This window comes from Varroa jacobsoni, unplaced genomic scaffold, assembly GCF_002532875.2.
Source record: "Varroa jacobsoni isolate VJ856 unplaced genomic scaffold, vjacob_1.0 scaffold_1331, whole genome shotgun sequence".
Classification (NCBI taxonomy): domain Eukaryota; kingdom Metazoa; phylum Arthropoda; class Arachnida; order Mesostigmata; family Varroidae; genus Varroa; species Varroa jacobsoni.
Window position 1 is genome coordinate 19338 of NW_019214233.1, and position 72089 is coordinate 91426.

At 42.1% G+C, this 72089-nt stretch overlaps 1 long non-coding RNA gene across 1 annotated transcript; it reads right to left on the bottom strand.

Moving 5' to 3' along the window:
* Positions 1-16885: 16885 nt before the first annotated feature.
* On the bottom strand, positions 16886-19456 carry LOC147752301 (uncharacterized). The gene is made up of 2 exons (XR_015314403.1): positions 18705-19456; positions 16886-17441 (listed from the first exon to the last, which is right to left on the bottom strand). It is a non-coding gene; the product is annotated as an uncharacterized LOC147752301 (long non-coding RNA).
* Positions 19457-72089: the final 52633 nt, after the last annotated feature.

Sequence of the window (72089 nt, forward strand, 5' to 3'; positions counted from 1 at the left end):
TTCCTTTACTGCCAAAAGGCGTTTCTCTCACTTCTTTTCGTTTGGTGGTGACAAATAGCAGTCGTAACAGCAGCGCCATCTTCTAGCTGGAGAAGTCACTTTGCTAGCTGGTTCTGCTGACTTTTCAGGCCTCATGAGACCACAACAAGGGCCATCTAGGAAGGTCGGAATGAGGAATCAACTGGCATTATCAGGCCGTCACCGGCTCAGATTCCCCCATGCCCCAAGTGGCCTTTATGAAGTGCATTCGCCGGATTAAGGTAAAGACGGAGTGAAGCATCACTGGTTTGCGCAGAACGGACGGGGACATTTTATTTTCTTGCAGCACCGCAGCCGCATGTTCTTTAAATAATAGTGTGACTTTCCGATTCAACTTCGCTAGTCGAAATATATATATATATATATATATATATATAGACAGCAAAGGTTTGCTGGGAATTTCAAGGTATTACTTTCTTTTTTGAGAAGACGTTAATTCGTGTTGAAAACGCTGCTGCAACAGAAGGGAGCAGCCTTTAAAAACGAAATAACAGTCCATACTATTCTTTTATATTACAGCATGCTTATTATACTATATAAAGAACGTACAGCTGACAATTATAACAAACCACGTAATTCGACGCCATTTTCTGACCTGTATGTGAATGTGTGTTTATTCCGATTTACTTCGATGTACAGCTAAATGTATACACGTCTCGTATCATATACCATATCGTGCATCAGTATGTAGAGAGACTGAAAACGGCGGAAATGGAAAAAAAAAACTTATAGAGTCCATCATGAACAGATTTAAAAGCATGCATACGTGCATAGAACAGCGCACCATGCATCGAACACCACTCCTCTGCACGTAAGATAAGCTTGAGCTCGGTTTGGTTTCGCCGACCTTTTTAGGCCATAAATCTTTTCTTCGAAAAGGTGAGTCGCTGGAGAGAAAAATGGTCTAAAGGCACAAATATATAGCCGAAGACAAAAAAATCAAACTGCTTCCAAATATTTCGCTCTCTTAATTCCTCTTCCTTTTCTTTCTGTCACTGTCTCTGAGTTTCTCATCAACTGAGGCTTCTGGACAGAAGAGCGTATATTCGGTAGCTTGATTTACCCCTCTCTCGCTCTCCTGCACATTCTTCTATCTTCCGCTCCCTCTCTATGTTCTTCTGTGTCGTCTGCTCTTCTGTGCTCTACCCCCTATTTTTAGCATTTTTATCTTGTTCTCCTGTTAGAATAGCTAGCAGCGCGCGGCCCTCTTGTCGTGACTAGTCTCTTTACCTACACTCTCGTTGGGTTGGGTTTGCTCGGCGTGCCCCTACCTCACAGTCCTATCGGAGCCACTGCTAGTACAGTGGCTCTCCCCACGATTTTTATCACGCTTGCCAACGCGTCGCTATTAACGTGATTTTTAATGATTTTACGAGAGTAAACGTAAAATAAAATAAGAAGAGAAGACCAAAAAGTTAGAAAACGCATAATAACGTGTCAATGCAGCGGACGGCCTCCTGTTCCGGTATCTGCTCTCAGCGGCAATGTTCGATCTCTACATTCGATTGCAGCGGAAATAGTTTTCCGTCGCGTGCAGTACTTGTAGTCACCGTAGATTATCTATAATCTCGGTTTCGTTTCCGTATTAGTCCCGCTTTATCGACTCTCCGTTCCGCGGCAGAAGCGATGACAATACCCTAAAGGCTTCGGTATCCCGGGTTGCGAAGTAGCTGGCTTTCGTATCAGCGGCTAAGGAAAGCGCTGGCTAGATTAGAGAGTCAAAGGCGGTCAGGGAAACCCGCGTTGCTCAGATGTACCTTTCGACTTGTAGGCTTTTGTTGGGTCCACTGTCAGGCCTCAACTGTGCCTACGTCTCACCAAAATACACCGCGGCCAATGGCCGAACTGTCGGGGACTCGGCTGGTTCAAGTACGGATCGCGCCACATAACAACATATAATCAAATATAACACGTTCTAAGCAATACAGCTGCGCGAAGGCTAAGGAAAGCTGCGAAATGCAGAAATGGAAGGGAGAAATTGACGCAAAATGGAACGAAAATAAAGGAGAAGCGTTTACGCAACCGATAATGCTGGCGATGAGGGCGGAAGGAACGTCGAGCATAAAAAGTGGGCAAGTGGCCTTTGACCATCCAAAAACTAAAACCAGGCACGGAGCGGACCTACAAACGAAGATAGAAGAAAAACGCAGGCCAGAATCCGCCTATAGCTCATGATAAAGAAACTTTACGTCGAAGCAGTGAAAGGAGAAAGTCAAATATAGACAAAACAGTAAGAATGAAGCTTGCCAGTTAAAGGTAGCCGGAGAGAAAGAGTGCGAACGAGGAGTGGGGCGTGTAAAAATGACGCAGTAGGAAGTTGATTCAGCTGAGCCCGGCTAGCCGTTAAGAAATTGAAAAGAAGAAGTTTGGCCCATGGGGGCGAATATTGCAAACGGCTGCGAACCCGTTGCGCGCTTGTAAGCCAGCGCCTCCAGTGGGTGGCAGTAACAGTAACACCGGGAAGCAGCAGGCGACTTGGGACCGTCGCGCCAGCTGCCTCACTCCTAAAGAGAAAAAAACGGCACACTCTCAAAGATGAAGCAGCAAGGGACGATGGTGACAGCTCTTACAGATTTTTCGCTTGCGATGAGGGGTGCGGAATGGAAAACATACGACTAGGAGAATAGCTGGAAAATAAATATGAGATAGAGTAGAAAATCAAACTCACATTGGAACAAAAGAAGACAATCGTACTGTGGGTGCGACAGAATACACTACGGAGCGAACTCTCAAGGAACCTTATACAGAAGGACTCAAAACCATTTCATTCCAATTCTACCTCTTTGCCTTTCAGAGTTAGACCGCCTCTTTGGGTTGATTTCTCGTTCAACGAAAACCAGAAAAAGAGTGAGCAGAGATCTGTCAAGCGAGCATGAAATAACGTCTAGAAGGCACAAGTCAGCACAAAACCATTTCCATAAAACCATATGCCCTACTTGAGTCTTCTGCGAGCATCAGCTTTACGATTAGACACGAAGGATGTTCCGATACAACTGTACAACCTTAGGCCTTGCATTCCCAACTCAGCGATTCGTTTGTTGCTGACCAAATGTTCCAACAGATGTGACCAAATGTGACAACAGTTCCGTAATTCGCGACGCTAAATTCTGAACACTTCCCTATTCCGTCAGGGGTTCGGTTTTCATCGTTACGTTTGTCCGAGTTTCTTCAATCAACTCCTCTTGTACCCCTTCCTGTGAAACTCCCATGTACGACTGAGAGAATGAAACGAGTACGAGAGATCCAACCTTGACAGCAGAATAGCGGCAATAGAGCTAAAGCTTTGTATCCGCGAGGGAATATTAGTAGTATATATTTCTATTTTCTGCCACCTACAGTTAGCCTTCTCTCTCATGCTCCTTTTTACTGTCCCCTTCTTTAACGTGTTGTGGGCGTCGGCACCGCCTCTGCAACTGCGCGCCTGTCAAGCCTGGCAGCTCTCGTTGATGGTAGAGTGCCGGCAGCACTTTCACGCTTCTGAAAAAAAGGGCGGATAGAACCTACAGTAGGAGACATCTCGCTAGTGTAGAGCTGTTGGGGACGAAAAGGCGGGACACAGCGAAAACCAAGGACATAAAACAAAAGATGCGGTGATAAACTTCCGCTAATTATACTGAGGAACCGCCCCCTCTAAAGTTGATATTGCCGAGACCAGTACGACTAGTACGGTTACAACAAGTACCGCTGCATCCGCTGACATTTGGTGGCGAATATATTCTTTTCGGCAAAAGGAGCTTGGCGCTTTTGTTTCAGCCTTCTTCGAGCAATAGTGATTGTTACTCTTCTATGGCCAGCATAAAGAAAATGAATGAGCAGGCCTGCCATCCCACGAAGGACTGCCCAGTTTTCCAAGAGAATGGATCAGTAACTGTCACTATCAGGTATTCAACGCTAAGACGAGGGCAGGACTGCCGATAACCAACTTTTAGCATTTTACAAAACGCCCGCTCTATAGGCGTCAAGAGAAAGCGAATTAGAAAAAAAATAAGATATTTCTCTACTGTAGCTTTTCTCATCTATTGACCTAACTCCACTTGCGACATATAAACTTTACGGAAGCTAGACGACAACGAAGCAATAATAATTTACCGACAAAGTATTTAAATACTAACAATATGGTGTATAACGCTTGTGGTGCTCGATTCAATCAAACTCGTCCGATAACATGTTGCTTCACGCACATAGATATCCTTTAAGTATTAGGAGGACTAACTGTTAGAATGACTGAAAGCTTTTTTGTCAATCCTTAAAACCTTAAGCTTTGAACAGCAATTAGAACGGTTATTTAGACAGCTATCATTTGTACCAAAAGCGGAGTAGCATTATTTACTAAGCCAATGATACAGTCAGGCTGGATATATAAATTCGGCCGTAAAGCCTCTTCTGACGTCGTATTGGCCTCCCAGACCTATTCCTGCCCAACGCTTCTACCAGCCGAAGCTGCTTCACAGAAACGTGTACAACCTCAGACGGCGCGAGATTACGTGCTTTTGATGCAGCGTAGCTCGCGCTCGTTTTTTTTTTTTACCTTCTTTGACCTGTCCCCATCGTTGCATTCGCCCTAAAAGATCTTCCACATATATTCGCGCACGATAGGGCCGATATAAAGCAGTCAGGTGAGAAAGCAATCTTGGAAGCTAGATACTTCCGATATTCCATTGGTATGGTGCCATTTTTCTGTCAATGTAACATAACATTACGTGATCCGTGGCGTTCATGTTTCCCGTTCCTCAACATGACTTGCTTTCCCTGCACCACCCGCTTCGAGGCGCGCCGGTAGCGCTTTTAGCGTTTGTGCATTTTATTGGCTTGTAAAGCTTCCCTGTCCCTGCTGCCCTTTAGCCGACATCCCGAATTGTTATTCCCACAATCTTGTTATCATTTAGGTATCCTATTAATCTTGCTGGTGTGCAATCACGTCACACGGGAGTGCGTCTATACGAGACAATAGTAACGAATGAAATAGGACGAACGAGAAGAGCACAGGCAAAAGGGTGCTGCCGTAAGTGGCAGCTTATGTGTTCATATGTGTAGACCGAAGCATATGAAAACATTGTATCGAAGACGACAATGACAGCGGGGTAAGAATAATATGAAAAGACCATTTGCTGTTCTACAACGTCGGGCTCTGACGCGTTTACCAACGCATTTAAAGACTTCAACATCATGTATGTAGTTTAACCGTCCATGCCGATATGCGCAACAAAGGAAAAGTGTCTTTGATCACTTCGCGTTCTAAGTCCGTCTTCGTGCTCCTAACCATACTCCTTTCAATCTTCTGTTTTTCCAGGGTAAATCACGGACCAACCTCGTTCGGCCCGTTGCCGTGTGCTTCTCCTATCGGCCTTTTATGCTATATTATGGCAGGATGGAAAAGAAAGGAAAACACGAAACAGTAAAAAAAACTATATATATATATATATATATAGGTAGATAGGAAAGAAAGCAGGGCTTACCAGTGTTGACGGATCATGGGCAACATGGTAAGCATGCTCAGTTGTTTCTGGTCGGAACCTCTCCTTATTGTTGTCTTTGCGTGAAGGCCGACCTTCATTAGGGGAGCATGTACAGCAACGTAAATAACAGATAGCCACTGGCATGGCTCGGTAGGCTACCACGACCGAGGAAAAGAAAGGTAAGAGAAGGGTAAAATAGAAAGGGAAACGAAGTATGAGAAAAACAATGAAAAGAGGCAACATCGAAAAGAAGCCAATGATAAACAGAAAGGTACTAGTGATATTAATGCAATTATTAAAACAATTATCATTAGCGCAACTATTATTATGTTGATTCATAAATTTCCGATATCAATATGGGTATATATAGCTTTAGTCATTCAAATGAAGGCGGAACACCTGGTATTACTGTTTTCGTTTGTCGCAAAATGCGTTTGGATGAAATGTTTTCTTCATTCTCAAAAACAGCACCCCTTGATCTGATCGTATGTGAAGTATTTTTGTATGCGCTTTGAGGTTGAGGTTTGGATTAAAATTATTTCCATGGGTGGGCTTCGCTAGATACGTTATTGTAATGCGCCCCAGTTAAATCTTTAGTGTCACACTATTTACAGCCGATGCTACAATATGAAAAATCTTCCCGCTTAAAAACTACCCTTGGAAACAGTCATGCTTGTTGGTTTAACTACTGAGTCTAACTATCACTTTGAGGGGCATAGCGCTAAAAATATAATATGCACTTTTTTTGGGTTTGAATAGAACACGTAAAGACGTATAGCTTAGTTCGGAATTAATGCAGTGATAGATGATTTCAAACGATCTAGGACTTTTCCAACACAGGTGGATAGACTGTTTTCGTGATTGCATTGGTAGTATTTTTTTTTTAGTAGAGAGACCCATTATTAGAAAGAGTGGCACACATCTTCGTACATTGACCTGCCAGCTCTTGTTCCTCTGTCGTTCACGACGTGCGTCAGAATGTCAGCTAGTTTAATGTATACGTTGTCATATTAAATTATATTAACTTTACCGGAATATCTTCCATTTACCTGCAGAATTTCGAGCCGGCTTGTAGGACAAATTGGTTGTACATCTTTTTCTCCTACTGCCATGATCACGGCTACTGCTGCCGTTTTCCTTGAAAAACATTGATGCCTTCAACCTCTATCCAACCGTTGAAGCGTGTAGGACGAAACGCCATCGACACGTTCGGTCGCCGTCATCATAGATGCATGCATACGCGTCATGGTCCCCATTGTGAAGTGCGTTTTTCTTTCGTGTCCCCTTTTTTCGACTTCCGGCTGCCATTCTTACTGCTGGCTGATGGTAGCCCTACCTACGACAGACGCGTGACTAACATCAGCTCTAAAATGTTGGCCGTGACGACGACAGAAGCTCCGTCGTTACCGGCCTCTATGTGCCAACGGCGTTGGCACGATGACGCTCAATTGAGCCGTCAACAACAACAAATCTGAAACGGGTTTGGTGGTTTGTGAAGAAATAAAAACAGGATAACACGACGGAGATGAAAAACTCTTAGCAGGGTACACTGAAAAGAATAAGCTAGCTTCGCAACGTAGTGCCCCAGCCGAGGCGCAATCGGCATCGAGAAGTGGCAGTGGTGCACTGTCTACGCTTTGGCTAGATCGCTTGCCTACAGCACAATTTTTAGCCCTTTAAAGGCAGGTGTTGCGATGCATCACACCGTATCCGCGTTACACGGCACTGACATGCCATAGTCTAAGAGAACCGTAGACGCTCGCTGAGCGGAACGCTCAAAGCAGGATAAGAGGCGGAAGAAGGCGCCGATTGCTTCGTTGAGTTACGCTGCCAGTTCTATGGTCCAGCGAAATCCGTTCCGGAGTTTGCTGGGCGTTGACGTCGGCGGGCGCTGGCATAGGAACCAACTCTTTTGCATAGTTGATGCTCACGCAACTGGTCCTTATTATTTTTTTTTAAAGCGAATTGGGAAAAGTAGAAATAGACTCGAGACAAGAAGTCTTTCGTGCTTACCGTCTCTACTGTCTCTCTATTTCTCTTGCACAAACGGGTGTGTAGCGTAAATCAGACATGTCGAGTGGTTATCATCTTCTAGCTTCCTTCTTCCGCTTGCCCGAGTCATACTACTCTCCAGGAAAGATGGCCAGGTTAGCGGAGGCTGTCAGGGCCAAGCGAAACACGAACAACGCTTACTAACTCACTCGAGTGCGAATCGTACGAGATAAATAGGCAAGCGTGCAGTGCGGCTCAGCATCTCCATAGGATGATTATCCGCAACGACTGGCACGCCGGGACTGTCGAACAGGAGACATAAAAAGCCCTACGGGAGGCAAGAGATAAAGCTTTTACCACCGCTAGATTCCCCATGATCACTACTGTTGCTAGTGTATTACTAATTTAATCATAAAAAAGTGAACTAAATAAACCTTCCTCGCTATTTAAATATCCTTGCTTTTTATACGATGCGCAATAGCGGAAATTGAAGGGGAGTTGATGACATTCTCGTTAGAGCAATATAATTAACTTCCCTCACTAACAGTTCCAAGCTCGTGCGTATAACTCGGGGGTTTTGGCTGATTCAGATGCAATACATCGCTGACAAAAGAAACTACTGAAAAAGCCAAGTAGCCAGGTATTGTCAGGCCCGCTAAATTGTCGTTTTGATTCGGAACTCCAATTCTAAAAAGTACAAGACTTATGACTAATGTTTTATTGTACATCGTTGGTTCATTTTTTTGGTTAGCTTAAGTTAAACTTACTGTATACGATTTTGACGGGTTGTTTGACCATTAATGTACGCACCAGATCATTACCAACTGGACAACACTATTCCGGAATTGGGGTCTAATCTCGTTCATTTATTTATCATTGAAACCTAAGGCAGTGTAGTAGTGTTTCAGGTGTGCAAGGTCCAGCCTCTTTCCTTCAACTGATTATTCTTAGCCCCACGAAATGCACCATCGTTGTGTTATTGTTGTCATAATGCACTTATGTCTTTCCATTAATCGTATCAAATATGGAACTTATCTAACTTGATTTCGTTTTCTAAACTAAGCATAAGTAATCCTTAAGAATCTCAAAGTATAACAAAATCCATTCCTTATATATAGAGCTATTATATATGTTGAGATTGCATTTTGCTACGTTTCTTTCAGTAATAGACGGTCACAGTCAGCACATAAAGCTATCTAAGTGACCAGGCTGGAATGGATTTCTTCCTAACAAAGGTTTGCTAGTCTTTTTGCTCTTCGTTGTCTATTCGTGCAGAGGCCATCGTTAGACAGATTATCTTTGCACAAATGAATATGTATATATATATATATATGCGTATGACACATGTACACGGTATGTGACGAAAGAAATAAGAGTAGCGGCCCGACTCATATTGGTCGTTGTGACGATGATGAGCCCTTGCGCCCGGATGCGAATGTCTTTTCTGTGCTGCTATCGTGCAAATAATTTACGCCGCATGCTACCCGCCTGACTCGAAATCAACCGTTTTGTGACGTTTTATTATATGTGTAATGGCCTGCCCCGTCTAAACCGTTGCATGCACTGTGTTTTTAAAGTTTTCGATAAGTGCAATAAAAGACGCTGAAGTGTGCTTGTCGGAGTCTTCAGATTCACAGGACTTGAAGCTAACTCATGTCAGAATAATTCTTAACGTAACAATCACTTATTATCACGATTTCAGATACTCTATCACATAAATAATATATACGCGTTTTCACAAGACGTGTTTAAGTCATGCGGTTCGTGCCTTTACTCTATCAATCATACGTTCTGTCTTCCACCAATTACGAACTGGATCAACCGCGTTGACAAATGAAGGGTCTGTTCCGCTTTACATTCATGACGAAAGCAAGCCGGGAACGGCATCTTGATCGCTTTTAGCAGCTTCTACACATCTATCTTTAAAGACAGCACTTGAAAAGTTTCAACTTCGCATCACGTAGCCAGACGTGCAAGTTATTCTGCTGCTACTACAAGCACTGCCGTCAGATACAGTAACCGTCTCTCTCACATCGCGTTCGTCCTTATTGGCTTTATCTTTCATCTGACTTCGACTCCCCAGCCGCTATGCTGCCGCTTACGACTTCGACCCTCTGAAGGATCCATCGCAAAACCGCATTAGTGGTTCTTAGTGTGATACTTGCCTGGTGGAACTCTTTGGTTGCTGAGAAACTCAGAAAGTGAGCGATCGGTCGAACAGGGAGCCTCAAGAAGAAGACAGGCTATAGATTATCCCTGACAGTAGAGGCCATACGAGCAGTACCAGCAGCAGGTAAGCCGCCTGTACATAAAAGGGCGCCTGGCTCAACCTTGGCGTTCCGAAGTTGACGAGGCAAGCCCAGCCTTGTGCTTAACATAAACACTGAACCGATAGAAACCGAAAAAAAAAAGCGATGTGCGTCCAGTCACTCTGGATACCATAGCTGTTTAATAGACAAAACACCGTTTTCGCTAGCCATTTGTGACTAAAGGAAGACACAGGCAATGGTCAGACGCATAGTCAAGTAACTATATGAAGTAGGCCATTGCACGTCCTTAGCTCTATGTTTTCCGCATCACAGTCTGAGTAAATGAAAATCATCTTTGAGTACAAAATGTTAATTTGTATATTGTTTGACGTCCGAATGAACAGAGTTACGATCAACGCACCAAAACCGCTTCTCTAAGGTAACGACGCTTCTCAACGCATTAATTGAGCTGTCAGCAACAATCATCGCACGGCTAAAGAAACAAACAAGGGAAGGGATAAGAGATTCTTAAGGACTATAAGGAAAGCGACCTAGCTCAATATGTTTAAACTCTAAAAAAAAAAAACATGATGGTGATGCCTTAGCGAGGAAGTATATTTTACACCCTTCAGCTTCTATTCGCTTTATTTATAACCCCCTGTAAACTACTATTTTTCATAAAATATCAAAGCCAGAAACTACTATACTATAGGATACTACGTAAGTTAACGACGACAAACATCAGTAAAATTTTCTACATCGATGATGTTGTTTACAATTATTTATAAGACGACTCCGGTACGACTTTTAAATAAATCACTGTGTCACAAAAATCTACTATACCAAATTAGGGTAAAGAAAAAAAGCTCATACCTTCGATTCAGTAGTCGTATGTATAGTATTACCCGATTAAAAAATACCGATGTGATATCTCTAAATGTCGATTGACGAGTAGCCACGGCCATTTGCATAGGCGCGTATACACATAAAAAAACAATTTTACCTTCAGATTGCCTATCTTTACAACAATAGAGTAGCTCTTTTCAATTTGATCTTTTGTACCACAGCCAAATAGTTGTAGTTACACGAGCTTATGCGGTTGAATTATTCACAGATTAATAACTAATAGAATTTTTGAGATCTCTTGTAACTCAGTAAAAGTCTTCCGCGGCCGTGAAGTGAACCATGGTAGTAGGATAAATCGCGTTTGGTAGCTTGGTTACAGGAAAACAGGTGCTCGCGCCAGCAGCTGTGACAAAATCGTGAAGGAACGAACAGATCTTTGCTTTTTTTTTTTTTTTTTTTGATCTGGTCGACCAGCGTCATAGCTATGGTGTCCGTGTTTGACAGCACCAATTTTTAGCACGCCGGCTTGCGCTCGAGTGCTTCATCATACGGACAGATTGCAAGAAGTGCCACAGATTGACTTATCTGCCACAATGGTATGTTTTCCCGGATGCAAATGTTTCGGTTTAAGCGATATATCAATACGCGGTCAACTTAAATGGAACTTCGGTTTGGACGGGCAATTTCACTGTTTCCTCTCTGATTTTTCCGTTGGACGCAGAGAGTAGAAGTGAACGCACGACTAAACGCGTTGTCAAACAGGGTCTAGGCGTTACCAGTCAATCAGGATAGAGGCAGGTGGAAAATTTTACTTGAGCCCCGCTTCTGAATTGGCTGCTAACAAAAAGGCGCTGACATCAACAACTACGCAGGGATATAGAACTGGGAAAATGAAGCTTGCCTCAGACAATCGTCTTTGCTATGTTCTTATCGGACGAGCTAAAGCTACTGCATATCGCGCGCAGCTTCACCGCTGGATAGAAATCCATTTAACTATGTACATTACCTACGTAATGTTTGAGACACCTCAATTAAATATAAGAATCAGTAGGAGAGTTTATGTATCTTCCCTCGTTGGTTTAATGCTTCCGGCTCTTCCAATAAATATAGATGTGGTGTGCCTTATGGCTTGTATCGGAGACCGCGGGATCTAAATTACAAGTCCGTATACTCCGTTAGGTTCTACCTTGATACAACCACCTTAATAAAGCAGAATTACAGTGAAAAATCATGATTTTATATATAAAACGTATTCAATCTGAGATAGATACTACGCCAGCAGTATGGGAGTTTGCTCACAAGCAAACCTCTCTGGTAATTGCGTGATCGCAGATCACCTGTTGCATATTCTGAAACGGGTTTAGAAATTTTAGCAGGTCGAATTAATATTTATCGTAAAACTATCTAATTTTCAGCCTTTTACACATCGATTGTGTTTACGATTTTTCATCAGCACAAGTACTAAAACATAATTTCGAAATTATACCTATTTTGATATTATTTTACGAAACCATACCATTAGATCATTTCCGATTAAATGTTTTACTCAGATTAGTCGGATCAACTATTTTGCAATGTGCTGGCCGCTTGTGCTGCTGCAGCTCAAAGCTTCCGCATTGTCACAATTAGACACAACCACCAACGGAGTGCCTATCCTTACGTCATTTAGACTTAAGAAAACGAGCTGCGATACACATGCCAAGAACAAAATACTACGACGTTTAATATCTTTTTCACTGTTGGCTACAAACTGCCCATCGCTACGGCGTGAATCGAACGTCTTAACGAAAAACAAGGGAATGGCGGCCGTTAGCGACGAGATCCCAACGGCGGCTAGATCTTTTCGTCGCTGTCGGGATCTCGAACAAATTCAACATATGACCCCTACACAAGGCAATTGTCTTCTATCAATCTGCTGTTCGTTCCTTTTTTCCGCCGCTCTGGGCCTCCTCTTTTCGCTCTTCACCCCCCCCCCCCTTCTCCTACCCGTCTTTTGCCTTGTTTTCTTTATGTCGTGCCGTTCGATGACACGAATGTCATTTTGACGTGTCGGTCGCACCGCAGTAAATTGGATTAGCTATTATTACTGTACTGTCGCATGTCCGTCGTACTGCTGCTGCTGCTGCAACTGCAGCTTGCAAAGCTAAGCGCCTCTTTTCCCGGACCTCCGAGCGCTATAGTCCTAGGTTTTTTAGGCCCCTCGCATGGAATCCATCTCTAGCAACAGCTGCGTTCTTTGTACATATCCAGACCATCGCCGGTGCTTTCTATGTAGATATCTAGACAAAATTACATGGCTGCGTCTTGCACTGTGCTACAATCAAAATCCGTCAAGTGTCAAGGCGCTCCGGGGAGAACAGTTTCAATGGCACCATAAGCCGTAAACGTAGAGGCATAAGGGCTGACAAAATGCACCATTTCATACTATTTCGATGTCCAAACACTAACCCTTGTTATGACCGGCAACACCCGTTCATCTTTCCTCCTTATATATTAGATACATATCTTTAAGGTGGTTAAGGGCTAATGCACTGCCCCTGTATCTGAAAACCAGTTTGTGTTCGGTGGCACTACGAGCGTGTCGTAAAGGAGTGGTGTTTGCAGAGATGGCTTTTAAAGAAGCAGAAGAACTGTTACCAAGTTCTTAAAACATGAGAAAAATACAGAGCAACGTAAACAAATGGTGCTCCCTTAAATAAAGATGTCGACACCAAAGGGAACTTACGCATTTCGGTTACAGAGGAGGGCTTAGAAGGTTAGTTGAAATAAGATGCCGTAAAACATGTAAAGGAGAAGATTTTGGTTCGAAGTACCTTAACGATAAATGAACTCTTGGAACCAATATACGTATTTACGCGGGAAGACAGAACCGTTTTTAAGAGAAAATTGTTTAGTTTTCTATAGTCCAAAGACGAGCACGTGAGTAAAAAATGAATGATAACCATGCAGATCACTCATTTCTCTTGGATTCTTTTGAAAATCATAGCAGCATTGGCCATTAGCTTTTATTAATAACATGACATTCAAGCATTGCTCTAAACGGATTATATGGTATAAAGCGGAGTTCCCTATTGACAAACATAGACTACCTATGCCTAATTGACATGCATTTGATCAAGGGTTAGTGGAACTTTGAATGGAAGAGTGACAGAAGCTTTCACAGTCAAGATCTGCTTCGGTAGTGTTATAGATGCGCACATTAGTAGGACGACTACACTGCAGTTAATGGCGAGTCTGCCGCTTAAACTGAACGCACCTAATAGGTCTTCTAATAGGCCAAATGTATTCCAGAGTTAAAGTACTAAACGTTTGCTATAAATGCATCTTTGCAATGTTTATCATCTCGTATATAAATATATTGAAAAAGTCCACAAGGAATTGCAGAAGTCTTTCACATATTGACACGTATATTTGTAACATACAAATTTTCAGATGTGTCAACTCACGCACAGATTTCCACACAGTCCTATCAAAACAAACGACTCACCATTTGTCTTTTAGGCTTCTTTAATTGAACCTATTTCTTAATTAAGAACAACTTGCAGAGGCAAAATAAATGCCCCAATTATTTAGTCACGCGTTTGTCCTCGCTTATACGTAACCGTTTCATTGATTGAAATACGTATCCTAGCGTGGACTATATAGAGATTTGTCTCATAGTATTTGTGCTAATGAAAGTTAAAAATGAAATCTGCTAATTAAAGCTAGGGTTGGACTATTCAAGACTTTTTGCTGAGGCCAAAAACGGCAGACCGTTCAGTCTTAAAAGACACGTCCGTGCGTGCTAAACGTGTTGAACATGTTAAAATTAGATGTTGGAAGAAAGCAAACTGTCCAGCTGTTTTTTTTGCCATTTTCCTTTAGCTTCTGCACACAATGGACCACTATGCACGTATCTGTATAGATAAGTTTATGGCCTAAGCGTAATCCTGAAATTTAGCACAGACATGCGTCTTGGTAAGTACATATAGTAGATTCTACCACTAATCCCATTAAGCACTACTGATGTAGATGCTTAGATAACCATGCAACATTAACACCGTTTCTATCAGAACCACAGATATCGGGTTTTTAATGAGAGATCGCAAATTCCCTAACGAACCTTTAGTCTAGATGTGCAACTGCCGCTTACTCTATTGATGGTTTCATCATAGATCATTCATGACACGCCTGACAGATTTCTTTATCCGGCTTCTTAAACAGTAAACTATCTCTTCTAAATTGGGCTGGTTTTACCTGGCCAGGAAAACAATGTGAAGATCTACGAAACCCTTACTTTTTCTTATAACTCATCTCACTTTACCAGTGCATTTCTTCCTGGAACATCCGTTGCTGCTACTGCAGCTGCTTCTAAAGCTCTTCTGCTAACTGAGTTTCGTGACTTGCGCATTTTGCGGCACGAAGCAAAATTAACTGGGGCACGTGGCCGTCTTATGTTGATTCTCAGGGGTAACAAAATACAATGGCGAGACTCAAGGTTCGGCAAGACGGAAGTGCTTTTTTTTTGTTTGTTACAGCGTCGTGGTTGTCAGGTGAAAAAGACGAAGCGGTAGCTGACGAAACAAGCTATCAAGAGCTCAGAGGAGACATTGGACGCCAATTAGTTGACTCTTGTCTATCATCGGTATAGCCAAGCAGCGGTAAGCTAGATAAAAGTGTAACTTCGCCTGCGAGCAAAGAGACGTATATTAATAAAAGTAAAACGCCCCTCGTTTCGGTAATAACGGATTCAGTTTGCAAATAGCAGGAAATATATACACATAAATATATATATATATATTTTATGTTGCAATAAAAATTGTACTTCAGCAGAGAAGACCCGCGCGCTTAATTGCTAACTCAATAAATGCTTTTCTTTTTCTTTACTAGTATGCTAAGAATCTCCTACGTATGATATACCTATATATTATACAACCTATTTTTCACATATCTAGCGATATCTTTTCAACTGTCATTAGGACAACTCTGCCGATAGCAGCTTAAAAATGAGGACTGATACACTTCTTCCTCTTATCTGAATTGACAAAAGTAACTTCACACTGCCCGTCATCCTCATTATTCTTATCATTAATTCAAAAACAGGTAAAGGTTGGTTACAGCAAGAAACAGAAGCTATAAAACCCGTTAAAATACGTTACGTACGTCTGTTACTACCCGCTGTAGATTAGTTCACAGATCGACGCCTCCTCCATAACGAACAAGTCTTTCCAACTCGCTGGGCCTTTTTTAACGGCCAATGAAGAAGACAGTGTAAAAGACAGAAGTGTTCGTTGTTTCTTCACCGGTGTATATTATAGGTCGCTGTAGTAGCAGCGACTTATTGTATGGAAAGAGGTTTTCATTTGCTGTTGTCTCCCTAGCGGCTTTCTCTCTGTCCCTATATTAGGACCAATAATCTACTATGAGTATGAGCGTTTTTCGAGAATGAATCTTTATTCTGCATTAGCATAGGCGCAGGTAAAATATTTGGGGTTAGCAGAGCTTCTTCGCGCTACTATTCTCTCACGGACTTTAGCGGTAGTGTTAGTTAACGCAACGTGAACATTAGCACCCACCTTTCACCAACTCAAAAAGCCTTTACCCGTCCACCTCTGGTTGGTTTCAGTGAGGGAGCTGCTTATCCCATCTGCCTCTTGGGAGTGCTGAATATGCAGGGCCCGTGTAAACTATTGTAAGATAAGAGATCAATCCAGAACAGTATAATACGCATCGTCTGAAATGTCTGGAAAAAAAAACGGTGAAAGGGGGCACCAGACAGAAACTAAGTTGAGGCCGAAATCTGATGAAAAGAGGTGAACGTAGATCTTTTAGATTACTAAGGACATCTACAGCATGCTTATGGTGATTTAGAATGTCCTTATACTTGCAATAGCCTAATTTTAACTGCAATAGTAGTTCGTGAGCAGATCATTCTTTTCTTTGCCAAACAGGATAAATAGGACAATGTTCAGTGATGTAGAATATAGTACTTAGATTTTTAGATTTTATAATACACTAAGACCGTGAAATAAAGTTATTAAATGTGAATTTCTAAGTGATTTTCTAATTTTTTTTCATGCCATGCTTTCGACGTAACGTACACGAAAAGCCATTTTAGTAATGAATTATTATTAACAATAAAAGGCCCTTTTCTCTCACAAAATTCTCGCTACATTATGCCTGATCAGGGCCGATGTCCAGGTTCTCCCCAATGTGCCTTACATCTAAAGTAACGTTATCAGTAAGTTAATTACATCCTGTGATTCTTCGGAGCACCATCGTATTCGCAATGGTACACACTGACAGCAAGGAAAATACGCATCATTCACTTTTTGCTTTATTCAATGTCATTTAACACAGTCACATCTGGCATGCTTATATCACCAAAGTTGAGCGCCACCAGAATCATTTTTGATGCAAAAAAAAATAAACGGCACAAACGTATCTTGTTTGAGACGTTTGACCCACCATGCGTCATTTATTGGTCCCCACCGTCTCGCCTTTACGCGACGTCTGGCCTGTGCCTGTTCCTCCTCGGCATCTCCCGTAGTAGCTTTGTTGACGCTGTTTTAACATCAGGTATCGCTTTTTCTGTCCTTCACCTCTTCGCGGCGGCCTGTTCATGTCGACTAAGCGTTCGTGGTCTTCATCAGCTTCGGGTTATCACAATGCCGTGGTCGAGAGGTTTGGTTAATTTTTGAGGATTTTGGACGCGGCCGCGGCAAGATAGCGACCAGCTCCACTAGCCTGTGGCCGTGATGCTCATCGGCACGGAGGCCACCGCGGTACATCCGAAGCCGTTACCTTTAATGCTTTGATCACACGTGCCCTGCATGGAATGTCTGCCCATACAAGGCAGATGCCAGAAATGCGATGAGACCTGTGTTAGAGGTATCGGATCAAAACATATGATCAGAAAATGTGTGCTTGTCAGCGGTAGAGAATAACTCGAAAGGAGAAATATGTGGCAATCTGGAGAAGAACGGTACTGACTGATGCTAGCAACGCTCCGCAAAATATATATTATTGTTTCCCTAATCTTGTCGCACATGTGCACATGGACCTGCGTCACATAAGCATGGAGGAGAGTGGGTTCAGAGCAAATTCAGAGCCATTTATTTTTGACCTCAATGGCAAGTGCAGATATAGAAGCAGTTCCTTAATTCGCATACACTACTGAGAAAATCTGGGTTACAGAACAATACGTATTGAGTTCTAACAGCAGTGCAGCTCAAAAAGGACAATGAAATCTTAGCCAGCTATGGAAGAAAACAGGGCTAAACGGTCTGATCAAGAGCCAAAGAAATTTCTAAAAAAAATGGCTCCGAGTTTTAATCGGCTGCGCAAGGTGTTTTTCAGTGCCTTATCAATTTGATGTGTCTCTCATTTTCAAGTCATATCTGCATTGAGATGGTATATATATATACTATTTCTTATAGCGTGTACGCATAGAGAATCTTTAATAGAAAAAACGGCACAGTACTATGTTTTTATACTGATGGGCTTATGATCCCACGACGGCTGAGTGGCAGCAATGGAGCGCATAGTACCCTACATTATCTCGTTTATAAGGCATACGTTATGTCGTAAAATAAACACTAAAAATCTGCATGGCTTCCAAGAAGTACCACGCTTACGTTGTTTTTCTATTATCTGTTCTATCTCATCCATGACGTCTGACAGCAACCAGTTCAGCTAATTGTACTATTCGAGTGTTCTGTTCACAGTATCCTACTTTGGCTGTGGACCTAATTTTTTTTCTGGATGGCCAGACGGATTACTCATCGACTTTATTTAACCGTGGCCACGTTTTCCCTTTCAAATGCCTTATGAACGTATAGTACGTGTCTGTCTACATGCTCTTCCCTACCTTGCCATAAAGGCTCAATCAACTAACAACCACTGAAGAAGATGAAAAATTCTTGAGTAGGGAAGCTGTTTAATCTTGTCATAACTGTCCAGCTCGTCTAACTTCTCTTGTTGCTATTCGTGGCGCTTAGCCTTCATCTTCACGCTCCGCCATCTGCCACAAACTTCATTTCCATTTCCAGATATGCCTTTCAACCGTGGAACCGTATCTCCGTTTGCATTGATTTTTCTTAAATATAAAAGTTTAGATCTGGGCTGTGAAACAAATACTTACAAGATAGAAGCATAGTGCAACAAACCTACGAAACCGCTATTGCTGATTCTTGTAGGAACGACAACTGGGACGACCATGCGAAGTTCTCATGTCGAAATTAATAGCGAAGTCCTTTGCTGGCGTCTCCCGGTTCGGCCGCTTTCACGTTCTCGTCATTTGCCTGCGAGCTCGCGAGGGCGTCTGCTTCATTCACACACATGCACCACTCAAGTCGGGACCTGGCGTCATGTACCCGTCAGTGCTGTGGCTGCAATGATTGCAGCGGCCGCTCCTAACACGACAACCAGCCTTATCCCTTTGTTCTTGTCACGGGAAGGAACTCTGCCACGTGCAATAAAGGTGTAGTACTGGTAGTGGATAGCAGGACAAACGACCCAGGGTGACCTATAGCGGGCTAGAGTAAATCGGCAGAAGCAACCGTTTCAAGCGAGCTAGCCCTCCACTGTAACAGGTTAGTCTGGCTGCAGATTCTGCTGCAGTAAGCTACCTCGAGGGTTTCGTATACACGACGAACACTACACCATATCACGTACATAAACGTATACTTATGTATGCCGGGTCATATACATTATGCACAACACCACCTATCTTATCCCAGCTTTGCCTCTTTTCTACCACATCTCTCTAATCATTTTGGTACGACTACTCTAGCGAAGCTAAGGTAGGTACTCTAAAAACGAGAAAATCTGACCATCTTATGACCACCCTAAGCTATATGGAGCGCAACTCACATAGGACACGGTCAAAAGGCATGACGGGTACACATGAGAGCGCAGGACATTGGACAAGGTAATGCCGTTTGTGCTACTTTTTATATATGGTTCATTCTAGATTATTTTATGGCAGTGCAGTAGTCGGTAGACACACCTGCTTATCAGACTTCCTCTTGCTAGGGCTAGTGGGCGGGGGAAAAAAAGAAAAAGATAGAGAGGGCACAATATCGCAGAGGCGGTGGCAACATCGTAGGTAAAGGTATACGAACTACCGTGGGCCTATTTTTTTAATAAGGTTACTGCATTGATGGAGATTACTTCAATCCACGCCGAGTATCACCGAAAATTTGGCATTTCTCTGTTTCAAAAGTTGCCCCCTACCTTCCACCAAGCCTATTTGTTCTTTTATACTGTCATTAAATTTTATTAGTTTATTAAACAATTTCGATGATATGCCAATAAAGGACGATTGTTTTGGTAATTGGTGAAAAGCCAGAGGCTAAGCCTTGCGACCACGAGTGACCTTGACACCTTAGGCATCGTTATCAAGCGCAGTATATGTTTCAACCTATTTCCGTTTGTCTGTTATCCATAATAGAGACGCGAAATGAAGCTTTTTGGCTGCTAGATTAGTTGCTATACAAAACTATGCAAGTTTAATTTGGACGTATTACGTTTTGCTGCTTCAGATTAATTACGGTATTTTCTGATCGTGTCGCACAGATTAGGTGTTATAAAGTTATGCAGCGGCTCAATGGTGTTGTGCATTGCTTCTTGCTTCCACTTACGATCCCGGCCGTTTATGGGGTACTATTAAGTGTCCTTTTCAATGGACGCATCTGTGGGAGCACAGATCAGGTTTATGACCAACAGCTAAGTACTATCGCGTTATTACGCGTTCATGCTTCATCGAAGCTGTCATTGTCATTGATAGCGACAAGTCGTAATCCGTTCAGATCCCAGCATTACTTTCCACCTAGTCAAACATCGGTTGGATCACTTTGAGGACAAGCGCTCAGTGTTAGTAGATAACCTTTGTTCTTCCTGTCTAGGTAATTCCGCGTCACTGTCGAGGTGCCTGAACGAATTTAGCTCCATCCGATTGGAGCTGTTTTTCAAACCCCCATCAATGGAGGTAAATAGTCGACTCCTAATCAAGATCGCAAACGAAAACTTCAATTTTGACCTCCTGCGATTATTTTTGTCGAAATAGACATGTTAAACACGGTCTGACCGTTATAGGGAATAGAGATCATTTATATATATTTCAAATATAGGTAGAAATTAATCCAGAAGAACAATATATGTATATTGCAGCTACTCTATTTACCAATTTAGTTCTTTTTTACGCAATCGAACAGGTCAATATAAAAAAAAGTCTATATATTTTTATTGAACTTACCATGGTAAATTGCTGAGAGCCTAACTAGCGACGCAAAAGGACGCGAGGATGCATATTTACGCCTTTATGTAACTTGTTTTAGTTCACAGTTTAGCTGATATTGACCAACTGAGTAAGCGGTTTCGCTTGATTAAAGATGCAAATGGCGGCGATACGTTGTCCAGAATGAAAAACAAGCTTGGTCAAATAATATTGATGTCATTGGCCTAAAGCATTTAAGTTTTTTTACCAAAAAAGTTCTGCACATTTCCAACAAACGTCTTCAGAAATACACGAAAAAAAGTTATGCAGCTCTCTATAACGCTCAAACGATACACGATCGAAAAACTACTTCTAAGCTTCTCCGATATTAAAAAAAACATTGACCTGCAAGCATGTCGGCTAAAACATCGGTGAAAACTCCTGCCAAATTCTGTCTAAGGTAGAAAAGGGCCTGCCATATAACTAACACTTTAACGGCATCCCTACTGAAAAATTTTCGGTAGCCCTGCTAGTTCGTACCGAACTTCTACATTTGTACCCTTGTGACTACAGCTCAACCTAGAGAGTAAACACGCGCTACTATACATGTCGTCTTAGTATAATCAACACGTGCTATCGTTTACTGTGCTTCGGGGGAAAATCGAAAGGTTGCCCCTTGCATACCCATGGCAATAAGGCGACAAAAATACTGAAACTATTGCTTAGCAGTCTCTAGGAGGACGCTGGGATCTTGCCGTATCGACAAGCAATGAATGGCACCAAATATCTGAAACGAGATCCGAGCAAGCCGAGTCGGAATAGGTCACACACCATGGTTTGTTCGGGGGCAAGACTTAAAAGCGATGCTACTTTTAAGAGCATGATGTCACCGGTATCGGTACTCGCGCTGTATGTACTTGTCTGCCCTTACTGCTTTGCTCCTCTATAAGTCAGTGGAATAACAGGCTTATAGACAGTTAGTTCATCGGTCGGCCAAGACGCCATTCTGTACATTTTCTGGATCGTTTGAGCTGTTATTGCTACAGCGCCTGCTGGAAAGAAACTAGGAGATTTATCTTCCGCTGCGATAAGATAGTCGGGAGTACGCGAGGTGTCAACACGTACGCACTGAAAACAGCCGCATTACGAGAAGCTTCTGCTTTATTACTTATAGCATGAACAAATGTTGTTGGTGTCTTCGAACTACAAAATCAGACAAAGATAATCTTCATAAAAGCATTATGAAATTTGCTCGTATATTTTTAAACTGAGATCGATTTCTAAGCGGGGGCACAACTATGGGTGTTTTACTGGGGTAGTTTGGCACAAAATTCTAAAAGAGAAAAAGCTTAATTACTTACGTATTAAAAGGGTTTATTTTGTTTTATCTATGTTATATTGGTGATTAGCCCTTAACCAGGGCGAAATATTTAGAAGAAAACTTTAACACAAGCGAGCAAGATGAGCTGACGGTATTACAAAACGCGCAGGAATGAAACTTAAATTTTACGCTTATTTCCTCAAAGATGAAAACCAGACGAGATGATGAAAGCTTTTTCCTATAATCACATTAGCAATACGTAGTTGATTACCTTATACATAGTGTACGCATGCAGTGGTTCTGTGCAGTGTGTATTTTAAGGATACCAGAAAAAAAAAACAGCCCAGAAAGCCCATATATACCCACCATGTGCATATATAGTATATATACGCTGAAGTGAAATATATTTTTTTTTTAGTACGTTGACTATAGCAATTACAAGGTTGAAAATGGGGAAAAACTTACTAAAAACGCAAGCTTTTCGTTCTTTTGTTTAGGTTGTGGATGCTGCGGATTCTAATTCGATAATAAAAAAAAAAAAACTTAAAGAATAATTGTACTTAATTATCTATCTTGGTTTGAGTCAAAATATTCTCGTTATCTCAAACGATATAAAGAAGATAATTTTTTTAATGGGAAAAGAAACTCAGCCGCGACAGCAGTCGTCATTGGATTCGCAACTTAATTTTTCTTAATTGGGAAAAAATTATGTGATACAATTTAGGTACTACTTATGCTAGTTATTTTGATGAAAATTAAACAAGTTGTATTATTATTGCTGGAAATAATACTGCTAATAGTAACGAGGTTACGGTAATTATCTTGGATAATAAAATTCGCTAAGCAGTGCATGACTGGTATTATAATAAGCTTTCCCTTAAACCGGCTATAGCGTTGATACTATTTTTACTATTATTATTATTGCAAAAATTGAGTAGCATTCTTGCAGACAAACGAATGGATAGATAGCATTAACAGTAGCGTACCTTCGCCCTTCTATCAAACAACACCGGAGTGAGCCGCCAAATGAACGAGAAACGCGCCACTCATTGTTTCTGTATGTAAACATACGTGCGTCACTGCGCAAAAACATCGATGAACCATTCGGTATCACGAGAGGAATGAGAAAAAAATGATGACTTAAAAGCCTGAGTGGAGGAACTGTATTCCCTGTCGTAATACCGAACAGGGATTCTAAGCTTTTAGCTTAGCTACTTGGACGAGCTTCTCTCATTCGATAAGCCCACTGGAAGACCAAATGCAATTACTATTGACTGTCAGATATTGCTGCTACGACAACCCCAAATCTAACGTCAAACAGAACTAGCGTAAGGTTACCTTTCTTACAGAAGGAGACGTCGTGGTGGTAACCGAAAAATTGGGTTAATTTATCGGTGCGTTTACAGATAGAGAAGCGTTAAACGCAAGCCCAAGAGCAGTTTGTATAACCTGCTGATGTTACATATATCGGCATAAAACTATATGCGCAATGCAGCTGTTTTTCGTATCCATAAGCGACACTGAGTGATAAATATATGTTGTTACAAGTAAACATCTCGCTATCCATGACGGGGAATGGTGTATCCTGTTCGCACCGTCAGCCCCTCTCTCGATGTAGTTACACATATCTACTCACATACATGAACCAGTAATTATATTATAGGTTTGCTATGTTATGATAAAAGCGAACCAACTGAGTCAAGACCTACAACCTGACTATCAACATACAAAAATATATCGCTATTTTCGGCAAACGCTACAGCCGCCTCAACTTCTCCCTGTAGTTATGGCCCGTATATAAACCATAAATAACCAAAACAATTACCCCAAAGATAGGTAGCATCGCATCAATTTCGTGGTATTTAGTGGCCTTCATTTACACTAAATAGCTTCTATTTATCTCTTCTGTATCAGAATTAAACATATCCGGTTTATTGGCAGCGATTTCGGATCGGCAATTCCAGAATGGTGTCCTTTTTGGCACGTTTTCCTTTCAGCTTAAGCGGGCCATTAATACAATTTTGGACGAAGCCTATGAAAGGCCATATTATAAATAGGCTCTACTATCTATAACTAAAGAGATGGTCATCGATCACGGCAATGTTAGGAACCTCTGCCACGTGTATGGTACTAACCTTAATAGAGCTAAATCTTTCGAGAGTCCTAAACGCTTGCTAGACGGATGCAAAGGCCAATCGAGCAAATCGCATTTGACAATAAATATTCGAGCACACAAGATTGCCCACAGGGAAGTAATTCTTGTAACCCATTCAACCCATATATATAGGTCGAAATAAGTGATATACAGGTAGGTAGACCGTTTCAAAAAATGCTTTGTTTGCCCTCTGAGAGCAGTGCTAGCACAAATGTCTGATTTTATGTAGGTATTTTGGTCAGCGTTGCATCGGTCGGGGGTGTTTTAAAAGAGCTCTCTATTATACTAACGCTCTTAGCTCGCATTGCGTTCACCCGTTTGACTAGGTCTCTATGCGCATTGACAAGCAGAACAATGAGACGCTAGTACCCCAAAGTTGAGGCATGGCCGCTCTTGCGCTCTGTGGGTCCTCGGCGATTAGCAGATGATTGACGAGGCATCGTAGCTTGCTGGGAGATCTAGTAGTTTTGGAACAGACCCGCGTAGTAGAATCCAAGCCTTGTAGATTGGCTACCCCTGACAAAAACTGACATGATACGTAGACTGGAGAGCTATTAGTAACTTAATAGACCGAGAGCTCAGCGGCCTATTATGATATTGTATGTATTTATTGCTATAACAGCATCATGCAAACGTAACCTACTGGCTAATGTCTGGCAAAGCAACATAGTGCCTAATCGATCTCACCTATAAAATTTGTATCATGAGATAAGCGAAGGCATGAAAATGTTCGATAAGCGCACGTTTTAGTTACGCCGTGAGAAACAGACTGCGGCGTTGAAAAATTTTTACCTTTTACATATAGGAACGTAGCCTGAAGCCAATGCAGTATAGGATCGCAAAATGTATACTTGCGGAAAAATAATATATCACAGGCGATTACACGAATATAATGTAAACGGAATATCCTACTATAACATTTTTAAGCCGTTGTTTGAACGAGAGGCAAGCGAACGGCGGTGGCTAAAAGTGTCTCTGCGATGTGACGCCATACGCACGCCACGATTAGCGCGGCCCGAGATAAGCACATAACAATACAAAGTAAGGCGCCATTTTGTTGGCTTACTTTCACATCGATATGAACGAAATGGCAGTCTAGCACACGGCCTTAGGTACGTGCACATCCTTATTAAAGCTGCCAGAGGGTGGCAATCACTGTCAAAGACAACTCGAACGTACGCACAAATTTTAGAGCATATAGGGATAATCTTTATTTATAATTACAGATAGTAGAGATTCTTTTTTTGTATCGAGGACGAACTGCGTAGGTGCAAGGAAGTGGAATTGGGTGTGTTTTTTATTGTCCTGCATCCTGTTTTGTAGTTTGCACAAAATAGACAACAGCTGCTATTAAACTTTGCAAAAAGTACTAACCAAACAACAATAAATAGAGAATATATTAAGGTATGGAAGCAGCATCGCAAATCACAGTTAATCCTAGCATGCTTCTGTTAATACGAAGTGTTTGGGGCAACTTTTAAAAAGATTGGCTCTCATAGAGTTTCATTGGTACTCTACTCAGGTTGGTACACTGGTACATTGGTACACTACTCTAGCTCAGGTTGAACAGTTCAAAGCTGAGACATAGACGTTATTGGCAACAACGTTACTCCATTTGGATGGGTCGATTATCATTTGAAGTTCAGCATATTTTCAAAGTAGACCCATACTTACCAATTTAGCACGTCACTGCATTTGCATAATTGGGCACATTTAAGTTAGCCCACGCTATCGCTCTATTTTGGGCATTCGATCACTTCTGCAAGCTTTTGTCTAAACAAAATTTTTACATAATATTAGCCTTTCTCATATCACTTATTACTCTGACTATACAAAGGGCTTTTGCATCTATCTTATATGTGTGTTTATTTACGTACATTTGTATGATATTACAAATCACTCTTCGAATTCACTATCTTATGCCTTAAACAAAGCTTGAATAAATATTATCCGTAGTTCGGCAAAGCGAGTATTTCTATAAGATGTGTTTCGAATATATCATAGCATAAAAAGGTGTTGAGTGTTGATCCCGACCGTTTTTCTTCCTTTATGGACAAGAGTCTTCGGATCAATCAAACGAGATCAACCACCTATAAAAACCGTGATTCGACAGCCAGGACGGCCGATCGATGTAAGCGAAGTGAACGGCAATACCCAGACCGTTTTCGTTGCCATCTAGAACCTTTGGTTGAGGCACATACTGCTGGCATTGACAATACGCTACTCCGAGAATAACGACCAACAACTATACGTGAAAATCGTCAGATTTCTTTCTCTCTGGGTGTATTACTTTAGTATCCGTGTAGCCATTGTTGACACTGTTTGCTTTATATGTTGTGTCCTAAAGCTAGGTATTGACCGCTGTCCCGCTTTATTGTCCAGCTATTCGTATTAGTGTTCCTTCAGAATGCTGCTGAAAGACCAATGGCGGATCGACAGCATGCTCACGTGCGCCCGGTTGAGTAGCCTTATCCTTGTACGCGATACCTTCGTTATCATGCCCTGGGATTTCGTCCATTAGAGAGGTATGCAATGATAGCCTGAGATTGCTTCTCTCAGGAATATACTATCTTCTCTATAGGAATATATAATAAGACAGTTAAGATAGATAATTATCGCTGCCGAACCAGGCATCGAGTATCGCGTACCAATGCAGATATATAAGAAATAACTTATTTATCATTTCATTATCAGCTATCTACGAGTAAGCTCTCTGTAAGAGTCAACTTGTGAAACAGATAAATCTCGATAAGCATATCAACTTAAGTTTACGTTGACTTTTTTTCTACCGAATCTCTTATCCTTTACATTTCGTTTGAGCGGTAGAGTAGACTCACTATACTTTTTCTCATGTAGCTAACACTAAATAAAGCTGACGAATATCGTACTAAAATCCGCCTGCCAGAACCCTTATTTGTCCGTACTTCTTCTCTTCCATAACTACTGCTACTAGAAACAACGTACCGGCACCGACCTTTCAACGCTCAGTTCCTTACCACTGTGTCATCTTTCCACGAGGCACCGGTCGACTCATTGAAAACTAAGAGATTTACTCGTCAATGGTGCAAGTGGCAGGTAAGCTAGTAAACCATGAGAACCTCTGCTAGCAACAGCGAAAACACGAGTTGTACTAGCGCTACCCCCATCTCAACGGGCTATGCAGTGTTTCACTAGAAATTTTAAGTAAGTGCTAGTGCTTACTCGTCGTGATAGCACAAGAGCGTTTGTGGCTTTTCTTCCCAACTCTCAACGGCACTTTACTTCATCTCAGTTACAAACCGTTTATAGGTGGAGTACGTCGCGCACACGTCAGCGAAACGTTTGAGAAACTGCATATTGCAATACCGAAAGGCAGCGAAAGGTCGGTTCACAATCATTATACTGTAAAACTAATCGGCGCCGAGACTTTTAGCCAAAGCCTCAAAGAAGAACTGGTCGCTAGGAAATTTCTCTAGTATATATATATATACTGTACAGGTAAAGAAGTCTCAGGTGAAAGTGTGTCGGCTAGGTGCCTCTTTAATACAAGACATGGGTTCTTCCATTACGGCATTTCAAAGCAGAATAAAGTCTCTGAAAAGGACGTCATTGCAGCAATTCAGATCTCTCACTGGCAAGCGTTTGTCGTAGAGGAATGGCTTTGGATCATCTAGCTGCTTTCTAATGTCGGTTTTGTTAAAATACACTAGTCATATGATCACGGTAAAGTTATTTCTAGGATGTAGGTATATAATTGTACGTATGTGCCAATAACATTTTATTGGGCCCTGTTTAGCAATGGTTTATTATAGTGGATCTGCCTTATGTTGTCCGCCATATTCCAGGCTCACTGGGTCATCCGGCCAGTCATTTCTAGTATGACTCCTCTCCAGATCCATGAATGGGTAAACACAAGCAGTAGGTAAATTTTTCATTGCTAAGCCTACTCGCTAGCAAATTCTCTCGACCCGACCAAGAAACTTTTCATGGCTTTGAAAAACTTAGCCACTTAGAAACAATGAACCCTGATTAGCCGAGCCTGCCAATCGCCATACCATCGTCTCGTGCAATGAATCTAACACTGAAAACGATCGAGTGGTCAATTTGTAGTACTATTATTTAGGAATAAGTTGATCATCGCGAAAATTATAGCGTTCTTGCTGATCAAAACTCTAGCGCATTTAGTCCGCTTGTGCAAAGAGGATTTGGGTGCGAACACACAATTCTAATTTTATAAGGCTGTCAGGATTAACGCTTTTGACGTGGTTTTTTTTCTATAGAGATGTGCTCGACATCATCCTGAATATAATATTTTTAAACAACGCGTAATATCTATATGGCATCGCATCAGATCAATAGTTCTCTCCATTTCATTACCATGTAGGCAAATGGTCACCAAACTGTCACCACGTAACGTATGGATTCGCTGAGGAGGTTTCCACATTATAGATATATAGAGAAATTGCTCAGGAGAATACAGAATTAGACACTTTGAGGTTTCTGGACGTCGCGTACCGCGTATGCCACATTCAGCATAAACCTTAGATTATTTATCGCAAACAACGGTCACTAATCGTGCCCAATCATCGGTTGTAACAAGCTCGCGATATATGGACGTCATCCACTGGTCCTTTCTAACTGTCGAACCTCTAATGTATGTCGTTCCACAAAAGCAAAGAACTACTTTCCGTCCCTTACGAGGGTACAGGCAGCAAGCAGTAGGGACCATATTTTCTTATGAAAGTAGTAGATGCAGCCACTGGAGGTGGTATTCAGACCTCGACCGCTCTGTTGAAAGTGGTCCTCGCCAGGCAAAACAGCCAACTGGTTCTCGATTGCTTCGACTTGTGTCAAGCGTCCCACCAACCGTGTTTACGGCGGCCTGAAGAATGCACATATCTTAATGGATCTTTAATTGCATAAAATAATATGGTATGGTAATAAGTATGCTGCACACGCATCAGCAGCTCGTTATAGTAGCGTTCTCCTCAATAATACGATCGTAGTACGCCGCCCGAGCGAACAGAGCTGGGCAGGTAAGGAGGGAGGGTTGAACGCGGGAAGCGTTTCGTGTTTTAGACTCCCACAAGCTTACCTGCTTTTCGAACCGCAAAGTTGTCTAATTGTTCATATTTTCCAACAATTTTAGCCATCAAAAGAATAGCCATTTGTTCGCCTTGATAACCGATATTTCGCACAGGTCTCTGCTTTGATTCCATACTTTGACAAAGTACGCTTGCATACTGGGTTCATAATGCCCACATAACTGTCTGGCATGTTGCATAGCATTTCTGTGCATAGCAGTGGCAAGAGTAAGTTTCCCTGTGTCATTGCTTAAGACACACGCTATTCTCGACGTCGAGCCCACGTTATTGCTAAAGCTTCTGAAGCTTTTGTTTACTCATGTTATATAGTCTACGCTTTGTAGTCGCTTATAACACCTGCCCTTTTAGCGACTATGTACCCAGGCGGGGCTTTACGCCCATCGTCAGCTGAACCTGTATTTGTCCATGTTCGTATAACTTTCATGAATTTGATCTAGAAATCCCTTCAAAACTCGCGTAATTTTACTTCTCCTTCTGTGTCTTCCCCTGGATTTGTAAGGCCATCTTTAGGCCTTATTTTTTCCTTGAACAAATTAATATAGGACTTTTGTGTAGAGCAAATGCTAGTTGAATTCTATATCGCACTTATGTGGTAATAGTCTGTTGCGTGCGGTTAAGGCCACGTCGGGTGCGAACAGTGATTGTAATATCCTGAGCCTGTTTTTTTCTGCCTGGGATCTTTCGATTAGGGATTTTATCATCTTTCAGTGGTGCTAATAGTTACTCGTGCAATTCTGTTACATGCAGCACGAATAACATCACCTACACAAAACAAACCAGCATAAATCCGCCGTTAATTTCAAATCGATTTGGATTCATACTCACCGTGGCCAACGGCCAAGCTGTTTTTTCATGGAACGTCCATGTGAGATGTATACCATACCCGTCTAATATATCGCGAAGCGCATCCTCTTGGCCCTGCTATGTGTTTTAACAGCATTGAGGGGTGCATGTAATATCTTGCGGTGGCCTCTGGCCATCTATTAGAAAAGTCCGTACGATGATATAATTTTGTTTTGAATATCTTTTTCTGAACCAATTTCGCATCTCTTATAAAATTTCCTCTTTTTCCATCTATATTACAATTCTGCTACATATCAATGCTACTATAAGTTTGTGCAGGACGTTAGATACCGCTATGTGGTATCCCCAGTATCCCCATCTTCGACAAACTTTTCTTCAGTAAACACATTGTTGCCTGACCTCGCTCACATGGAACTTCATCCGCTTGAGCCAGAATATGTTATTGAATAAATTCGCTATGAACGTTTTCGCCTGATTGCGTTAGGATATTGCCAGTATCGTACCGAATCCTGTAGCGCACTACCTTGACAGGGATCCCAAACTATCTCTCGCTTCCCGTACTGTGTTTCGGATTTCTGTTCTCTCCGGTACAAGTTTTCTTTCTGCATGTTTTATTGTCTTACGTGTTAATCCGCAAGGGTAATGGAAAACTTTCGGAAGATACCTTTTGCTGTATCCCTATCCTGCCTATTTTTGCTCTTATCTTTGGCCAGCTCTTTTTATCACATTTGTAAAATGAACCTGTCAACAAGCTTTGCCTAGTTCTTGTACGTACGGAAACGCAGTATGGCTTCAGGGATGCTGCAACGCACACTAATCAATTTGGATTAAATTGTGTTACCCTCAAAGTGCCCTAGCCGTGAAATGGCTCTAAAAGGTAAGGTTAGCGATAGGCAGAGCAAAGGAAACATCATATGCAAAAGACAATAATGGGTAGCGGTTTGACTCTTTGGTCCTATATATATATATATATATAAACAGACGTGATTAGGCTTGCTTTGTACTTCGAAATGGACGCTACAGGATGCTACTGCGACATAAGGGGATGACGCTAAAGAAGCAGAGTGAAAACAATTCCACCGAAAACGTTCAGACGAAAGCGTAGATTCATTAGCAATCTACAGTAGGTGGGCACTGGGTTAAAACTGTAGTGATTTTGGTAATGCAAACTCCATCGGATGCATTTATACGCCGATACCACCCAGGTCTTGCGTTCGGTATCGACTGCTTTGGCTTCCGCTCTTAACTTTTTTGCGTGAAACGCTCGCATAGTAAGGTCCCTGTTCGTCGGCCTGTTCGCTCGCGGGTGATTCTGTTACGGTATCGCCAGAGTGCAAAGTTCAATAATTTGCGACAAAAAATGGGTCCCGAGCCTTTTGTCCACCTAGATCATTGTCTTATGCAAAACAGCCTAAAACTATGAAAGAGGAAGAACAAAACCCTAGGACGGCAGTGCATTCCTTAGGATTCGGCCAATCCTAAAGTTACGATATACAGACATTTGGCAATCTACCACATGAATTTGATTATATTATGGCACTATATTAATGGATCAATCCAATTCGTGTATAACACCCTACGACAAGTTGCTTTTATGTCTACCACAATAATTCGGATTGTATCATACCAATCTGAAGCAAGTTATGTTACATGTAATATAATTTTTAATGTCACTGATCTTGTCGAATCACGCTAAACTATCCTATTAAACATTGCCCATTGTTGGTCGCTACGCGTTTAAGATACGAGCTAGCTGGGCAGGTATAGAAGCAAAAAAAAATAAGTCAAGTAGGTAACAAATAGCCACGCGCGAAACCCTGTCGTGTCCGGTAGACAGGTCGAATAAGCAACGAATTTTTCTATGAGTGCAACGTTGGGGGACGGGGAACCTCTCTAGCAAAATTTGGGGGAACTAAACTAGGGGTTGAATTAAATCGCTTAATTATTCAAAAAATTCATTTTTCGTATAGTACAGAAGATTTCATGTACAGTATCGAGTAGGTGAAGGCATAAAAAAAAAATAGGTAAATTCTTGTGAACATGTTTTGATATTAAAATCGTGCTTTGATGTCGAGGAATGGATGCGATGGACTAAATAATTTAAAAAAAAATCAGAGTGTAATGTCCAATATTGTGGGATTACAAAATCCTTTGGACTACCAAGATAATGCGAGGTATATTAACGCCAGCCTGCGAGTTTAAGTAACCTTATGTATGCGTAAATTTGCTACACTAACACGATACTATGGCACCATTATGAGGACTGAATTCTTCACTTGACTCTGTTTGTCCAATCGGACTCACATAAAGCTCTAAGTTCCACATGATCTGTCGACTTTTGAACACCATACGGCGAGCTGATACAACATGTTTTGTATGGCTTGCGCCGGTCTGAATGCGTTCCTAACATGGACCTTGACATAGGCGGCAGCCACACAGGAAATGATCAAACCGAAGATACAAGCAAACTCGGAAGTTGAAGTTAGTCAAGGTAAAAACAGATCCGCACGTTATGGAATCCGATGACAAGTGGATAAAGGATCATATCAACAGAATGTACGTTCAGACACAAATGACGATTAAGTTGTGCGAATCGAACGAGCCTAGTTGGGTAGGGGTGCGTTTGTGCATGTACCCCCGCTCGCACACAGAGCTCACGAAAACGCAGTGTACATTATTCCAAATAAAACCTAGAACCAATGGCCTACACAATTAGCATCATGCTCAACGTTCTTTAAAGAACTGAGAACAATGCAAAACAAATAAATTGAATGAGAAAAGCAGTGTGAATACCAAGGAAATATCTCGGAACCGAGTGATGCGTGCTTTGAAACAGTATCGGTTGACCTGGTATAGGTGGATGAAGGAATTTTCTATTTCTTTTTAAGCTGAGTAAGCTGCGTATGAGTAAAAAAAAATGACAAAACTAGTTATTGGTCTGGAAGCTGTTTTTTTTTTTTTTTTTTTTTTTCCTATCGTGACAACCATAATTCCAGTAGCTCTTAGGAGCTATGCTTCCGAAAAGATTGTACAAAATACTAGTTCGGTAACGGACTTCTGCATCATTTAAACCGTAATTGATATGCAATACTTAGAAAGATTTAACAGCGCTTGTATTCTAAAAATAGCTGTGATGGAGGACCATATGGAAAGAAAGGCGGCCGATAATGCTAAAAGGTGCACGTTTTTCGTGACGTTCTTGACACTAATCAGCGCCCAGTTCGCGTCCCACCTCCCATCGATCCTCTAGATGATTCGTAAATAATTAACGACGTTTACATCTTTTCGAGTGCCACTTACGAAAACTTGTGAATACGCGGGATAGGACACCAACAGAAATTTATATTTTCACCTTAAAAAATGCATTTCTGCTGCTTGGGAAACACCTTTTTCGAACCTCCATTGTCAGCCCATCCACCAAGTATAGTGGTAGGAGCGTTTCGGTCATACGTAACCACATAGCAGCACGGTCCGAGTATTTAATGCGCACGTCTTTGAGTGTCTTATCTGTGAAACGCATGAAGATGATAGGATAAAACCCAAAAAAAATTTAAAAAAAAAGTGTACGAGAAGCTCACGCGACGAGTTGCCCCCAAAAATGTAATAGAGGAACGCATATCATCAGCTATGATAATTTATCGGAACTTATAGAGCAGAGAAATGGGAAAATGTTTCGACAAATATGCCTAGAAGATATCTAGTAATAAGAGGGTTCATACAAATACCCAAGACCATAAAAACATCCAGTTAAAGCCATCAATAGCCAGCTTGCTGTTCGGCGCACAAACCGCAACGTTCATCACTAATCATAAACGTTTTCATATTTCTTTATTGCGAGGTGTGTGCTATCAGTGTTATAAAGAATACTAGAACCCGGCAATGAACTCCACCATAACCGTGTACAATTTTGTGCAGCTCCTTGATTAGTTCAGGGAGAGATGCAGCCTAACATCGAAATTTGTAGAAGTTTTCAAAACTTAGTGTACTAAAAACTGGGAACGTCGGCTAGCGTGCGTCTTAGCTTTGCTCACTCTAATGCATGACAAGTCCCAAGTGAGGTCAGCGTTGTCGCCCGCTTCTCCCTTTGCTCTTCTATTTATTCGATAAATTTAGCTATTACTACTATAATAGAAGCCGCTGTGACCGACTTTACCGACACGTGACTTTGGGGGGCCATTTGCGATCGGAATCAACGCTTTGGAAAAGCGTCGAGATAAAATGAATACAGTAGCTTGCGCGTTTTCCAAAAAGTCATATATGTCAGGTCAGAGGGAAACACAGGCCTTGAGAAGTAGGCTGATAGTAAATGAGTAAGACATGAGTAGAAAATCGCACCTTCAAAAATGCAAAAAGTCGAGAAGATTTTCGGGGTCCCACCTTGGAACGCCCCTGCAAATACTAGGCTTTTAGGGCCTCCTTACGTAGACAGCACTTCGCTGTACGAACGCTAGGCTTGTGATAGCCTTTCACGGCGATCTTCGTACCCTGAGTTCGATCCAAGTTGCTAAGAGAAATTGTGTAGGGTATATTTGTTTTGTCCTTCCCCGCATCGAGGATCCAGGTCTTGCGAGGGCTGCGGCCGCTGCCATCAGAAAAAGCTTCTCGGTGACCCACACTGCTATCAAAGTAAGCTAGAATCGCCCTCAAAGACTAACTGATGGTGAAGCGGATCACTCCAAGAATAGGGACCGTTCTTGCCAGTGAAACGTGCTGGATATCAAGCCTGTATTCCTCTTTTTCGCTCCATCAGTGACTGTTTCATGGCTAGCTTATTTTTTTCAAAGGACAAACTGAAACGGGACGATTCCCTCGGATGCGCTCTAGAATAGACTACGCACCTGTGTGGTTCAGTTTTTTAAATAAGACCATATTCTAAAATATTAATTTTCTTGTAAAGCTGCTAACGTGACACCCGTGCCCCAACTGCGTATGATAGCAAAATTATTCGAGCTGGCCCGGCTGACCTTGTTCAAAGTGAAAAACGTAATCGAGAGTCTTTTTTTTAAGCTATTTTTCAATCCAGGTACCAAAAAGCAGATTTTTGACGTAGAAGATGGACAAGGAAACGAACTTGCTCTACTACAGATGTAATAAAATTAATGATCAGCTCTCAGTGATCAAAGGCGACTGAAAACAACAATAGTCTTGCAGTTTTATAAGCGGAATATATCTGTATGAGAAGTTACATATAGTAATGTAGGTCGAGTGTCCTTGGTGGCAAACTCATAGAGACGTTCAAATGGCACAGTCCTGTAAGGTAAAATTGTGTGGAAAGAAATACTTCTAAGCGAATACGCCATCTAAAAAATAAAGAGCAAAACAGAAATATGGCCCAGTTTGATTTCTGTTAATAAATCTCCTTTAAATTTTAAGATCTCATACGAAACATGATGACATCGCCCTTATATTCATTGGCGACCCTTTTGATCGCGCCTGAAGAAATCAAAACGAAACATTTACGAAAAATCGAAGGAGATCTTTTATTCATCGCTAAATTTCTGCAGTCGGTTTCTCCTGCTCAAACTAAATAGAATAGCGTGTTGGACTTACTAGCTCTAACAAATCTGTTAGAATCCATTGATCAAAATCGTCGAAACGTACTATATGTTGATTTCGTTGGTTCCGACAGCAGCGTTTCCAGAACCCACTGCTTCTTTTGTTACGAGGAAACAACGCGTACACGACATGGATAAAGTATGCTATATGTGCAGAGGGACTACTATAATCCTGAAGTGGGGTTTCTTCATCGAGGCGATAGTGGTACTCCTGAGATCTAACAGCCTGAAATTTCCTCGGCAAGTGTATGAGCATCGTAGAAAGCAGCGTGGTGGAAAACCTTTCGTCGAAACTCTGCTATGAATAGTAACAAACTATGAATGGTAGAATCCACGAGAAGCATTCAAGCAAGCATTCGGCTGTTATAAATAGATAGAAAAAAAAGATCCTGCCTCGCGTGGTTACCTTGAGAATCCCAGGGTTGATCTCAAAAGCCTGCTCGAAACGCCTCGCGCATATAAATTCACATAGTTTATATCCTCTGGTAAATAATTTTGTAATCACCTTAAAAAAGCTTGATGCATTTATCGTCAGCATATATAGCTTACACTGTGCACTCGCTTGAAATAATATTTTGTTATTTACTTGAAAAACATCAAAGTTTGTTTGTCTGTCTTCCTCGCTTTACTAATTATTTTCAAAAACGATGTAACGGAAATCTTCCTGATGCTCATATATATATATTTACATATAAAAGGTATAACGAAACATAACTGAAGAGAGAAAAGAGAGAGTGTGTCCAGTATATTATTCATTATAGTATTGCGCTCTGATGCCAAAGAAATAGGCACGAGATAAGCTGATTATTTCTTGTCGCGTTTTCAGCGATTAAGAGATATGCCTGTAGTACTTCATCATGTGTACTAATTATAGACGTTTCTTGAGATCATTTAATTGGACATTGTCTTGGCATTTGGTCATACGACCGTTTTTTTAACCCTTTGGGCTATTTTCAATGTATGGGCAAATCCTCGGAATCACCTGTTCGGTATAACGTCAGCAAAAGTATGCTAGCTCGTCGGAACGTTGGACGATTTCATCTGTCATAGTAACTTCATGTTAAATGCTTGTAAAGGTATGGTTTCTAAACAGAATAAATAATAAAAAGAAAAGAGATAGTACGGCACTACGCCAGCTCTAACAAGCTTCTAGAAATGTTATATTGTGCGGGTGGCTAATGGTTAAAGCGGTCCCTTAGCACAAGAAAAGTTCCGGGTTTGACCTTTATAATGCACTTTTATATTCTTCAAGTCAATATATTAAAAATGATCAATTCTTAATGTATTTCTCATACTTAATTTTGGTTTAATATTCTAGGTAAAAGCCTACACTATTCTCTCATCTATGATCAAGTGAGTAGAACTGTAAAAGTTTTCAATAAAAAATACTTTTTTTTGTTAAAAACGTAAATCTGGTACGCTACCGCTTGAAAGAAGTCTAGGCCCTATCCTCTCATAAGATACCGCCTTATCCTAGAAGGAATCAATGGCAAAACAGAAAGAGTGCATTTTATCCTCCCCTGACAGGTTGTTGACAACGTCTACCTTTAAACAATGTGCAACAATAAATGTGCAATTAATCACGCATTTCCTAATAATTTCGTTATAATTCGTGTCCGTATTTCGATGATATAATAGACTGCGGTTTATACATACAGAAAAAACAGTTCCCTAATTATAGTTGGTCCTCGAATTGATGCAGTTTTGCGCGTGGACCATCACTATTTTATTCCGCGGTCTTTAGGGCCTTATTGCCGGCATAGTTCGATCCAGTACTGTAGTGTATCCTTGGTTTGCTGCTGAGCGGAGTCCGCGGGCAGCTCTCCGTTTTTCAGTGATATGCTTTTAGCTAGATTTTGTTCTGCCATCCTTTCCTCAAGACGTACGGTGGAACCAGCAGTGGCCAAGAGCACTGAAATCCAAAGAAGGAGATATGGAGCAACGGATGACTCATCGTACTAACGCACGAACGAGCCAAGTGTACGAAAGAGAAGAACATCTGGGGGGGTCTGGGATGGCAGGTCTCACGGTCGTACCGATTCGCTCTTCTTTCCCCAGGGATCGCAGTGGCGCACAGCAACCTGGAAGATTTTCGGCTGATCAGAGTTGTTCGGACTGATAGAACGTTTCAGATCAATCCCTTGCCGAGGGCAGTCGTAGAAACCGTACTGAAGAGCAGCAGCACCAATGGTAGGGGCGACATCAGCGAAACCCTTGATTTCGACTCAGATCAAGCCTTCTCCCTGTTCTATATCTTGTGGAATACCATCTCTTTCTCAGTCTTTGCTAGAGGAAGGTACATTTCTTCAAATTCTGTCGGCCATGTCCTAAAATAGCAGCTGAACCTTGACAGACAACCCTGACGGATTGTCCGATGGACTGGTTGTGGCAAGCTTCTAATACAACCACTATCATTCACGTATCTGCGTTTGCCTTAACGGTGCTTGCTGCAGACGTCCAGTATGGCAAGGTGGGGCTCTACGGAAGCTACCGTTTCTATCCCAATCCTACCACAACGCTCAGTACACAAATGACCGCAGTGGCTTTAGTTCAATCTCTTTCCGTATATCATTTTGAAAAGATAACAATAAGCTTCTCCAAGAGCTATTGCCACGAGGCAGCTTTTGCTGTTGCTACTAGCTTCGGTTGCTCTCGGCAGGCAGTAGTGGGTTAGCGCACAAAGCAGAGTATGGGAAACGCACTCGCAAGAAGTTTGTCCTAGATTCGGACGCTGCTTGCTTTGGAACGTCGACAATGTCTGCTGTCTCTGTTTGTCCTTCCGCTATAACATAACCACAACAGTCCGCCCAATGGTGCGGCGAATGTCAAGTAAGTTCCCACGCTGAGGTGCGAGCAAACTCAACGAGAACCAACGAATTGGTAAAAAAAAAAAAAAGAAAAAAAAAAAATCTGTCTAGGCCATAAGGAACTACGAGGAATCTGGCCGCTAGTGGAAGCTGCCATCGCTTGTCCTGCTGTCTTTTGCGTTCTGCGAAAAAGCGATCTGGGAAAGCCTAAGCGTGAATGGGATGAATCTGCTTGATCAGCGAGCTCTATTGCCTCGCTGGCAGCCGTCGGACCCCCACTGTCAGACTTTCTGTCTCCTGACCATGTTGCCTATCTCCCTGTTTATAGTACTCGCCTCAACTTTTTGCCGCAAGTACAAAACAGTAGGCAATTGATAATTCGACGTCAATATTCATCTGTAGCAATACACAGCTGTCGTTCTTGTTGCCATCGATAGTAGCAAAAAACTGATACATTTGATGAAAGCTCACAATGTAAATTTGATGTTAGTGCCGTTATTGTTATAATTTGATCACTATTGTGGCTCAGAATTAAGCTTATATACATGTCTCGAACACCACTATCAAAGGAAAAAACGGCAAGCTTCGGTCTTGTTTTTTTTATCTCTATTAATGTACATAATAAAATAATATATTCAAATACGATTTATATACCTTCGTGTAGTTAAGTAAGCTACCTATAGGGGCAAAAACGCTTTTTTCGGTTTATCAAACGCCGATAAGTTAAGGCTAGCTCATGTGATAAGGGTGCTCTCTGGTATCATATGTTGTGTAAGTAACTTATTGTTTTAACAATCGATACTGAGGATATAGGGTAAGCCGTGGCAGACTCAATTATAGGAGAAAGATTCGGAGCGTTTTTTATGTAGAAACAGTCTTATTTTATTAAGTAAATTACTGCGGTGTGTAGGTAAACACGCAGCTCGCCAAAACAATATATATATATATATATTGCCCGCCCTAGGGTATCGAAAGTGGGTTTGCGATAATCGGTTGGATCCCTAGGAGTGGTTTTGGCTGTGTTTTCCTTCATTCGAAACGTCAGTTTGACTACCACAGTAGATCATTGCAGTTTGCAGATTCTGTCGTTATTTAGCTGACGCGCAGAGCCCAGTAACTGGGTTATTTCATATATCTGTCACACAAAAGTCTCGTCGGCGCAATTAGGCTGGACTGAATTCACATACTGCGGGAACTATCTCAAGGTAAAACGACGCAATGCACCCAGCACCTTCGTAAGCGTAAGTGTTATGCAAACAGAATTTACATTCGATTAACACCAATAATTTACCAATTACAAACCATGCTCTAACAAACCTAGGTAAGGATACTTTTTTGGCACTATTAATTTACATTCATGATCCAGTACGGCACATATGTATGTACATGGCCGTAAATATATATAATGTTAAAATCAGCTGATGCTGTAAGAAAATCCTTCAACTAGACAACAAGCAATTAATCCAGATTCAGATCTGTGAAGGAATATTCATATAATGTACTGTAAAATGGGGTGGTTCCAAGCAACGGGCCCATCTAATATAATCATTGTCTTGAGGCTTAAATGGCCTCTTTACGGTTGTTAGACAGAAAAAAGTATTGATATTTAAAGGGTACGCTTCTCGTGTGCTGACAGGTTATATTTACGAATTTAGACCTTTGTCGAACATCTGTTGTCTCTACTGCTAAATTAAAATGTAATCCTCGACATTAGACGAGTTCACTAGTTAGCTGACCGGTTGCGTCCACAGAACTCTTAGGATGATGGCAAAATTACAAAAAATTAATGTTATAGTTTTAAAAAAGACCTTGAATGGTAAGACAATAACGTACTACGATAAACGTTAATGGCTTAACACGAAGGGGGTCTCTTAAACCTTCATTCCAATAATCTTACCAAAATAATGGGACCAGGATAGCAAACTTGAGGTACTGAACAGTTTTAGCTGGCTCACTTTGGATTGTTCTAACTAATCGTTAAGCGCTGGATGCGGATCTCCATCTGCGAGAGAAGGGCATCAAATATGAATTGCCTCGTGAAAAATGAAGAAGTATGATACTATGTGTTCTGGATGAAAGTATTAGGTTCTAGTCTCCCATCAAGTCCCATTATGCGTACGTTTGTACCTGCTTTCCGTTGTTTTCCACATGGTCGAACGCCACTTAGGTGAGCGTTTTAGAGGAGCCCCCTTTTCCTCATGTGTTTGCTTGTAATGACGGCTACAAATATGTTAATATACCGCATTTGCTACCTTTTCTGAGCTGATGACGGTAATTAAAATGGTGGGGCTGTTCTTGATGGCCGACGATGATTTACGCAATCCAATAACGATAATTACAGTTCCAAACAGAGAATATGTGTTCGAAAAAAGGGGAAGCTACGCTGAGCCCATGTGCACTTACATAGTGATATTACTTTACTATTTAATATTTGGCCTATCAAAAGACACTGTTATATTGATTGTTATTCTTATAGGTATTGTAGTTATACAATCGGCTGACCCGACATGTGGTAAGCGAACCTTTTTAGCAGTTGAAAATAATTCTACAACAAAACCATGGGTTTAGGCCCATTTTGTGCGTTATGTTGATTGATAATGTTTTTGACGTTGGTCTTGCTCATCGCTACGTTGCATTCAACCGACAACAAAAAAACCTAATGATTCCTTACCACATTTATATTCTATACTGAATAATTACAAAACACGAAAATTTTGGTAGCTATCTGAGACCTCACCCTATCCACAAATGAAAAAGTGACCTTTCCACCTTGACTTCTCCTTGCAACGCGACACACTCTTTGAAAGCATACCCCAGTTACCCTACGAGAGAAAACAATGAGCTTATTTGCTCTTATTCAAGTTCTTATTGAGCAGCTCTCCTTCATTCCTCATTCGTTTTCAGCGTATCCTTCAAGGCCTACTTTCCCATATCCTTGCGGTGAGTACTCTGTTACTAGTACTACGAATTGCAGCCGCGCCGGAAGCGGTAATCTAGTATCAATGTGGTAAATTGTGGGCGGCGAAAAATATGAAATAGCGTTTGCCCTTTGGCCGACTGTTTGATGCCGAAACTAAACGTTGACCTCGCCTTCCCCCCTGCCCAACAAATACTGCAACTGCTGTAACTGTTTGCAGGAGTCGCATGGGCTGCAGTTTGTCAGATCCTCTCTTTGTGATTCCCACTCCTGCGGTTGCTCTGCGAGTCAAGCAAGCTTAGCTTAGCCGATATGGTTACAGCTATGCCCAGCTTACTTCACTTAGCCGTTGTCGTTACAGCTATGCCCAGCTTGTTTCGCTACTACCGTCGTCAAAGAAAATCACCCAGTCGATGGCGTTCAATACGCCCGCCCACCCGCCCGCTCAACCGTTCGGCTGTCATTAGCTACGACGCTCCCGATAAGAGAGCTTTAAGAATATAACGGATCCGACCACCCCACTGTCAGATCTCCATCTCCACATGAAGTCAGATAAAAACTTAGGCGACCCACTTTCTCATTTCGAATAAGGAATGGGAAGAGGCGATGGCAGTGGCCGCAGTTGTCGAGGTGAGACACCACTAGGCTGGACAGTAGCGGCATTGGAATTGAGGCCGACACTGATGCCATGAACGGGACTGATACGAGGCAAGACGGGAAGAAGCAGAAGTTTGCCGACATGAAAGGTCGCGAACGATCTCGTTCGTCCAGCGGCTTCAGCAGCGGCCGCTACACAGGGGATCGAACCAGGCAGTGTATATACAAGTCGTTGGTTTGTTGTCCGCCACTTCCTTTTTTGTCAACGCAGGTTTGCACGTATCTACTCGCGAGAACGAACCGGCCAAACTGTTACCGTCCCTTATGAAGGCGAAAGACGAATTGAGGGAGGAACTAGGGGGTGAGGCAAAGAAAAAGAGGCAGAAACAGAGAAACGTTGATCGAGAAAAAGAGCGGGACACAAAACTCCAAAACTAGAAGAAAAGGTCAGAAGAGCTTTGGACATGCAGAAGGTTATAATTGATTGAAGACGAGTAACGGGACGTTACAAGGAGAAGGTATGGCAGGATACGACAAATAAAAACGCGGTTGGAAAATGGGTAAGGAAGCAGGAACCGGCCGAAGTGTAAAACAGATGTAAAAGGGGCCCGCTTAGTGCCGCTAACGTGACGTTCTTAGGCAAAGAAAGAATTAGGCTTACCCGGTCAACAGCAAGCGTTTTCGCTACCACCAATTCACTTTGTTTATCATTCACTAAATTCACTTAACGTTATATTTTGTCTTGTTTTATTGCGGCGATAGCAGGGCGCTTAAACCTCTATAAAAAAGCGGGGTTGGCGTGGATTCAGAAGTTCAGGCGCTTGTTGCAACTGAAATAGGAAAATATCATAGTAAATTTGAAGTCGGTACGAGTTTCTCATGCCATATTATCTTCTATAAGAGTTTACGCTAGTGGAGAAAATCAGGAGAAAGTAAAAGGCATGAGGCTAGGTACGGCGTATAAATCAGTGTGGTCGTAGCTTGCTAAGTACTTTACTATTGATAGCTACCGATAGAAATCCACCGTGCCTAAATTCAAGGTGACGCCAATATAGGTGTGGGCGGGTTCAAGGTTCCGAGGCGCACTCAACTAAAGTCACTTACTGAAATGCTGCGAACCTAGATAGGCGTAAACATAAGACTAACTGGCATAAGTTCGTGCATAATATAGTGTTATTCTCGAGAAGCTGCAGGGTGATACATTCACATTGTTACAATAGCCTCAAAATTTTTGTACATTTATTTGATGCAAAACTTAGCTAGCTTATGTAACCCTAGCCTATATCGGCAGCAGGGTTGTGATTACGATCAATTCAAAGGCAACATCCCTGGCATAAAATAAACCTGTTATTTAGGACATTAAAACAACCCCTACCAAATAGGCTTCTTTCTAAACTTACATTTCCACGCAATCCCGATGATAGGTTCCTAGATGAAATCTATGTTATTGAATCAGCCACTGTGCCGCTTTTGTCAAAATGCAAAGCTATTTAGATAATTTATAAGGAATACGTTTATTCACGTTATAACCCCGCGCCATGCATGCATGGATGGTGTAAATATCTTATGAAGATAAATATAATATTTTCTTGCATGTAGATACAAAAATCTGGTTCGATTGTCACTCCCAGCACCCCTCCCCTCATACGTACTCAGACTTATAAACCCGTACTCCTCCCGTAACCCCATCACTGATTCGACCGTGCCGTGCGTTTTGCAACAGCTAGAACGATGCGTAAGTATATTCAAACGAACCCTTTGGCTAACTGTTTGGGTAGCCAGCTACTGGCATCTCGAAATACCTCATATTCTTCCTTCATTAAGCAAATCACCATATAAAATGGTTTGTTCGAGTTGTCCAGGAATAGAGGAAGCTATGAAGGAGAAGGCGGTGCGATTTTGCGATTGCGGCACTTTTAAGGTATTATCCAGAAAGTTCGCGCATGTTCGACGTCTTGCGTTCGTGGCGCTCCGATTCTAGGAAGAAAAGATTATTAAAATAGGATCCAATTAGTTGAAATGGCAATGGTGTACCGCTATAGATATTTGTGCGTGTGCGCATATTAATACTACCTATGCTTCTTCTGAACAGTAGGACACGTAAAAAAATATATACGTAATGAAATAAAAGTTTTAACAACGGTATGAGAATTGTCGCATGGCTACATGATTCACAACAACAATAGTTCGTAAGTGAAATGTAGGAACCTATATGTACAAGTACGTGTGCATGTCGCCGATGTTTCGAACGTACGCTCTTAGTCACAGGGTGTGGCTCCTGCAAAAAGATAGTGCTCGGCGTTTTTGGTGCTAGGTTTTTTTTTTCAATGCTTTTATGTCCATTTCTCTCCTACAATGTAGTGAGTGGAGAACGGGCCTTGCCGAATAAATATTCACCTTTTAACTGTTTCCATCGCGCCTTCTCGCAGCGGTCACCACAGTGACTATCGGGACGGTTATCGTCACAACGTCAGCCCCGCATCCATAGTTTCACTGCCGCCTCAGGAAATATAGAGACCTTGTGCAGACGCCGACGCCTAGCTCCACTAAATGGCTGCGCCTCACATCTTCGCGCTCGTCGGTCACTCCGTAAGCGTCTACTACAGGTTTGCGAGTTTGCGCCCCTCTTACAAGTCGGAAACAACTGCCGGATAGTTCTCCTTAAAACTATCGCATCATTCATGTAATGTCAGCAGCAGCATCATCATGACCGCCTCTGCCGCCCCCGCCGCCCCGGCATCAAAGAACGACAATTCCACCACCATAAACAGGAATACAAAGGTGTGACGCAAGTTAGCCTTGAATTGAGACACGAACTTTGTGTCCTTTTCTCTGTCCTCCACCAAAGTGACTAGACTCGACGCGAGAAGCGTGAGAATATCCATATGCGCACTAGTAAAAGCGGATTAGCAACGGCAGAAGGAAAATGCGCTATAATTAAGGCGACCGAAACGGTTATAACTGGCGTTCGACCGGTCATTACTGTTACATCACACTGCTGTGACGACGCAGGCTTCAGCTACCAGGCTTTGCTGCTAACTGAATCACGGGGTCACACTCGAATCGGTACTCGCGTGGTAAATGTCACTGGGGCAGAAGGAATGCTTACAACGGGAAAAAGAGAATTAGAGAGAAATTAGAAAGTGAACGGTGAGTCCACTTAGTTGAAGTCCGTTGGTGCATGATAATCAGTATTTGCCATAATTTAGGTTCTCAATACAACCGCTTTAGGGCTCTCGATATGTCGCACCTTTTGCTTTCGCTACATTTATGTCTCTATTCGTCTTGCGACATCGTTGTGCTTTGCGATTTGCAAAAAAAAGACGAACGAAGTACCATAGTGCCTAGAAAAAAGCAACGGAGTAACCTCCATATAGCAAAAACACCTTCGAAAACGATCGTCCAACTCATGAGAAGCTGCTATAAAATCGTGCAGCCAATAGGTTTCTAGATACATATTTATTGAATTTATACAAAAGACGAATTCAACACTATCGTTATTAGCGATTAGCGTACGATAGAAGAGCATTATCTACTTTTCGAAAAGCCAACATACATGTTAAAATTCATATATATACATGGTAAAATTATTTTACCATATAGACTTGTATTCCTATGTTCTATTCTGCTCGAGTTCTATGAGTTGGTGCCAGCCGCATGCGGCTTCACTCTGTGGAATCACTTACATCACAGTTACAACTTAGCGATTCTGCGGTAACACTTCGTCTCTTAATCTATCGCGTCACTTATATGGATCGAAGTTTTTCATTTTTATCAGAAGTCTTGTTACCTTGAGCCAGTCGACCAACTGCGAGCTGCGCAAGCAAATCGTTGCGCCGTTCGCAACCACCGACCATTTGGCTAGATATATTTGCGTGACTATCTATGTATGCCCCATTTATCGACTGAGCCTCTCTGTCACTGTGTGTACGGTTCGAAATCGCCAGGGATTACTTCCGGAGAAGCAACTGAAGAATGAAAGGTAGCAGATTTCTGTAGGCGAAACGGAAGACTTTCCTCGAGGGTTTCTATCGGTCAGCATTCTTCTAGCCGCTGTCGTCCATTTCGTTCAAGCCGTTGTCAGCATCTCCCACCACCATTGCTATCACCGTTATCGTTGCTGTCCGACGACGTCACCCGCTTATTTGTCAACTCGTACGAATACTGAAGTAATGGCTGATTTAATTACCTGCCAGTGAGAGGCGCCAACTCCGGCAACTGTCTCCCGGATCAGGATGATGCACTGGGAATGCGGACGTCCCACATTTAAATGTTTTCGTCACATCACTCAGCGACACTCAGACGCAAGCCATGACGCATACGGTCGACGAATACTACAGAGAAACAGCTCGCATTGACTAAAAGACCATCAACGAAAAACAGAAAGAGAGAAAGACTGAGAAGGACAAAGCACTACCTTCCATCCCCCAGCGAGACACCCCTCCCTTCCCATTAACAAATGGAATGAACGCCGCCGTTCGTCACGTTTGCTGATTGCTCCTGGCTCACCGTCCGACTTCGCTTTAGTCACCAGTCGGTTAAGCTGCGTCGCTATAGACCTTTATGTAGCATCAGACCTTCGAGGGTTACTGTTGCCGCTCATCAAAAATGAAAAGCTATGAGGTGGCGGAGCAGAGATAGGATTACAGAGCTACCGAAAAGGCAGACTGAAGCTATATACGTCAGAGAACGACAATGGCAGATTTCTACGCAACGGGGGTAACCCTTACAAGCTGCGCTAACATACCTCTTTGCAAAGAGTAAGCGTCTACGGAAGAACCTGGAGATCGGCCCTGATATTGGGACGCAAATAGTCAAGGGAATGAAAGTTATAGAAGGAGGGTATAAAATTAAGGGAGAGCCATGATGATTTCACACTCCGTTCTGTATATGTCACGTGGTCCGTTTTCAGCATCAACAACCCACTGAGAGGATCTAGCTAACACTAAAGTATAAGCGAGGCCACCAGCCAGCCATCAGTAGCATTGTCTAGGAAGTATCAGCTGCCGACTTTGCGGCTATGGAGTTTACTCAGTTAGTCGAGCCCTTCGTGACGTCTTCACTACGACGATACCTGCAGCGACACGCGCAACGAACAGAAGAAACTCTCGCACTGATTGATGTTATGCGCCTCTATCACACTAAGCGTCGCTTCCTTCGCGCGGATCGACAATTCTGCACCGGCGCAAGTCAATGTTTCCTGCATGTTTTCTCGTCACGATTTTGCAAGCACATTGCACGTTTTGTCTACCTAGATTATCTTCGGGTCATCACAGCCGCTCTAGCAGTCAATCGAATTTTATCTGCTGACTCCGCGTTGTAATACAAAAATAAGCTTAGGTTGTGACTCGTATTGGACCACAGTTTTGTAATCGTAGCCCGCCAAAAAGTGTTTTATCTACAGACGAACGCGGACGGATACTAACGGCTTTTGTCGTTTACCCTCTCCGTCTCTCCGAAAGGGTATCGTTTGTAAACCCTAAGTGTTGTCTCCGCAATAGTGATATGGAACTTGTATTGCAGGGCAATAAGTTTGCCCACCAGCCTTAGAACCATTTGCGGTGGCAGGAGTGCAGAGATTCGATACACTTTATTGCTTTCTATTTCCATTTGAAGGTATATCGGCCGATGTTCTGAAGAACTAATGATCGTTCATACGAAGAAACGTGCAATTATGCGACCTACTCCTAAATAGAACTAACTAGACTAAATACGCTAACCTGCTGTGGCAACTTCGATCAGATCAGAGCCATGGCTTACGAGTATCTGTATCTGAACTATCCTCAAATTTGTAGTCTGCATTAGCCCTTTCATTTTTAGAAGATTTAAAATATACACAATATCATCGCTAAATCTCTAAAGTTACGTTAAGTTACATTGTAACCAAAATACAATTAGAATAATATAAACATTTGTTAAATCTATGCAAATCTACGAAATGGCTTTGCAGAGTTGCGTTACAGAATGGAAAAAATGCCATGATCGTGACCACACTCACTTTTCAATCGCATACTGCCTCTCTATTCGTATCTGAGTACGTGCACATGCTGGAGACAAAAAAATTCTAAACATTGTCCGTTTTCCCCATTCCTGTGCTCCTTCTGTTACCATTACTGTCTTGTTGTTCTTCGCATATTTCAGCCTAGTGCGTTCCGGGGGGTGGCGGGAGATGTAAGCTGCCGGGACGAAACGTATCCTTGTCCCCAAATAGCGCTACAACTACCGCACCAATAGCGACCGGCCTTACTTATTCTGAACATTAGCTAGTACGGACCAGTGAACAGCAACGGTTGCGTTTTAAACTGGTTTACATCTGCTGGGAGGCCGGAGCCCGGAGACCAAACTGAAGAACAGCGACTGACTAACGTAGCGTAAAGGCAGATTTCGCCTCCTGATCTGGCAAGTCTGCACAGTTCACCTTCCGCGTCTTAAGCCCACTGAACTAGTGGCTCTGAGCATTTTCTACTTCTAGGACCAACCAGTCCTGCGCAAGCAAGTCAGCGGCTTGCTGGCTCATGCGAAGTATGCCTACTCGTCTTATACCATCCAGACTTACGCTAAAGTTCAGCGGGATACCTTCCAGCTAAGTCTGACCGGTTCCTTTTGGCGGGTCATCAGACTTTTTCTTCTTTGGTTGTTGTCTTATGTATGAACTACACCTTTACTTCGCATATTAGCCCGCTGGCAGATGCGAAGTGTTCCCTTCGGGGCTACATCCGTTGGGCGTGCGGCTCCATAACAAAAGGCGTTTCCTTGTATGTCCTATGTGATTTTTTCATACATTCTAGATACAGAGGGAGAAAACATACCTTACATATATGCAGGAGCGAAAAGAGGAAGCCATACTTTTTGTTTCGAGTCTACACTACTAATCGACCGCCAAATGCATTGCTATACGATAGATTATTTATAGTATGCACGAAACTAAGAAAGCCAGATATAGCTTAAGAAAAAGTATGGTAGCTGCGTAATCTCCAACTAGAATTATCAGCTGGAACTTCTTCGAATACAGACAGCGTCCAACGAAGGGAAAGAGCTCGTTTTTTTTCAACATACACGTGTAAAGTACATAATTATTAAGGTAAATAAGATTAGAATTAATATAGATTTTTGCGACTACTAAACATACGCTGCGGGATGGTGATAATGTATTGAAAATCCGAACTCTGTCCAATACAGTTCCGTTACTCAATTAGTGACTGGAACAGAATATCCATTTAGGTCTTACACTCAAAAGATTACTCGTGAAGAAACAGTATACCCAATGCGAAACAAACTGGAGCATGGTACTATAAAATATAGCAACCTTCTTCGATCTGGCACATTTCGACCTTTAGTTTACAGGGGGTGATTTTAACCTGTCTGCTGATGAGGCTAGATGTTACTGGATTCCATAAGTTCCTGTAAAGGAAGGGTACGAGTAAATTCTATAATGAACGTAACTGAAAATACAGGCAAGAGTAATTATCTAATTTTCTAATTTGAAATCTGATTAGGAAACAATTTTCGATTCAGAAATGACAAAGCTGACGACCGTTTTAGACACGAGCACGAATTCTCTGTGCAATAATTCTGAATGTGGACTAAAGATTTCTATAGACCTTTTAGGAACACACTCATGCATCAACTTTAGAAGACATTTTGTCTCTCCATGAAGTTATCGTCGAGACTGTTTGTTGGAATTTTAGCACTGTTTTAACGGTACGACCGATACTGTAATCAAATACGATGAGTGTCTATAGAGTTTTCGCGACGAGTCTATCGTCAGCCGAACCGCTAAAAGCGCTAAACTGAAGGAACTCAATTAGCGGACCCCGGACGAATAATAGCCCTATACTCCATCGAATATAAGCATGTATATGTTGCGGCAATGAAGCTAACACTGGGTAGTGGGGGGTGCCTCCTGCCTCAAAGATTACAACGCAAGGAGTGGCAGTAGGGGAAAGACAAAAGCATTTTTCTTGGATAGAAACGGTCCGAAGCGAAATGTAAAGAAATTATTTCTTACGAGACAACTGACAGAAAAGTCAGCACGCGGCCTACTAAAATTCTGAGCCTCAGATCATCTTTTCACAGACCTCACATCCCAGAAAGTATTGATTATGTACTCGGATGGTTTGATCGATGTGAAAGCTATAGCGGAGATTACGATAATTGTCTAAATGCGTACAATGAGTACTGGCAGAAAGAAGGACGAATGGGCGCAGAAGTACAGAAACTTCACCAATTTGTTGTTATCCATCGTTAGAATAGGCTTTAGGTAGCGATCTTTGTTGACGATTTGCCTATAAAATGTCGCTACCGTTGTTTGCTATATGGAATTATTAAATATTGTACATGTGTATGTTCGGTACTGAAGCCGTTAGGCTTTATTTTAGACACCTGGCTCCTAGCATAAAACGAAGCTCCCAAAGATTATCACGTATCTTAACGTCCGCTGATATATACATATAAGATATATAGCGTATAGTGCACTGTACAATAAAACGTGCACAGTGGTGATACGGTAATTTACTACGGCATTACGAATGCATAGAATATCCTTGCGTTTCACACGACTGGCCATAGATTTAGTTAGTATCATTTTTGCGTTACGTGTAGCCGTAATATTTGATGGGAAACTCTACAAAGGAACTCATCAAGCTATTGTTCAAATGAGCAAGTGAGGTAACACAATTTACGTACCAGCAAAAAGTTAAGGAACCCAGAACCTTCACGACAAAATTCGTTGACCCAGAAGTTACTAGAAAAAAAATCGAGCCGACTTCCTAAGGCGTGTCCTCGAGCGCTGAAAGATTGCAAATGTGAATAAGCATGCATGATAACAACTAAATAATACAACCATCAGGGAGATCAGGGCTGATCGGCTGGCACGACTGAGAGATCGATTGATTCGTTAAATATACTCCTTTGAACAGCTGTGTCCACACAGCTCTGCTTATTTAAGGACCCATGGCCGAAACGAGCTAAGAAAAAACTAGATGAGACTTTTACATTATACAGCATTTATTTGGGCCAGAGTGGATTTGAAGCAGTAAACGTTAAGTTAGCAGGCCTGACATCGGCTCGTTATTTGCTAATTTCTTGATCTCTCTGATGCGCTAGGGGAGCTCTATGCGCTGGTTAGTAATTAAGACAATCCCTACCCTTTACATTCTTTCTGTTGCTATATCGTCCGTAACAAGCGCAATTTACCAACTGTAAATTGATTATTTTACGTACGTTAATGTTGGCTCAACGCTACTTAAATTGGGCTTCAACAGATTGGAACAGGATTTATACCACCAGGACCCACATAAATTCTATTATCTAGGCTTAGTGTAGGTGTAGTCCAAAAACTCTCGGTTTTTCTTTTCTACTTAATTTAGGCCCGATAGCAATTCACGTTATTCTCCGATACAAATTTACACGAAAAGATGCGCGAACCCGACAACCTGCGCAAAAGCTTTTTGGGCCATATTTAGTTTTTTATTATACATATTAGTTACTATTCATAAGCTAGCACCGAAAATGGAAGCGCAATGGTAAAATAGCCATCCATCTCAGCTACCGTTCTGGACCGTAACACACGTATTCGTTGTATGACATTTTGCTCATGCAATGATTCTCATTGACTAATTAAGAAATGAACACAAGTAAAGCATACTTTGAAGATAGTGTAACGATAACAAAAAACAAGGAATAAACATGCTACACACACAGCTCTGATGACCTCGTTAAAACATCGTTATCGGACACCAAGAAAATGCCTATCATGGCAGAATCAGACAAATTGGGTCCTTCAACTGCCTTTGACCAACGGTGGGTGTGCTAGTTGGGCCAACTTTAACTCATCACCTTCCTAGGGTCTTCTAGCTCTCGAATCGAAACGAGCAGCGATTTTTGTGAGACTAACTTTAGAGAGCCAGCTACACTCTCTGTAGGGACATCAATCGAACCCGTTAATGCAGAAATGGGCTTAAGGTCATTGTCAAGATACTTGAAGGTCTCGCCGTACAATACAACGATGGGAAAATGTCTACATGAGAATCGACTGAGCTTATTTACAGAATATACGGCCTGCTGGTCCCTTTTACAACTTCTTTTTATATAACTTTTCAGTCTGAAGATCAAGTGATTTGAACAGTCGAGTCTATTATTTCAACAAGCTATTATACTCGCTCTTAAAACAGTTAAGTAAAAAATATAATAATGTATAATAAGCATTTTGAGATATTTAGGCAAAACCCGCTACAAGAAATCAACGCCGTACAAATGTGTCTAAATGATGAACCTTCATGAACAGACATTTATGTTAAATACAATTACTATGTTAACAACATCAAGCGAACATTTCTCCGGTGAAATCTTTCACTCTCTCATAAAAAATAAGTAGATATTAGAGCGCCAATATTGAACACACAAAAATTACCTTGCTATTTTATCACTAAAGAATTGTAATTGTTTTGCAAAATGTAGTAGCAATCGTTATGATTGGCTTAGTGTATTTAGTAACTAAATGATCCGCCAACCGAGTTTTCTATAACTATTCAAAATTGAGCGCCAAAATTAGCTAGATATAGTAGCAGCGTTTAACTCCTCCCCCTCTAAATACATACATGAAGGTTCCTTCAACCACATCGTGTAGTTTACAACGCATATGGTGGTAATACGCACTGATTTGCGTGTGTTCTTGGGGAGAACTTTCATTTATCTATTATTCGTATGCCCATTTTCCATAAAAATCTACAAAAAATACACAACATAACTTCGACATTTTCGATGTTTAGCATACAAAATTGCACATAAATATACTGATAACATAACGCATTTACTTGTGATAAGCACGACCCCCCCCCCCCCCTCAAAACCTCCGGGTTTTGCACAACCGAAACTAAATTGTTATATTTTTTCTATTGTTTTTCTACCTGTTTTTTTTATAAATATGCCAAAGATGATGGATTTTCCTTCAGAAAACTTTATCGTAAATTCAACCGAGGATTATGTCGACAGATCGTGCGGGAATTGTGCACTGTCCAAGGGTTTTGCCGTTCTTCCATTTATATGGTTATTTCAAACTTTTCTGCCGTACGACAATTTTAAAAGGTATGTCATGTATGGCTGTCATGTACACATATAATAAACTCAATAGTTTTTGAATATCATTGGTGCTTTTACCATATTTATCGTCTTCTGTATAATAAGTATCTTGGGTAATTTTCTTATATTTACAACAGCTGTTTACCACAATCGCTTGCAGGTAAAGAAAGACGGTTTGGTAATTTGCTGGATAACGAGTATATCTCTTTGTCGATCTTCTAGCCGTTGACAAATGGCAAGCCTTTTTTGCCTATTAGGTACAGTATGACCTCGACGTACACTAAAGGCCATTGTTCAGATACGTTAGTGACTTAATCAATACCGATAATACGATATATGATACGTTTCTGTTGGTAGATACCTGATACTGCATTCTGTATTGTTTCATTTATATTATTATAAAAATAATATCTTCCTATATAGCCTTCTTAGTTTTTGAATGCATACTTTCTTTGCCGCTGCAGGAACGATGGAAACAATGTATACTGGCATAGCCTGCTAACCAGACACTTAGCGACGCAATGAAAAACGTAACAGCATCCACCGCGTACGCGACTCTAATTGGCACCGGTAGAAGTGAATAGGACGTTAGTTCGCTGGGCGTACTCTACATTGTCGGCTGGCAGGTTCGAGTCAAGCCAACGGTAAAAAACAACGATGCAGTCTCTAGCCTTAACGCGTCTTAAAGGATGTCGGCGTGCGTAATAGTCCGTTGTACGGTGTGCATTTACCAGTCGTCTCTTTAAATTGCTTTTTTGATGTTTGTGTTTCTTTCGCATATTCACGTCTTGATCTTTATGTCGCAAACGTACAAGGCTGTTAGAGACTATGGCATGTGTAACAACTATTACTGAAACACGCTGAAAAAATGTCGCCCTTGTCTTGTTCGCGTTTTGCCTCTATCGGGACCCTTCGTCTGGACGCAGGTTCCAGGCTTATCCCAGCGCTGTCCTAGTCTGTGGCTAGAGGTACACTGGAACCTTCTACAGGCGCGTTTCCAGATATGTGGGTGACACGCGAACAACGAACCGGTTAGTTAGCCAACTAGCTAAATTCTGCTACACTGTAGAGTGTCGGGTAGGATGACGGTCGAGGCAGAAGCGTCTAAGTACAGGGGTTGAGCGAAAAATCTAGTTGTTTGTTTCATGTTACAACGTGGGAGGTTATTATGAAAACACAGAAGCGCCAGCTAGCGAAGAGGCAGCAGTCGGCCAGCGACAAGCGGCGAAACAAGCGAGCCCCTGCAACCAACCAGATTCCTAGTCAAATAACGAGAGAGGGAGAAAAGCAGGGACGAGATCCTAATGAGCAAAATAGACCTCACTGAAGCGAGCGCAGCGTAAGAATCCGAAGTGACTGAAAGGAGTTCCGCTAAGCCAGAAGCACTTGGCTAACATCGGTGCTGGACTAAGCTTGAAACAGAACTGGAGATCTGACGAGGGCTCCGTACAGATGTTATAAAGGCTCGAAGAAGCCAAAGAGCTGCGTGTTAGACCGGTTCCCTGGTAAGTGCGCGAAATTAAGGGGAATTCAGAGGTTAAAATGGAAGAACGATACAGAAGGCGGCGTTTTTTTTTGCTACCGCCACTACTGAGTCGCAAGTGAGAGCTGGCCATGTATCTAGCCCACGCGCCTGGCTTCGACGAAGCTTGTCTTAGACGAGTCTCGTCTGTTTCCAGGTCAGTAGTACCATGCGTGTGCTAGACCACTGCTTTTAGGCTCTCGGGTGGCTAAACCTAACCCGGTTTAATAAAGTAGCAGCTGGAGAAAGTGAACCGAGAGGGCAAGACCTAATCGTGGCTTTTTGTCGCCGGGGGCAAAGCAGAGAGGGGTGGGAAGCTGCTAAGACCGATACCTACAATCACGTATAATCAAGACTCCTGCTGGTTGCGCACAGTCGTTTGCTAAAGGACTATTCGGAAAAAGCCGAGGTAATTTCAGCTAAACAACAAATCGCTCGTTGACTCGTTTACCGCTCGACCCTCTGTTACAAAAGTGCGAAAAGTCGCTACAAACGGAGCAGCAAGAGTGGCGCAGACGGTATCTCGACATCTAGATACGCGTGCAACGAGTCTATTCAGGCAGCTTTGAATGTAGTGCCGAACGAATACAAAACATGGCGGCCTTACAAAACCAGATATATGTCGATGTTGCCGCATTAAAAAAGGAGGCATATCTACTAGCGAAAATATGCCTAGCTATCGATTGGTTAATTTAAAATCGCAACGTTATTTTTGGCGATGTAAAGTACTAGGTACTGCAGTGACCCCTACCGATGCCGATGATTAATCACTGCTCCATTTCAGTGAGACAATATATTACATCCCAATCTCTAGCGTCTGCTAACTCACGTTTACACATGACCGTATGACTATTTGGTATAAAAATGTTACCTGCAGGAGCTAGCCGAGTATAATGTCTGATCGCATACACATCCATATTTGCATGCTATGGGATTGTACAGTTTCCTGGCTTATAAATTCTATCTTTATTTGTATACAGCACCAATGAAATATATAAAACCATACTGTATTAGTAAATCGTACACGTAAAACTTCCATCATTTTTCAACCATGTAAATACACAGGGAAAAGGTTATGGTCAAAAGTAATAGATGGTAAAGTATCATTTACTTCAGCAATACAATGCAATTGCTTTCTTCGAGATACGATAGGTAAGTCTCGATTTCGGATAGTAGACCTTTGGGTACTTGCCAAGGTAGTATAAACAGCTTGTTGGCGTTTACCCATATCGAACAAACTTTGTATATATCGAATATATTAATATTTCTTTACTGATAAATGTTGCCTGGGTGTGAGTGATCGAATTCGTAATCCCCTGTATTCATCATTCAAGTGGCTTTTGTCAGACAAAGCCACTGCGGTACGAACAACGAAGCAATTTTTACATAGCACCACTTTATCTATAAGGTATATTCCTGCAATAAGGATGGGGTTTTCCATAAATACTATTTACCTTACCCATGAAATACTAACAGTGAAATTTGTCTAGCACTTTGTTAATTAGCTAGAAACCTGGCTAGGTAGCAATTACGAGGACTCTCTTCGCTGTGTGGGGTTGAGAAAAAAAGAAGCTGGCAGGCACTTATGATATAGGAATTACAATAGGAGGGCCTCGCCACGAAAAGCCGAGACCGTTAATGACAAGCGAACACGAAAGTGAGCCAAGCAAAAAAATGATCAGCGACTTCCCCAAATAAATGTTGTAGTCAGTTGGCTGTTTGTTTCGGCTACCACTTAGATAAGAGAGAGAAGTGGTGAGCTTTCCCTTTGGTTTTGTTAGATGGAGAGGTCAAATGAAAAAAAAAAGGAGGCAAAGAAGAAAAGATAATAAATTGAGTTAGAAAGGGGTGACCTGAGAAAGGAAGACCAGGAATTTGAATCTCGTAGACACTGCACGGTATTGTAAGCGGGTGTTTCCAATTATTTTGAACTGAATTGATAAATTTTCCCAAAATTCCAACTCCTACAATAATACTCGCCAGTGTTTTGGTGAAAAAAAAAAAAACAGTTAAAGTAAGACGTGCACACGAAAATCTACTTCATCCGTTACGACCTATCCCTGCATCAAACTAAGATTAAACCAGCGACAGCGTCGGAAATTAGTTTTTTTTTGTTTTTTTTTTTTTTCTGAAAAGGGGCTAAAAACATATTAACGTCCGAGAATAAAACGACGATAATTACAAAAACATGGATACGATATCGTTAAATCGTTGCTGTCCGTATTGTTGCTCAGCCAGTAGCTATGCAGGCTCGATTTCCGTATGATCAAAATATCCAACGCCATTCTCATAAGCATAGAAAGAAACCTAGCACTCCGTTAGTTAAAAATTTCGGACGTAATTTGAAAGCGTTGAGCTGACAAGATCCTGAACATAAGGTGAGAGGTGTTAAAACGCTCTATATGGGGTAGTGTCACTAAATTTCAAGCTGATACCAAACGAAATTGGTCATGGCAGCTTTGATCAATACTAATAGTATATATACGAATCCGCTTTTTCTGCTATCATCGATTTCTATCGTTTTCCATATTTGCTGCCTCCCGAGCTGCACGCCGAGTGCACGAATTCGCCCACGGCGCTTAACATCCTGCCGATATTGGCTCAGTGATAATATTAAATACGTGGCCGTTTTTTCGCCGTATGGATTTTTAACCGTAGTCAGTAGATTACGTTATAGTTGACCAGAACATACATTATGCGTTCTGCTGTTTATTAATATTATAACGAGTTTCATTTGTTAGCAATTTCACGTATACGGTATATAACAGAGGGCTGGTTTTCGTGTTGCTCAGTCTTTATCAACAAACTTCTTATTTTTATATCCTATCTGTGTTAGGTGCAATCTAAACGAGTGCACATAGAACATAGGAGGCTGACACTTGTGCCGTTTTGAGCGTAAGCGGCAATTGTGATCAATACGATCCTGGTTGTTCGAATAGACATCGGTCTTTGTGACAACGCCACTTACCGCAGAACGATAAACGCCACTGGCACACACGGTCAGACAAATGACACACCTGCATAAACTTGACCGCTCAGCACCGATTGCACTGAGGCAATCTTCCTCCACAGAGGAGCTGTTCCTACCCGCGCCGCAGTCTCTACTACTAAGCTCATGGTCTTCATTTATTGGTTTTCTTGTCGCTGATTGCAGGACACCAACACATAATCGTGACACATAACGTCTTCCATGGCTGTCGACATGGGGCGAACAAAGGGTTTTGCAATACAGACACTTCCATTCCAGCCCCCTTTCCTGGTTCTACTATCCCTTTGCTTAAGTCCCTAGGCGTCTTCAACTCTATCCGTCTGCCATTTTTTCTGTCTTGCTTATGCGTTTAGCATCCATATCTACCCAGCAAAACGCATGCGCCTCCAAGTAGATTGGCAGGAAAGTAGAAGTCCAGAGAGGCTAAAGAAACGTTTTTCTCTTCAGCTATCGCCGATGGCGATGTGTAAATATGCGCCGTAGCGTCTTCGTCGTGAACCTGTCGCGCGCCACTCGGCCTATGTACGCATTCGGACCCTTTCACATAGAATCGGTCCATCTATGTTCCCTACATTCGCATAACATTTCATCATTAAGCTGCTGTGGCTGCCATTTTTTTGCCAGAAGTCTCTTGCCACAAAAGCGCGTTGCAGGCCGAACCACAACATATGCCTGAACGGCCACAGGCAATTGCTAGGACTGGTCGGAGATAGTGTTGGTTGTTGAGAATTGTTGAATCGTTAATGACGTAGCGGTGCCAATGAAAAAGGTTATGACACCAACAAAGCGGCGTTGGGTCCGCACTGCATCGAGGTCGCATCGTTGGGGTGTCGAGGTGAATAAAAAAGTGCACGCTTGCATTTTGTGCAGTGGCTAATCAACTGGACAGCAAAGACCTTATGATATTAACGGCATTTATTACTAGAAACAACGTAGCCAGAACAAGGTCCACAAGCTATTACAGTTACCGATTACGTTGGATATTGGTCAGGTACCGGTGTCGTTCTTTATGGGTACTTAATATTGCTTTTGTCGCTTCTGGAACAGCCTTCTCACTATGACAACACAAAAAAACAACGAAAGTTTTAATTTTCCAGAACCTCTTCGCATATTGAAAGCTATCACAGCTGTCATTGGAAATAGAAAGCTAGTTCCACACCGCACCCACGTCTGCTAGAGGCCATTATAATGAATATAGTTTGGCGCCCAGAGTTTTCCGCCATGCAGTCACAAGGACTATAGTAAAGTCTTTGAATTCAGCCATGTTAACAACGCTCAGTTGTCGAGTTTGAAGCTAGGTTAAGCGGAAGCCTTGATATACAAAGCCATATTTCAACCCGCTTGACGCCGCCGTCGGCCTTGAGAAAGTAGGCGAGACTGGCAGCTCGGTCGATAGCGCGATGGAAGTAGTGGAAGCGCAAACTAGCGATTAGGTGACCGGTAAAACGGTGTCGTACGCAACCGACCCCCCGAAAAGACTAAAACGATCTAAAGCGAGAGTGCAAACGACCGATTTCTGCTCGTATTCGGAAGTTCTTTTTTGTCATGATTCAAATTGTTCTTCGTTTATTCATGGCGGACATATATCTGAAAATGAGAGACCATAATTTGAAATATACCATTTATCCCTGAATTCAGGGAATGCATTAAAAAGTAAACTATATATATCGTTTTTAGTCCAAACATGCGTCTGAAATTGAGTGCTTTTTTATATATAAAGACCCCAAATAGCAGTGATAACTTTTTTTTTCTAAACATTAAATAACTCAGCCGATAATAGATTATATAGTAATTGTAAGCATGTCAGTTAGACTGGAAGAATCACCACAATTAAACAGAGAGCCACCCTACCAAAAAAAAGGTCATTATCGAAATACGCTTTCTTATACCTGTTGGTGTAGAATGAAAGCTTAGTAAAACTACATAGACAGTCCCGTCCTCGTAAATAGCATAATCAATGAAAGGAGCATGGACATAACCTTCTTCCGGACATTGCTGGCCTCGAGTGTATGCGGAAACCCTAGTCTAAAAAGACTAATATCCTTCAGTCGTTTGAAGGAGGCTTTTCGTTCTCTCTCGCGCTTGCAATTGTTCAATGTTCGCCTCCGCTGGGCTGCTACAAGCCGGCAGTCGTATACGTCCGAAAACAACAAACACGGACAGCTGAAGGGTCACCACTGACGTTGTAACTGGTTAACTTGACAACTTTTTTTTTTGACATGGCTATTTATTGAGGCCATTCCATTTCCATCGTCGTTGATAACACGGCAAAATTATCAGAACAAATCCTCGAACAATTGGGTGGACATAAACAGGTAGATCACCGCAAAATCTGCGTGTGAATAATGGGGACAAGATACCCATCATCTGATTGTGTGATACCTAGAATTGGGTACTGCTGTTTAGATCTGCTCAAAACTTCTGATACGCACACCAGGCTAGATAGAAAACTAAAACTATATCAAAATTGAGTTCTCTTTGCCAGGCATCTTTTTTTGCGAGCGTAGACTTTGCATCGTGTGATAAATCTCGATACCCACAGTGGTACATTCTTTCACTACTGATTTATATCGTTAACGTGTGACGGAATCAGATTCGCGCTCCATAGAGACAAACACAAAACGGTAGATGTCACCGCCATATTAGATGATGTTTACTCTGTACACTAACCCCACAATTATTGGCCTTAACCGTTCGTTCCTGTATCAACTTAATGCTGGTCCTGTCGTTGCGAAAGTGTTCAACTATAATGAATGAAATAGATGTACTTTTATGTAGCAAGTCGGAACCGCAGTATTATAAAGCAAGTACATATTAAAAACTGCTTCAATAATCTCCTCGGACCTAATTCCGCATAGGACGTAACCAGTGCATCCTACACCTTTGAACAACAATTCATGTTATGACGTTCAATGCTGACTCAATGTATCCATACCAACTTGTTGAATACAATAATCCGGCGCGTTGTCATTATTTAAAAAATGAGTGACGTTTATTATATACAAATACACAAAATGTCGAATACAAAGATACCGCAGAAAGCAGGTAACGTCTTCATTTTTCTTTGGTTCTCTCTCTTCCTCTTCTATTCCATCGATCGTCTCATTTACGCTATATTAATTTCTTTGTTCAAAAAATCGGCTATTGAAAAGACTAGAGGCAACCTGAGGTTGTCTATTTCGCCTGGAAGTGCTGGAAATTCTTGCCCGTTTCATTTCCATCCGCAGCAAGAGTCGTCACTACTTCAAGCACTTGTGGTCGAAGCCACTAGCTACACAAACGTAGTGAGAAGGGTCGCCCGCATGTAACGAGCCAAGCCCCAGGTATAATTCGGCTCTGTCGAAGTCCAGAATCGCCGATGACGACGGCATTTTGGTCGGCGACCCTCCCGATGTTATAGACCCTACTGATCGCGTGTCCTTTTTTACCATTCTCGCTATTCCTCTCATCTCGAATCGAAGACAAAAACGGATTAAGCACATGGGCTTCTACTAGTTGACATCCCTTAGTCTCCTTTCTCCCTTCAGGTTTCTCCGAGCCGCAATCTTCCGGGAACCGAGGATCGCTGGCAACAAAAGAGAAACAGCGGACAGGATCCGGACTGAAAGCTTGACTGCAACCTTCCTCTCAGTCAATAAATAGAAAATCCGAAACAGATCGTAGCTAACAGCTATAGAGTCTCCGTCCGCGGCCTTCCCGGCCTGCTATAGGTGGCTTTGCTGTTTCGTCGATCTAATATATCCACAGACCCGAAGGTGGGTCTTGAAGAATAGTCTTGCCGCCGGCGTGGGGTCTTCCGCCTCAATCAACGGCCTTATCATCGAAAGCCAAAACTAACCCTGAAGCAGCCATATCTTATTTCAGTTCTCGCTATCCTATACTTGAATCTTAGCCAATAACGAGCGTGCCCCCCAAAGACCCCGTTTGCCTTGTGTTGTTAGCTAGTAATTGGGCTGACAGCGGATAAGCTGCACAAACATAAGGCTAATAAAACAATGTCACGCTCTTAGTTACGGAGAGAAAAAACCAACTTGGAGTTGAACTAAGTCTCTCGCAGAGTTCTAGATGGATCCAGTGCTTCTGTAATTGACTTTGAGCTGTCCCTTTTACAGCAAACCTGTCTAGCATTGTCTGAATGACCTATCGGGGTGGGAAATCGATACGCGGATGGAAAGGGTCGAGCAAGTGCAGGGATTACAATATTGATTGTTTACTAGATAGAGGGTGAAAGCATGTTGATGTCTGGCCTCAGATTTGCTTCATCTCACGTATCCTATGGCAGGACAACGCTTTCAAGCTGTAACCGGACCTTATCACTAAGCTTAGACCACGAATAATTTGTCAATATATCCTTTATTTTAAAAAGCCTATTTGTTACATCCTTACAGATCATCACCTCAGTAGCTTTTGTTTGTAAAGAGAATGGGACAAGCAATATTGTATGTTTAACTAAACGACCGTGCCTCTGACCGACACCATAATACATTGATAAATGCGAACAAACGGCAGCAAATATGGCCTGATAGAACTTGTATGGGCCCGAAAAGTATAAAACTTAGTAGTTATAGAACTGTGTTGGGATATACATCCAAGGTTCACGATATGGCGACAGTGATTTTCAACCTTGTCAACCAAGTCATGCGTGTCTAATATATGTCTACATCCAGCCAATAAGAGACTTCTTCGCCGTAGGCAAATAGCACCCATTTGGGTACACATTCGTAATGGCATGAGTCAAGTCAACTTTATATGTAGAATATATGGGTTTATTTCGTCAAACCCTCTTAAGCGCTTTACAAGCTATCGCCAATTCGTTCTTTCTTAGGGTCGTCGTCAACATTTTTCGAACTGTGTAGTGTTTGCTCTGTTTTCGACCCTTTCATCATTTGTCCATCTTCCCTCTTTGAAGTTTCTGCTTAAAGGAATTTCTTGCTACTTCAGCGCTCGATTTGATAGTGTTGAAATTCCGTAAAGGCGCCTACGATGCATTATTTACGATGCGTGTAGTATCCGCTATCCTTCATGTAGATGCAGCTGATATAAATGTGTATTTGGCGTTGACTTGTACAACCGTACTGCTCGTAATCATAGTGGTATAAGGAGCAAGATGTTTAACGATTTTCCTAACAAATCTCCGCCTGCTGCGGAACGGATAAATATGAAGGAAATAGTTTGCACGGCACATGACCGATGGGGGGTTATAGCGATCGCTGTGGGTGGCTATTTGTGAGGCACGCACCGTGGCATATCTTGCAGACAGTGTCAAGCCTCGCAACATATACACATATATATAGATATATTTTGTAGGCGCCGAAAGGCTTGAGATGGGATACAGGGACGCTATGGCAACAAAATTCGACTACTGGGATGTGTGCAACTATACGGAATTGTGGCAACGGTTATGTGAAGGCATGTGCCTGTGTGTGTTTGGCGAGGCTGATGGCCGTACAAACCTTGAAACGACGGCAAGCGTGTGCATAATGAGAAGAATGGTGAAAAATTACCTTAAAGGTAAGCAGTAGGCAGCAGTGGAAACTGACCGGTAGCTAGTCGGATCGAATAGTAGAAAGACCTGTAAGAGAGGCTCCTCCAGTTAAACAGAGAGAAAGAAACTAGATCAAGGCAAAGGCGGTGGCCGCTGTGACTTCGGACGACGTCCTAGTGACCCGTCGAGCTGCTTTAGGACGCAGCAATGGTTGACGAGCAGGAACTGTTTAAGCGCCGTTGGATCAGTCCTAATATCGACTGGTAGGAAAGCAGGCCAGAGGGCTACTGACAGGCCCGACAGAGTACAGGTTCGATGTTATGCTCGCTAGTCCATGCTGAGTGTCGATACTCTAATTGCACCGACGATGAACGCCTTTTTCTGGTAGATCCGCATAGAAGCATCGCCCATAATCACCATATTGGCTGGAAGGATGGAAGAAACTTAAGGACCCATTTACTTATTCACTTCCGATCGTTCAAGCTGCTGTTTACTCTGCTAACACAGCAGTCTATTTCTTCTGTGGCTTGGCCAAACGCTATAGGAACTAACATCAAAAAAGTGAGTATAGTACCGCGCTTGTCTAAACAATAGATTACATAATATTGATATCTAGAAGTTAAAAAACTGAGCGAATAATTGAAACGCCAGGAATAAAAATGATGTCAACAGCAAACATTTCTAGGCATTAGAAAATCAACGAGCAGAAATCAACAACTTAATACTAACATTAACGGCAGAATGAAAAATTAAGAAGGGAAAGATGGGGCAAATATCACAGTTATGATGCCACAGCACTTACCATCGATTATAGCTCAAATCTTTATTATAACTCAAATACGCTCTTGTTGTCGACACCTTTTCTTTCTATTGGTTCTGTTACACGAGGAAGGAAAAATATCCGTAAATAGTTGAAAGCTTTTTGCGGCATTCTACAAGGGTGTCTAAACACGTTTACACATAGCGGCTTTGCCAAAGACGAACCGTATGTACGACCCATAAAAGGCACAGGCATTTTTTGTGGTAAACAACGTGGTCTAGTCCGCTCTAAGGCTACGCTGTTTTAACAGCTTTCGGTTCTCTATGTACGGTCCAAATTAAAATACAGCCTCACGAATACGTGCCTATTCAAACCCCCCACGAAGGAGTAGAGGTACAGAAAGCACCCGCCACGAAAAAAAATGAAAAAAAAAAATCAGCAAAAGAAATACTAAAAAAGACAGTGTAAAAATGTGAAGCTGCTTTTGGATGCAGTTATATGACCGTATACAATAGCAGCCTGCACCGTTACTGGCTAAATCCCCGCAGCGTCTAAAAACGATTGCATCCATGCGGCACGCTATTTCACTACCCCATACACGACCCAGTGTTGTTTTAGAAGTAGAAGGCACGATAGAAGTAAACGGCACCGACTTTTTTGTTTAGTTTCCTCTTTTTGAGCCCCCCCCCCCCCCTCAGCTCTCGGTTGCCATTGCCATTGTTCCAAGGTGCCCTTGCAACGTTGAATGTAGTTGGCACGCTAAAAGCAGTAAGCCGTTCAAGAGATGGGGCCAGCCAGGCAAATAGGCTGATAGAAAAGCAGGTTTAATTTGGTGCAGCTGACTGTGCCTACATGTATGCGTGTTATTCATAGAAATTTCTATATCAATTGCGATTTGATCTCTATTTCATTGACTATCGACGTTCCTACTAAACGTCGAAAATATCATTCAACACATTATACACATAGAAAAAAGAAGAAAACGCGATAAGATCAGTCAGGGATAATCAACAGTGTGCCTTTGTCGGAACAACGAAATCACGTCACAGAATAATAACACCCATATGGGACGCATATAGTTCATTTAGGTACCATACGGCAAGATTAAGGTAGACATTGATCAAACTCATTCATTAACCTCTGTTGCGTAGCATTTTAAACACATATAGAACTTGACATACCAAATTTTACATGCTACATTATACCACACATATGGTGATTTCATGGGCTAGCTCAAGCTAATATCATAAGACGGTTCCTGGGGTGGTCGACCTTAGACTCACGGGGTTGTTTAAAGCCTACCAGTGGATGCATTATGCACCACGCCATTCTTAGGTTAATCAACGGGTCGAGCCGTTGAGAGATTGTGAAGCACGATACAGATTACGAGCTTGTCTACACCTAATACAAACACAATAGTCCTGTTCAGGACATTCTTGTAGTTCGCATAGGCGATAATGAAAACCGTACATAGCCCACCACTGCATGTCTGTTGCGCCAGCCAAGCCTTTCGGAATCGCCAGAATTCGGGATCGACCTTCGCGAATTTTTGATCCGCTATTAGTAGGCTTTCTTCGAATGGTGAAGTCAACGTTAGTATAAAATGGCCATGGAGGTCCTCGGAGAATAATGGCGGCACTGCCAAGAGGTAGACAGGTCTGTCATGGGTTAGTGCAATTCCAAGACCCTTTTGAAGGACAAGTCTTTTGTTCAGTTCAAATGCTCGGGCTTCTTCATTGCGATGTCGTTCTTAATTGAGCTCATTCAGTGGAACAACTGGCGTAACCTTGATTTCAAAAGTCGCAAAGCTGTTGAAAGGGCCAATCAATGAAGGCTAAGTATTGAAGATGAATCTATTAAGGCCTTTCTCCAGCTTTCTGTAATACGCTAGAGGAAACTTTGCTTGCTATACGAGGTCAGCAAAACAAGGTAGGTAAATCAGTTATTATATGTTAGCGGTTTGCCAGCGAAATACAGCATGTCATGAACCGCAACCCTGCCACATCTCTTGAATTTCATTGCCTCGGCTTTGGTCAGATTAACAATCAGTATCAAATTCGACGGCGGAGTGTAACCTGCTTAGAGCCTGGCGTATGGAGACGACTGATCCCGTAAACAACTTAATAGAGGAGAACCTTTATTGTATTTCCACGGCCACGTATCTTGACGGGAAGATACCTAAGACTGAGGAAAAGGGTATATTTAAGTTATCACCCTGGGCCGCACTTGTAATCTGGAAGAACGCTGGCGGCTCTGCAGGGTCTAGCAGGGTGCCGCTGCTATTAAGTTAAGCACGTTTGCGGGAACCCCGATATCGTCCAGGATGTTCAGGACTAACTCCTCGGGGCGAAGTCGGAGACAGCTTTTAAGGCTACAAACGCCACGCAGGATTTGTCGAATAAAGCCGTCCAATAGAGCACTAGCCCCAAGAAAGCCTTGAATTTTTCATTCTGAATTCGGTTCCGCTGCTTTACTTAAATGCCTGAGGCACTCCGCTAGGACGGAGAACTTCTGACCTTGCCTTTAGCATTCTCCAATTGTCGGTTCGTCCATGCTGCAGTGGGCGGTGAGACCATATGAAATGCGTTTTCACGATATAAGATCACTAACACAGTGGTCCATGGCCTATGACAAAACGGCGAGATACGATGTAGATTTGCAGAGTCCAAACCATTTATATAGCTGACGCTCGACCTCTCTTATGAAAATAGCCTTATACTGCATGTTGTCTTGAGCGACATATGTCTTCCGGTGAATCACTCCGCTGCGGTTAGCGGCCCTGCTGCCGGTTGTAGTATTGCTAGTAGCCTAAAAAAATCCTGGGTACGAGGAGCGAGGGGAAATAGTAATCAAACCGTGACCGATGTCTTCTAGAACAGGCTGCGTAGACTGAAGATTACACAATGTCGACAAAGTAACGCGAATAGACCTCAATATTAATTAAGTTTGATACTGCAAGGATCTCAAGAGCCCGTTTTAGCAGCTACTTCGAGTCTAGTTTGTGTGATAAAGCTTTATTTCTCCAAATGAGCGATAGTTTTAAGGGGACTTTGAAGTCTCATCCGACTTATGTGTCTGGAGCTGTCTTCCTTTATGAAGCAAGTGATTCTTTTTAAGGTGCATAATTTTTGATCCTTACTCGCGTTCGCTGCAAGGATATCTATGACAGAGCTTCTTAACGCTTGGTATCGTACTATGGTTGACTATTCGGCAATGATACTCCATTAATGTATCTTATCACCTAGGTCGAAGTACACTCCTTGTTACTTGGTCGCACATAAGCCGTCACAAGCCGTACTCTGGGACTGTATAAAGTTATGACGTTATCTTCTAGATGGCGCGGTATAAGATTCCAATTATATGATTGTAAAACACTGAGATTCCACCACTGGAGTAGCCGCAGCCCTTATGCTCCCACAGAGTAGTGGATGGAGTGAAATCCCCGTAAATCAAATGGGCCGCTTGTTCAGGTCTTAGGTTTCCGGCTCGAGTAGCGCTAATGTAAAGACAGTTCCACTGAATCATCTTTAGGGTTTCCCACAACTCCGGCTTCGACCTTTACTCTGGGAGCATGCTCACGTCTAACCGCGCGATTTGTATGTGCTCTTGTTGGGCATCGTCTGTGTTTTCTCACTTGAGAAATGTTTGATCGTCAATGATGGCGGGAACTGCGGCAATTCCATGGTTGGATGGATCCGAATGTTTTCTTCCTCCTCTTTGAAAGCTTAGGGCGGCAACAATCGTCCAGTGGGTTCCTTACATAATTTACAGACGTTCCGGGCTGTTGCATTTAGGCCAGTAGGCTGTACTGTTGACTCTCGTCGCGACGAATCACTGGCGCCACAGACGTGTCCTTGCCTGCACATCACCCTTCAGGATCGTTCTTGCTCCTCACCCCTAAAAAGATTTAATTCGTTTTGTGATGTTATACGCGATCGTTTTAACTATGTCACCCTTATGGCTGCATCGGCTGCTCTCAGTGACTCCGCGCTATCTGACTGAGAAAGACACAACAGTGAGAAGCGCACTCTTCTGAATTGGCCCCTTAGTAAGTAATTCATATGTGGCTTAGTAGTCCTACTGGAAGAGGAGAATAGATGGGAAATGCAATTCGGACTTTCAGCTTGGGTGTACCTCTTCCGGTTTCCTAGCAAGCGACTCAACTGCAGCTGTGAATTCGTTCTATTCAAATTATATGCACTGACGATAGCCTGCCTATTGCCGTTGGAAGACGGCTACCAGGCTATTTCGCTTCGGCTGCCACACTATTTATATCCATTTTCGTGGCTACACGCAACACGATGGACGTTTTTCGGCGCAAAAGCTAGCACAAGGCCGATCCGAAGGGCTGGACGTTGCCCACAATTAACGCTGTATTTTTATCGATGGAGTCATAACACGGCCGGATGACTTTCAGCTGCCGATGCTTTCATATACCAAGTGTATGATTGACGACTGCGTCCGTTTATGTTCGATGGTCTCCATATAGCTTTATAAAGCTTTAGCACGGTGTGGTAGAAATGTTGTGTACGGCATGATTTTGTGTTCGAGCGGCATTCTGTTTATGCATTTCGTGACTTGTTCAGTTAGTCGGCCTACTACGGGCAAACTACACAGCTGGCTCTGTTTGTGAGTCTGTATTGTCAGCTAATCGACATGCAGTATGGAACACTCTGTTATAATCATCACAGCACAGACTGAGATCCTGCAATTTCCATTTCACCCCGCGCAAAAGAGGCAGGATTCTTTCGGAGTCCCTAACGTAACTTCTGTGCTCTTTTTCGCCCACTTAGAAGTTGGGAATCTGGAGTCACTGCTGCGTTGTTCACTGCATTTGTTTCAGTCGTTATTTTTCCATGTTGCCATATCTCGAAGATCGCGCCACTCACTTTCGCAGGATCTACGAATAGGAGCCAAAAACGGATCCCGAGCTATTTTTGTACTTAATCGACCAAGGTAAACGCCGCGTAAGCTTAACTCACCGATGAAGTTGGGAAAAATGTCATATTTACTCCTAAAAATATTATTTAAACGTGATAAGTATCATGTATAATGATCTCAATAGAAAAATTAGCTAAAGTGCCAACAGTAATTCTCCCATTGTAAACAAGAAAGACTCTCAAGATCAAATCCTTGGCACATCTAGGTTTACTATTAAATCATGCGTAAGTCCACTAGCGTAAATAGTACTTTTTCAGTACAATTTAGATCCTAGTTCTCGTAGTAGTGATTAGGCATTTTAGGTGTTTTTCGTGCCGATCCGCCAATTGACGTTAGGGCACTCTTGATTAGACCAGCAAAACTTCGGTAATCTCGAAATGAGTACGAAGCTGTCTAGCACCCGTGCGTAAACTGTTTCATATATATATAGACATAGTTTTACGGTGTGTATATTTTCTGGCAAGGCTGTTGTGCACGGGATAAATCCACAGCGTAATACTATAGTGGACCATATAGAGGAAACCCATAAATTTAACGGCGCCAGGTCTTTCGGCTCTTATAGACTCCGACATTTTTTATGTATCAAACAAGCTCTATGCGCGGGACCTGCGAGAAGTGATGGGTATATTTGAGGGTTTCCACTAGAAACTTTCTCGTTGAAACTAATATGTGATTATATCAGGACAAAAGCTATTCGCGAGTGCCTGGTTTTTGGTATGTCGAACTATCCATAGCATACGTGACACCCTGTCTATACATGGGGGCAATGTTTAATCATTCCTACTTTTCTAGATACAGGCCTAATATCGTAATTCATAAAACTTGAGATCGAATTGTATTGACGTAGATGATTACGTACTTTGCACGTTTATCGTTCTGATCTGTACGGCCGATCGTCAATCAGATTAACAAATGAAGATGATCAGAATCAGTGGCGTTTCAAATCGTGATGCGAGCAAAGACACATTTCAAACGAGGAAAAAACAATCGATCGTTTTGTAATTTGCCACCGAAGACGACATCAAAATTATCCACATACAACGACGACAGTTCGAGAGGAAGTGCGTATAAAAGTACAACTAAATACGTCTAAGAGGCACACGTAAAGACGCATACGTAAAAGCACATAACCTAGCTATTCTCAAACCATTCATTTATGCAGCTTGTGCAATTTGTAAACAAAAACCATTACAATTACTTCGTATATGAGAGGGCACGTTTTGTTGCCGGTTCTATCTGGTATTTTAACTTCGTAAATATATCGACAAACATATAAACAACGTTACATTTGTTATGTGATCTAAAATTTTAGAATTATACGAAGTTTTGTCTTGGGGATTATTCGATTTGCAGCGAAAAACATGAAAGGTTAGCGAGGGTACGAGGGCAGCCATTTTTCAATGAAAATTTACTTGGCGGGAATTAATAGTAACGGCAAGCATCAATTTAAGCTCATACGTCTTGCAATACGCGTGCAATACTGCCGGAATTAGATGTATATGGCTGGCTTTTTACTAAGATAATATTTATTCCTCTTATTGTACTCGATAAAATAGGCGAACCGGTCAATTTTGCGGAACGTTTCGTATTAGCTTGAATTTTCATTTTCGCCGTTAAAGCATCAACGCTAAAAACGTTTCGGTATTTGCATTTTCTAATCTTGTCTATATTACATACCGCTCTCATTATGATACAAACACTGTCTTCTTGGATACTTCAGAGTGCATAGTTGAATGTAATCTTCTAGGTTCATAGATAGCCGTTAGCCACTATAGAACCAATTTTGTTCTTCCTCTTGATTCCTTCAGACAGAACTTCACTCCGTCAATTGATATCCATTTCGCCGGAAGCTTCTGAACGCATTAGTCAATCTCTGTGCGACTCGGTCGAAAACATTCAATTGCCAACACATTTAGGCAAGATCGTATAGGAAGCTTGATATTGGCCTGGAGTAATCACGGATCATAAAGACGATTTCATATCTGTGATACGAAGCCGTCGCTGAAGTCAGTGAGCGTTAGTCATACGACACAAACGCAAATTAACCCTTTTATTGAAGCGAAGGAAAAATTTCTCCCCTGAATCATGATGCTGACAGGTATAATTTACGCAAGTTTTACTTTTATCAGCTGTGTCTTCGATAGTACGTGCAAACCCCTTCAGCTAATCCAAACGCGATTCGCAGTGCTGTATCTCCACTAATACGCTCCATAAAGTTTAGCGGCAACTTTAGGAACTAGAGAACACTCCGGTATTGGGGGTAATATGTGGGTCATACAATGTTTCATCATGGAATGCCAAAATCCAATTTTGTAGAAAGTAAGTTCAGAGCCGTTTCCTGACAAACGAAAGAACCTGCTTATACATAGCTGCAACATGTTCGCCTTGGAAAATTGTAACCACATACTAAGATCTACTTAATTGGTACTCAAGTCACGTTATATATTTCTATGTCGTTCATTCAAAAACTGTACAATCTACAGACTTACGTGATGCTCAAGCAAGGGAATCTATCTCAGAGTTTCCACTCCCGACCCTCGTGGTCCGGATTCTCGGCTTGCTTTGAACCCTCCATAGACTGAGGTGTGTACATTTTTCTCAGGTTGCCGTTTTTACATTGTGTTTCGGGAATTCACTTATTTATTTTTTATTATGATGGGGCACAAAGGCCTTCTGTGTTGACACGAGTGGCTGCTGCCGCGAAAAGATAGAAAAACGATTCTAGAGCTGAACAGGCAGGCAGGAAGGTGAAAAACAAAATTAAAATTAACATCGTTTCAGGCCGCAAAAACAGCTAAAAAAAAATATTGCTATTTCTTTGGGACGATAGGTACGTTCCTCTGCACAATCACGTTACATAGCAGCAATCCTGGCTTTTATCAATCAAAAGCATTTTTGAAATCAGTGTACAAGCAGGAGGCACAAGATAGCGACGAAGCTGACGCTTTTAGTCGGCTACATTGCAACGGGCTTTGAAAACGTCCTGGGATACTGCCGCTCAATGAGAACGCGTTTCTAGCAGCATCGTACCTTCCCGTTCTTATTTCTCCTAATTAGCAACGGGGCATAAAGGCTTTCTGTTCACTATGGAACTGCTATAACTCGAGTAGCCAAAGTTCAAAACTTGCATAAATAATTTTGCTACGCTGAGTGGTACGTTCAAATCAAATTTTGGCGGGCTGCTTGCCGAAACGGACATGCCACTGATACTAGCGCCGACAGAAAACCACTCGTTTGTAGAACAAAGCAATAAACTCATTATGGAGAATAATCATGCATCGTTTGAGGATTTT